Genomic DNA, 70200 nt, shown 5'->3' on the forward strand with positions numbered 1-70200 from the left:
CGTGGAGTGTGACTTCTGTACTGGGAAAGTTCAGGCTGTGAAGTCCTGTCTAACCTGCTTGGCCTCCTTCTGTCAGCCTCACCTGCAGCCCACTATGGATAGCGGCCTGGAAGACCACAAGCTGGTTGATCCTGATGGAAATCTGAGGGAGGAAGCTCTGTGCAAAACATCAGAAAAGTCTGGAAATATTTTTGCAAAACGTGATTTGTGTATCTGCATGATGTTGTGGTGACTGGACATAAAGGTCATGAAAATAGTGGAGCTGGAGGCGGAAGAAAGGAAAACAGGTGAGTGGGATTTGGTGTTTTTGAAACAAATTAAATAACAAGATTTAAAAGGGATTTTAAATCGTGTAACGAAAACTCTTCATCCATCTTATAAACCTGATTTTCCAAAGGACTTAGAGTGTGTGCTGAAGCCTATTCTGGGGGGGGAAAACCTTGGCGGGGCATAAACAGTCCATGAGGGGAAACCGGCTTCCCGAACACCGGAGAGTTCATTACGCCAAGCTGGTATTTGTCTGTCTAAATCAGATTTCTTTTTAGTTTGGTCCCCCCCCGGGGCCCCCGGGGGGAGGGAGGAGGGCTTGTGCCTCCTCCAGCCCCATGATCCCCCTTGGTTGGGCCCCGGGTAAAAGGGGCCCACCTTGGGACCGTGGTCACGAGGCTGCCCTGATGCCGGTTTACCCGGGGGGTCTTTGGCGGGGATGGGCCGGCGGGGCTTTGGAGGACCAGAGGGCTTGCCTCCTCCAGCCCCCTTATCCGTCCTGGTTGGTTTGGGGGGCCCCGGGTCAAGGCTTAAAGCCCACCCCTGGGGGACCCAGGGTCCCGCCAGGCGGCGCCCGATCCCGGTTCCCTTTGGGTCTTTGGGGGGGATGGGCCGGCGGGGCCCCTGGAGGCCCAGAGGAGGCGTCTGCCTCCTCAGACTGAGGGGGCGTCCGTCCTTTTTGGGGGGCCCGGGGGGTTGGGGTTGGGGTGGCACGCCGGCGCCCAGTCCCTTTTGACCCGGGGGGCCGGCATTTCCCGCCACCGGGAAAGTGCGGGGAAAAAACAAAAAGGGGCCCCAACGGACGCTTCGGGTGCGGGGCCTTTCCCCCCGGGGGTGGGGAGCGTTAAGTCCCGGGGGGCTGGGCCCACCCCGGGTTCCCATAAAGGGGCCCGCCCCCCCTCAGTCTTGGTGGGTGGGGGGGGAAAGGCGGGCTTGAGGGGGAAAGGGAGGGGCCGGAAGAAGGCAAAAAGACTGTGGGCCCTGGGGGGGGATTCAGTGCAGGGCTGGGGTGTTGTGGTCCCGTGATTTTTCCCAATTGTAAATAGTGAAAAATAAACAGTGTGTTGGAAAAAAATATGATGTCCATCTGTCTGTCCCGGGGCCAGCTTCACAGTATCTAATGTTTGGACAAACTACAGAAACTGAATGGGCACCTGGCGGGGTATGGGCTGACATTGGGCTACTCACAAAAATATCAAACATTCCACCCTTTTAAGGTGTTTAAGCAGGATGTGTTCACAACATAACCATATAAAATAAAGTGTTTTAGCTGCTTTTTTCCCATTTCTTTTTTGTCATTTTAAATAATTTCAATTGCATGTGGCTGTCTGGGCCCTTTTTTAAAGAGACTCAACCAAACAATCTGCACAAAGAACCAAGTCAAAAGATTTTTCAATAAATTTAAAACATTTCAATTAGCATTGCTGTGATATTCTCATTTAGTTTAAATAAGTAATCATCCTGAATTAGTGATTATTTGTGATCATTAATGCAGTAAAAAAGATATTTTAATTTTTAACCCCCCGGTTTAACTAATGTCTGATTTTAGATAATTTTGACCCACCAAAGAAAAAAACCCAAAGGCAGGTTGAAAAAAACAGTGAAGATCCCCGTTTGACCATCAATCCCGGGGGTGTCCAGCTCCATCCACAGCACTACAGTGGCTGCATTTTTTCACTACAAATTGTAATTCTTCTTTTGCCTTCATTTTAAATGCTTGCCCAAGACTCAGCCCCTCAATTGACTAAACTTGGAATACAAATGGGAAAAATAAAAGCTCCCTGTTCCGTCAATAATATCTAACAAAAAAGAAGGTAAGGTCCCCATCATGTTGATCTGCTCAGGTCCAAAAAAGCACGGGGGGGAAAAAAAAACCAAAATTTTGGGAAAATTCTTTTACAGGGGGTTTGACAACCTGGGATTAAACCCGGTTTAATTCCAAAAATTGACTCAAATTTAAAGAAACTGGCTGGGTCCGGCTCGGGTTTTTTGGGCTCCTCCTTCATATCTCTTTTGTTTTAATGCCATTTAACAATTCGGGGAACAAGTCTTAAAAAACAAAATTAAAATGTTGGAAAAAGTCAATTAACAAGAAATTGGTACGGGGTAAGAAAGTAGCAAAAAAGAAAACTCCAGTGCAGCTCTCAGGATCAAAGTTGTACCCCGTGATCTGTCCAAACTTAAAACCCCCATCATCTTGAGATGTTATTGGCTCGGGTTTTTGTAAATTGATAAGTTCAGACAAGTAAAGGGGGACCTCGGCCATTTTATTTATATTTAAAGGGGGAAAATTTTTAAATCCCCCAAACAACCAGAGCCAGTGAAAGGGTTTAAAGAACTGGGTTATGTTTTGTATTTTCTTTTCTTGTATAATTCTTGCAGCCACATTTGGATTAACTGGGCTGTATAGAGAACAGTTTGGCCTCCATGAACCCCGCATTGCATAACAATTTACTTTAAATAAATAGAATTTTTTCTCAATCCTTTAATTTAGGCGCCTTAATTTCCCAACATTTTTTGATGGAAGAAACACATTTGGACAACTTTGCAATTGCCTTTAAATGACATGCTAAAAATCATCATAACAGTGCAGGCTTTGAAACTTGATAAGAAACGGGGTTGCCCATTCCCAAAAAAGCCAGGTGTGAGCTTTAAAAAATCCAGCTCGGAAAAATTTCCCCCAAATTCTGTTGAAAAAATTGATCAAAAAAAATCACAAGCTATGTCCTTTCTCTATGGAAAGGGAAAAAAAAAATAAATAAAGTAACATGTGTGGAGGATGGCGGGGTCCTGGGGGGTCCTGAGGACCCCCGGGGGTGCCAGCTGGAACTCCTGAGCCCTTATGGTCAGTTTTTTCACCCATGGAAAATGAGCGGGAAACTGGCAATCAAGCACCTGGAGCACTTCGGGGGGGTTAAAAAGGGGCCACCCCACCACTCTGGGGCCTGGTGGGAGGGGGGAGGATGGGTTGCCGGGAAAAGGGTGGTGGAGGAAAAAAATAGTTTTTGTTTTTGTTTAATTTGGTGTTTGTATTGGGACTGTGTTTGTCCTGTGGGATTAAGGGGGAAACCCAAAGGTGAAGAAAAATAAAAGTTTATTTATTTTACATGTGCCTCTGACCATCTTGTCAGGTCAGGCCCCATTAGCCCTTTTTTATAATAGATTTATTGTTTCCTCTGTCTGTATATTTTTTTTGACCTCAGTACTTCTTCTTTTATCCTTATTTTTGCATTTTACATTTTTTGATTCATTTCCAAGGTGCTCCAATAAGTTTGTATTTCTTCTTTATCATTTATTTTTTGTGCAAGATTCCCCCCCAAATCCAAAGACATGCATGTTGGTGGGTTGGTTTGCTAAATTAGTCTTTCATTTTGTGTGTGTGTGTGTGTGTGTGTGTGTGTGAGGGGTGGCATGAGGTGTTTCCCCCGTTGTGCCTGTTATAACTGGGATAGACTCCGCTCCCCCCACCACTTTGCTCTGGATAAGCAGGTTAAAAAAATGGATTTTGGATCATTTATGCACGCGTGTTTGGGTTTTTGATGATAAATTTTCCCAAACAGCGGTCTGAACCACAGACATGGAAGTGAAAGTGTGACCCCAATGTTTTTGGGATTGTATTTGAATTCCTCCCTATCCACCTTTGGAAGCTTAAATGCAAAAAGGTATTAAAAGGAAGGTTTGAAAAAAAAAGTTGTTTTTTTTCTTTTGATTGTTTTCGGTATCTCAGATCACGTCCCGTGTTTTAAAATCTATTGAGTAATATATGACAGTCTATTGAAAAAGAGTATCTCCCTCTTAATTCTCTCACATGCCAAACCAAACCATGTTTTGTGTGATTATCTCTAAATTTTTTTCCCCATAAAAACATGGATCAGTCATCACTACACAACACATGGGGTAAAAAACAAAAATACAAAAATATAACATCCTGTTCTCACAGTCAAACTTTGGTGATCAGATGATTTTTGGTCCACCATTGCTGCCCTCCGTTCCATTCCTCCTGGGTTCGAATCCCTATCTTCTACATCACAGTGTCCTTCAAACTCTTGTATTCATTTGTCCTCTCTTAAAGCTCAAACTCCATCTTCAATCTTACTGGTAAATTAAACTTTTCTTTTAATCTTGTGTTGCTATTCACATTTTGAGTCAAATCTGTGGTCACCTCAGTGTAAACATAAAGGCAAGTGTGAAAAAAAAGTTAGTTTCCACAAAATCAAAACAAATGTTTGAAAAATTTCCGGACTCACAAAGAAAAAAACTAAAAATGTAAAAGTAAATTTGATAAGACCATGTTGCCCTCTTTTGCCCAAAACAGGAACATTTGGGGGGGCAACATGGAGTGAAACCCGGAGGAGACTTGAGGAGAGAAAAAGGGAGATGAAAATGTGGTGGAGCAGATAAAAGTGAGTTGAATTGGGCGCCCTTAAAATTATGGCATAGGAATAAAAAAAACAAAAAACCAAAAGCTTCACTGGTATGGCGTGTAGGGGCAGACAGAAGGACAGAAACATTTTTTTTTTATCATCCATGGTATTTCACTTCAACATCTTCTTTTATTTCATTTCCCGATTCAGAGTAGGCCCTAAATTATAAAACCTAAAACTCACCCGTCTAAACTCATTGACGCTCACAAATTTCCTTTTCTTAATTTGTTGCTTAGTTTTTATTTTAAAGTAGTAAAAGATAAAATAAAGGTATGTTACCTTCTTATCCCTCAGTCTTCCTGGGACCCAAAAACCAAATGGACTTTTGGATATCCTTTTTAGTTCTGCTCCTCCCCTTTATTCTTTAAGTTTTCGGCAGATTTGGCCTTTTAATAACAATGACAATGCAGCTGTACCAAGAAGGTCTCTGGAAAAAACCTTCGCCCTCCTAATTTTAACCCCCAAACTATCACTCTTTTGCTCTTTCTGGGACTGGTGTGGGGGTCCCTTTAGGGTTTTCATTCCTGCTTGGTATCTCAGGATTACCAGTCAACTCCTAAATCAAGGTCTTGAAAAGCAGGTGGACATTTTTCCTTTGTGGGTTTGAGGGGTAGCAGTGTGTACTGTTCCTTACACTTACATCAGACTGTGACCTACCTGTCACTACTCTGCTGTGTTGTTCTATGCCACTTTGGGTGCCCCCCCTACAACACCTGGTGAGCCATTCAAATATAACCCTAGTAAAATATCAGTAATAATATAAAGTTAATAAAATGACTAGAAATGAAGACTCAGTCCCGAGTTTGAGATTAGAAAAAAAAGGACAATAAAAAAATCCCGGTTCATGAATGAAATTAAATCAAATTCCTTACCAACCACAACACACTTGTTTAATATCTCCATTTTTATCTGATTTGTCACCAACAGGGGGTATGGACCCCGAACCAAACCAAACAGAACAAAACTACCCCCACACGTTTTTGGTCTAAAGACTCAATTTTCACAATTCCTTCCATCACACAGGCATTTGTTTTCAATACCCAAAATCATCATCATCTTATCATCATCTTCTTCTTCTTCTTCTTCTCTAATTCCATGTCCATTTCACCTGACTGGGCTGGAGACTTTTTGCTAAGGGCCCCGTGGTACTTCCAATACATCGAAAAAAAAAGGAAATCCTTTCGTTTTAGAGTCCCCATAGGATAATGGAAATGTTCCCCTCGTCGTCCTTCTAATATCTCTAAAGGGGTGACTGTTCCCGATGTCATATCCCTTTCCTTCATAAACCCCCACCAAATTAGATGAAAATTTTTTCCTGGCTAAAAATTCTCGCTTCCCCCCCATTATTCTAGTCTGTTTTTTCATGATTTTCCACCAAACATCTTTACCAGGATGCCAAAAACAAACTATTCTTTACAACATTAAAAAACCCACAAAGTGTTTCTGCTGTAATTCTTATTATTGGCTAATTCAATTCTTTCTTTATTCAATCAGATATCTTGGAAAAAGGGAAAAGGAAAAAGAGAAAAGCTTCATTGATCATCCACTGCATTGAAGAAGCTCAAAGAACTTGTTTGAAAGGATCAAAAAACAAGAAGAGAAAAAAAAGCTGAAGGGTCTTTGGGAAAAATAGAAGGGGTTAGGAGCTGAAAGAGACACTAGCTGAAGGAATTTTTTGGGAAAAAAAAGGGTCATGTCCACTTTTTACAGGTGAGGCTCCCGGGGGAAACCCTAATCAGACTGGGTTTGTCAACCTGAGAAACGTTTAAAAGAAATTCAAAAAATAAAAGGGGGGGTTTCAACATGACAAGGGTAGGCCATTTTAAACCAACACAGAAATTTTTTTCTATTCCTCTAATATTTCAAAATTATAAAAGTCTCAGTTTTGCTTTTTTAAAAATCTCTGTCATATCACCTCCTAATATTTCTATCCTAAAACTCATAAGATTCTCCAAATCCCCCAGTCCCGTCTCTCTTCTCATCTTTCTCTTGTGCTGTTTGTTCATTTCTCTAATTGGAAAGCACTGCACCAAATATTCCGAAATGGACTCACAAGTGTTTTCTTCATGGATGGAGATTCTCTATTTGTTTTATACTTCACACTTGGACACTATAAACTCAGCTTCTCACTGCCTTCTCTAATCTCTACTGCTGGGATGGTGTGGTACAAAAAGGCCAAGTCTTCATCCAAGTTACCTTTTTTTGTGCAGACCTTCCATTGTGTAATTATACTGAGGGCTCTTACTTCATGTATATTTTTTAAAATTTTTAAATTTAATTGATTTCACCTCAGAACTCTAAAAAGCCCCTGTCTTGCTCTCTTTGTCAAGTCAGTTCTTTTTCCCACCTGGCCTGTCCCCCCAGTCCCCCTTTTCTACAGTCTGATTACTCTGCTCTTATGGTGTCCTGCAAACAGCTTATTAAAGTCAATCGATCTCTTATGTCTCCTCACTGAAAAACTCTGTCATTAATAACCAATAAATGAATGAATGTCTCCACATTTTTAATCCCAGTTGACTATCATTGGGTGGGAAAATAACGTAGTTTACTGGTTTGTCTTCTGTTTTCTGTTGTGTCATCCGTGTGAAACCCTTCTCCCTCTGGGGGGACATATAAAAACTGGAAGGAAAAAAACAGGCGTCATAAGCAATGCAATATTAAGACCTTTGTACAGTATAGTCAGTTGGCAGTTTCTGGGTTTGCCATGGGTAGATACCAACCAATAAAATAACGTGAAAAGGGAAAAAATAAAGGGGAAAAAAAAACACAAAATTTCAGTGAATGAACAAACCAAACTATCTAAAAAAGAAAAATTGTCTCATTGGTTCATCGTCTTTCTTTTTGGAGTGCCACCTTAAAAAATTTTCCCAAAATAACTTTTCCTGGCTGAGGTGGTCAGCAAAAATAATCCTTAAAAGGGAAACCCCCCCCAAATTTGTTCCCCTTTATCACCTTATTTTTCCCAACACCTGAAATTAATGGGCCCTTTCCACCTCAACAAATTTTCCCCGTGTAACCGAATGCTTCTTGGCGTCTACCGAAAACAGACCTAAATTTCCATTTTTTATTAACTTTTCAAAAAAAAAACCCACAACAGTAACTCAACAAAAAATTTTCATTATTTCAGGTATGACTGAATGAATGTGAAACACACAAAAACCTCATGTTGAAAGCGTCTTGATATGGAAAGCTTTTGGGCTTAAGACTTACACATTCAGCAACATGTCATTTAAAAATTTCTTTTTATTCAGTTTTTTCCTGAATAAAAGCACCTTATTTCATCAACCCTTTTTTGAAAATGTTCATTTTAGTCATTCTTTTTTTTTTTAAAAATTGGGGGCTTCCCAACTCCTTTTCCCAACCCCCTTTTTTGTTTTTTCCCGATACCCTTTAAGATTTTTTTTTTTTGAATTGTTGCTCTTTCATTAGTTTTACTTTTTTTGAACCTTAAAACAAATTTGGAATCTTTTTTTAGTCCCAACGTTCTGAAACTTTTAATGGATCAGTGGGGGTGTGTTTAATGACTTTTACTATAATTCAGGATCGGGTTTTTCTGTTTTTGGTTTCAGCACAAAAAACCATCATCAGAGTAATTTTTTTCAAAATAAAAAAAATGCGTAGAGGTAAAGTCCGTTTTGGGGAAATTTTCTATTAAACTTCAAATTACAATTTGCATCTTAGACTATCACCTGTATATATTACCCCATTTCCCTTTTTATTATTTCTCGAAAAAAAATTTCTCTTTCTTTTCTTCAAAAGTTTACTTTTTTTGTTTGAAATGTTTTTTTCTTTTCTATTCTGCATTTGCTCTGCATGTGTTTTGCCTATATTTTTTAGTCTTTTGATTCCGTTTTTTTTTTCTCTAACCTGCTCTGCAAGTGTTTGGCCCCCGTTTTTAACCTTTTTTGGTTTTTCTTTTTTTTCTTTTTATTTCTGACCCCCTTTGTCCTGCTTTTTTTTCAATGCGCCCGGTCTGTGGTGATTCTTTCCCTTTTTTTAAATAATAATTTCATTTTTTTGCTCTCCCGGATCTTTCTTTTTTTTATACTTTCTAATTTTCCAACTTTCATTTTTCTTTCACCATATATTTGCGTCAACATTTTTTTTTTGAGCCTTTTGAAATTCCCTGCTTTCATAATCTCTAACCTGCTCTGCATTTTGTAGGCAACGTCTGCTGTTATTTGGTTGTAAGTAGGCGTGTCTTCAGGAATCTCATGTTCCTCATCAGGTGGGCCTGGTCAATCTCTTGGCACAAAAATCTCATGTTTTAAGGTCCCACGGGGGAAACTCCATGGCCAATCTCTTTGTCCCTTAGTCTTTAAAAAGTCTTCCTGATCTTAATGGATCTTTTTATAATGGTTGATTTTTTTAAATTAATAACATTCCATGCAACAAGTCAGTTTAACAAAATGGAAAAAAATCAACTCCTCCCCGGGGAAAAGGCTGGAAACCATAAAATTTTAAATTAAAAAAAAATAAATAAAAAAATAGAATAAAAAGGGAAAAACCCACTTCCTCAATTTTAAATTTTTTTCTAAAATGTTTGATTAGCCCTCCGGGTTTTTAAAAAGGTTTAAAAGGATCCTCTAAGTGAGAATAAAATTTTTTTTCCATTTTCTAATATATACATCAGTTCCCACTGTTTAAAAAAAGGAGACGTTGGATTTTTCCCAATTGAGTAAGATAAGTCTACATGCCAATGTAAAGTAAAGGCAATCGTTTTTTTGTCCTCCCCCCTTTTGCCCTCTGTGGCCCCCCAGAAGCTGTTGGGGGATTAGGAGGTTGGACACTCAGTCTTTCTGTAAGGTATTTAAAGATTTTTAGTCAAAGATGTTTAGTGCAGGCCCAAAACATGTGAACTAATGAAACTGGAGCTGTTTCAATGTTTGCAGGTTGATCGGGTTGGGAAAAATTTTGGGCAGTTTTAAACAAGAGATGTTTTCCGACATTAAAAACTGCGTCCCTTTGGAGAGGGGGAAAAAAGGATTTTTGGGGGTCCACAGATAAAACTTCTCTATCTTAAAATACTTTTTGTTAGTATATTGGTTTTTTAGTATATTGGATAACTTTTTTTTTTATTGGGGTACAAAGCAAAGAATATAAAGAAATACTGGGATTTTACTTTAGGGGAAAGTCTGTGATGTTCTTCTTTTTCCCGGTTTTTTTTGTAAAATTTTTTGCCCCGTAATAAAATTTAAAAGTTAGGTGAAACCCTAAACCCTTTCCCCCTTAGGTCTTTTAGGTAACTCTTTGGATACGTGGATGTTTGAGTTCAAATAAATTAGGTTATTTTGATTAATCTATATATATAAAATTCTTTTTGCGTTTGAACGTTTTCGTCTGCCCAAAAAGGAACAGGAAAAACCTTAAATAAACCCCATTCTTGCCAAAGGCGAATGGTGCTAGCTCTGGCTGTATTCATTAGGATCCTTCAAATTATTAGATTGGGCCAACAGCACATTGGCATTGAAATTACCTTTAAACCACCTCCCGGGAAAACCCAATTTGCAACATCAAAGGGTCGGAAGGCAAATGTCTTGCAACATTAAAAGATAATAGTTTGGGATAGGTGCACCATCCCAAAAAAAGGCATAAGCCTTGAACCAAACAAAAAAAGATCTCAGAGATCTTAAAAATAATGGGGGTACTGGTTTTCCGGAGATTTTTCAAACATTACCAGTTATTCACGAGGGGCACCCAGCGGATGAACTCCTGTTGTTTAAATCCATTTCTCCCACAGTCAGTTATATTTGCGTGTTCTGGGGAGGTACATGAAAAATTATACTTTTTACATTGAAAAAAAATTAGTTTCCAAAAAACCGCAGTAGTACTTTATCTTTACCAAAGTAATTTTTCTGTTTAAAATTTTATAACTTCATATTTTTCAAAACCCCTCCATCCCTTTCCCAAACGAATCAAACACAGGGTCACGGGGGGGCTGCGGAAAATCTCAGAACATAGGGCACAAGGCGGGGAAACAATGCGGGCAGGGTCCAAACCCCCGGACACACAAAACACCAAGCACACACTAGGGGCAAATAGAATCAAATCCACCTAACCGGCATGCTTTTGGCTTGGGGGAAACCAGAGCGCCGGAGGGAAAACCCGAACCAGGGAGGCATCAAACTCCCTGGAAGAACCTGGGAACAAACCCAGGTCTCCTAACTTTGAGCTGCAGTCTACCACTGCCACCGTGCTCCATGTTTTCAAATTATTTTATAAAATATTTTCTGTTTAATAATTTGTATTTATATTAATCTTCTTATATATTACTTCATATTCTCGTATGATAATGATTTAAAAATGTTTTTATATTTAACATTTATTTAAATCTCTTTAATTGTTGAAAAAATAAATTAAATTTAAAAAACTTATTTTAAAAAACTACATTTATTTTTTCCCCTTGCACTCAGTGGGAAGCCACTGGGGAATTAATATTTCTTAAAAAAAGATTTTTGATGTATATTGGAATGTTTTGAAATAAAAAAAGCTTAGGGACTTGTAATTCTTATTATGTGACTCAATTCAATGTCTTTCTTTATTCAATCAGATATCTGTGGAAAGAGAAGTAAAGGAAAATGAGAAAAACTTCATTGATCTGATCCATTGCATTGAAGAAGCTCAGAAGAACTTGTTTGAGAGGATGAAAGAACAAGAGAAGAAAGAAATAGAGAAGGCTGAAGGAGTCATGGAACAACTAGAGAAGGAGATTGAGGAGCTGAAGAAGAGAGACACTGAGCTGAAGGAGCTTTATGACAACAAGGATCACATCCACTTCATGCAGGTGAGGGAAGCTCCTTACAGGAAACCTAGTCAGATTGGGATGTGTGGGACCTGAGAACATTTAAAAAGAAATTCAAAAGATCTGAGGAGTTTTTACAACATGAGAAGGATAGGCCATTCAAACCAACACAGAATGTCTATTCATATTTCTCTAATAATGTCAAAATGTATAAAAGTCTCTGAGTCTCTGCTTTTTAAACATCTCTGTCATATCATCTCCTAATATTTCTATTATAAAACTCATAAGATTCAAATCCTTCAAATCCCACAGTCCAGTCTCTCTTCCCTCGTCTTTCGTTTGTGCTATTTGTTCATTTCTCTAATATGGAGACCAGCACTGCACACAATATTCCTGAACTGGACTCACAAGTGTGTTCTTCATGTGATGGAGATTCTCTTCTTGATTTATACTTCACACATCATGGACACTATATAACTCAGCTTCTCACTAGCCTTCTCTAATCTCTACTAGCTGAGGATGGTGATGAGTACACAAAGGGCCACAAGTCTTCATCACAAGTGACACCTTCTAGTGCAGACCTTCCATTGTGTAATTATACTGAGGAGCTCTCTTACTTCATGTATATTTGTTTACATTTAATTGAATTGATTTCACCTCAGAACTCTGAAAAGCCCAATGTCTTGCTCTCTTTGTCAAGTCAGTTCTTTGCCCACCTGGCCGCTGTCCCCTCAGTCCCCTTATCTACAGTCTGATTACTCTGCTCTTATGGTGTCCTGCATGAACAGCTTATTGAAAGTCAAGTCGATCTCTTATGTCTCACTACACTGAAATACTCTGTCATTAATAACCAATAAATGAATGAGAGGTGATCTCCACATTTCAATCCAGGTTGACTGCCCATCATGTGCGGCGCGGACACATAACGTAGTTTACTGGTTTGTCTTCTGTCTCTCTGTTGTGTCATCCTTGATGTGAACCCTGTCTCCATCTGGGGCACGTATAAGAAACTGGAAGGAATAAAACAGACGTCATAAGCATACTGCAATATTGAAGACCTTTGTACATTATAGTAAATTGGGACAATTTCTGGGATATTGCCATGGTGATAGATACCAACCAATAGTTAAATAAGCAGCATGAAAAGGAAAGAAATAAAGAGCAAAACAAAACACAAAGTTTACGGTGAATGTAAGAAGCACAAACTATCTAAGACCAGAGAGAAGATCGTCTCACTTGGGTATCGAGTCCTCTTTCTTTTTGGAAGTGGCCACCTTGAAGAATTTCCCAAAGTTACTTTTCCTGAGCTGAGGTGGTACAGCAAGAAACGATCCATTAACACAGGAATCCCCACCAAATTTGTTTCCCTTGATCACCTTATTTTTCCCAACACACGTGAGGAAATTCGAATGGCCTTACCACCTCAACAAATTTCCTGCTGATAACCGCCAATCGCACTTCTGTGACGTCTACCGACACGCAGACCTAAATTGTAATTTCTTATTAACTTTTGCAACCAAGAAACCTACACAGACAGTAACTCAACAGAAGTGTGTTTATTATTTCAGGTATGACTGAATGAATGTGAAACACACACAAACACACACTCATGTATGAAGACGTCTTGATATGGAAACGCTATTTGGGCTTCCAAGACTGTACACATTCAGCAACATGTCATTTAAATGATTCTTTTTGTTCAGTTTTATTCCTGAATAAAAGCACACTTGTTTCGTCATACCTTTTGTGAAAGTGTTTATTTAATATTCCATGCCTTTTTGTGTTTTTAAATTTATTGATTTTATTAAAATCCAGTAGCATTCCATATTAGCAAGTCAAGTTTAACAAAATGAAGTTCGAAACAAATCAACCCCCACCCATGACAAAGAGAGCTAGGCCAACAGAATAAAACTTTAATAATAGTAAAAATAAATAAATAAATAAAGAGGAGACAGAATCCACTTCCTCAATTTAAATGCTTATTCTAAAATGTTATCGATTAGATCCTGCCAGGTTTTGAACAAGTTTTATAAAGACTCTCTAAGTGAGAATTTACTTTTTTTCCAATTTCAAATAATATATAACATCAGTTACCTACTGACGTAAAATGGGAGAGTTCGGAGTCTTCTAGTTGAGCAGGATAAGTCTACGTGCTAATAGTGAAGTAAAGGCCATTACAATTTGTTTGTCCTTTACTTTAAGCCCCTCTGTGAGCCCACCAAACACAGCCGTTAGTGGGTTAGGAGGGATTGGGACACCAAGGCTGTCTGAAAGGCATTTAAAGATTTTAGTCCAAAATGATGTTAATATGATGCAGGCCCAAAACATGTGACCTAGTGAGGCTGGAGCTCGACTGCAATGTTTGCAGGTTAGATCTTGGCCTGGAAACATTTTGGACAATTTTAAACAAGAGAGATGTTTTCCAGACATTAAAAGCTGCGTACGTTTGAGAGGGCGGAAAAAGGTGATTATCGTGCAGAGGTGCCACAGATAAAAGCTTCTCTATCTTAAAATGCTTTCTACATTGGTTCATATTCTGAGTGAGTGAAGCACCATTGGGTTGTTAGTAAATTGGCGATAACTTGTACTTATTGGGATACAAAGCAAGGAATATAAACAAGAGCTGCAGGATTTTATTTCTATTGCTGACCAAGCCTGTGTGTGTTTGTCTATTTGTGTCCACGTCCAGGTTTTTATTGATTGTAAATTTGCTGCCCAGTAATAAAATTGAAAGTTAGTTAGAGTCATGCCACCATCTGCCTTAGGTCTTCGTAGGGTCGCCACCATCTGCCTTAGTTCTTTGTAGGGTCGCTCTTTGGATACGTGGATTTTTTGAATTCCAAATAAATGAGGTTATGGTCGAGTCTAATTTCTAAAAAAAAAATTTATTGAAGTATATTGGAATGTTATGAAATAAAAAGAGAATTTTAGGAAGGATATTCATCTTAACAACTTTAATTCTTTTAGATAAAGTGAGATGAAGGGCTTTATGTTTACTTGTGATGTTAACCCCTCGGTATTTAATCTGATCTGCGATGATAAAAGGGAAGGTGTCCAATCTAATATTGTGTGCTTGAGAATTCACTGGGAAGAGCACACTTTTAGTCAAATTAATTCTGAGACCAGAGATCTTTTGAAATTCTGAAAGTGCTGTTAGGACTGCAGGCACAGTATTCTGTTGATCTTATATATCTACAGTACCATATCATCTGCAGAGAAATATTTGGTTCAAGTCCTTCTCTGACAATCCCCTTTATCTCATAAGCGTTTTGACAGTGAACTGCCAGTGGCTCAATGGCGATTGCAAAGAGCAGTGGTGACAGGGGGCATCCTTGTCTGGTACCACACTGTATTTTAAAGGAGTCTGAATTCATGTTGTTAATACAAACTGAACATTCTGGACTGGTATACAGTAGTTTGATCCATGTACAAATGTTTGGGCCAAACCTAAATTTCTCCAGTGTAGTGAAAAGGTAGTTCCATTCAATCATGTCAAATGCTTTTTCTGTATCCAATGATAATAATATCTCTGGGATGTTAGACTTTGTGGGTAAGTATATTACATTAAACAGGCGTCGGAGATTGGAAGCTAAGTGTCGGCCTTCAATATATCCAGTTTGGTCTTGTGATATTACTGAAGGCAGCACTTTCTCCATCCTTCTAGCTAGGACTTTGGAGAGTATCTTCACATTCCACATCTTATTTTGAAAATATTTGAACTTCACAGTCACAAAACAATTTGGCTTTTATTCAAAAATAAAAACAAATGTAAAGAAATCGCTTAGATGACATGTCGCTGTGAATGTGTAAAGACTGTGAAGTCCAAATATCAGTTGGTACAAAATAAGATGTTTGAACTCATATGTGTGATAACGTGTTTCATTTTCAAACGGACATATCTGATGTAATAAAAATGTGCATTTGATCTGAGTCTGTAACAGTCTGTGTAAACGTATGGTTCTTGTAAAAGTAAGCTCAAAAAAGACAAATTGTTTAATGGTTGATGTCACAGAAGTGTGATTGTCTAAAATAAAAACACATTCAAGCAGTTATATTTGATATAATAAAGACATACATTTGCTTTGTGTCTACAAGACGTAACATTTCTTGTTTTGTCGTACATTTACACAGATTGTTGTATCATGGAGCACACATGAACTGTCTGCATTTCAAATACTGATATATCATTGCTAACATATCTCTGCTCAACTATTTGCCGTATAAATTTTCAAAGCAGACTTGTGCTGTAAGTTAGAGAATTTGAGCTGGTGGTGTTACACAGAGAGTGTAAGAGTCAGGAGTGGCAAACGGCTGTCTGAACGAGGGATGGGTCAATGGAGGTTCAGCGCTGCTAACTGACACAGTTACAAAACAAAGGTGTAGTACGAGGGTGTTGTACCGTGTTGGCCATTATGGATGTAGTGAGAAGTCAAGTGAAATGAGACCTTTTATTGGCTAAATAAAAAGATTATAATACGCAGGCTTTCATGACAACTCAGGCCCCTTCTTCAGGCGAGATGTAATCGAAACAAAGGTGGTTATCGGTGGGCAGTTGCTGTGACAATAAAAACATGCGTGTTATGGGGGAAGTAGGCTTTACAGGGTGATGTTAAAGATTTTTGTTCTTGATCCTCTCTGAAATCTCATCCCCTCTTCTCTTCTGATGCAGACTTTCTTATCTCGCTGTGTCCTTCCTGCTGATGGAGACTCGCTCAGCTTCACTGTCACTGCTGATTTTTCTTCTGAGGACCTGAGAAATGAGCTGTCATGTCTGAAAAAGAGTTTGGAGAAGATCAGCCAGTGGGACATCAAGACATCGACTTCGTCAGGTACAGTGTCTGTTCACGTTGTTGTGAAAGGCCACTCAATGTCCTCTTATTGTCCTCTTTAGAAGGACCAGAGTGATGACAAGAGGACATTGATTGGTGAGACATGAAGAAGGCCTGCTCTTTGACATTTATTTTGATATCAAGAATGTTTTATTATACCTTATGTAGCTGCGTTTATTCAGAATTACTAAGGTTCTGCAGCTTTAGTTTGCTTCATGGGATTCAACGATAGCTTGACACGTTGAAATGATTCCACAGACAAAATATCTTCATTTCTAAAAGCTTTAGTAAAAATTCAATGTAAAACAGTTCACACAAAAATAGAGAAATAATTGATTCAGCAAAGAAAAGAAAAGAAAATATTAAGAAAAGTCCTGTTTAAAGCTTCTATATCTTATTTGTTTCTTGAAGTTATCTCACTTGTAAACTGCAAGATGAGTCTACCAGGCCATGCTAGCAATGAGACAAACTCCAAACACACACTGAGTCAATTAACACACATTATTATTTATATAGCAAGAAAGTTCAATCTCATATTAACTTACATGGCGTGAAAGACTACACCATATTCTATGTAGAAGTTAATGTTCTATAGAGATCACACAAACACTAATATGAATTTAACTTAAGAATTCACTTTCTAGATTGGCTCTTACATTTCTGACCCCTAATTGGCTATGCAGGAGCTGACATAATTACTATACTATACTTTACTTAATAAGAGCCACTAACTTTACTTTTACATTAACTAACGCAGTTTTCAAGTCACTAATAATAACACTGCAAACAAACATTTAAGGATTTCTTATTTCAAACTTTGGCAGTTTCTTGCAGCAGGCCCAGTTTATTCACAGGTCTGTCCAGTGTGCTGCACACAAACTCTTCTGACTGCCCCTTTGCCATCTGCCATTGTCTTGATGAGTCGCTCCTTTAATTACTCAGGAATTGTGGGGTGCAGCATCATCTACAATTAAAACAACCTCCCTGTTCAAAGTTTCTTCTTGCTGTAAGCCATTTCTGACGTTCTTGAAGTGTTGGTAAATACTCCTTAGACCATCTTTTACAAAACAAACCAGCTGTGTATTGAAGTTACTTCCAGCGTCTTCGAGTGTGTTGGTCGTTTTTAGAAAAGAGTCCAGGAGGCTTGTCAGGTTGTGTCTTCATTAACAGCAAGTGATTGGGTGTGAGAGCCTCCAAGTCTTTTGGGTCGTCTGATGTCTGTCAGAGGTCTGTTATTGATGATTGAGTCAACTTCACACATCACTGTTTGGTGACTTTCATCATCGAGTGTCTGTTGTTTTAGTGTTGAGTTCAGAATCTTTCTTATGCTTCTGATTTGTCTCCCACACTCCACCTTGATGAGAGGCTGATGGTGGATTGAAAATCCATTTGATTTCTTTCTTCATGATACCGTTGCTGATTTTTTCTTCATCTAGATTTTAAATTGTGTCACGTAGAGCTCTTTCTGCTCCAATAAACTTTGTTCCATTATATGAGCGCATGATTTTAACTTGTCCTCTTCTGCACATGAATCAGCGTATGGCATTGATACAACAATCAGAGTCTAAGCTGTGTGCCATCTCTATGTGGGCAGCTCTGGTTGTTAAACAAGTGAAGATTACTCCGTACCAGACTTGACCAGACTTCATCCTCTTTTGACTTGAAAAGGACCAAAATAATCAACTCCAACATTAGTGAACGGTCAGGTAACAAGCGAACTTCTGACAAATAAGACATTTTTTGCTCTCCTGCTTTCTCATTGTATCTTCTGCATGTTGTGCACTTTGAAATGATTTTCCTGACAATGGAGATTGCTTGAGGTATCCAGTATTTCTGACATAGTTGTGCAAGCCTATAATTGCACTCACAATGTCTGATTTCTTTATGAATGAAGAACTGCAGGATGTTTAGTTTCAGCTGGCATTGCAGCTTTGCAGAGTCTTCCTCCAACTCTCAGTATTCCATCTTGTATGATCGGGTCAAGTTTATAGATTTGACTGTTCTTTTTACACAAACATTTTTCTTTAAAGCCTTTTATTCTTCTGGAAATTCTTGCAGTTGACTGAGGCGTATAAGCTCTGTTTCAGCTTTAGCCAAGTCTTCTGAAGAAACTGAGCCTGGTTCTAAAATCAGTTTATACCTTTTCATGTGCTTTGTGATGAGTGATTTATGTTCTTCTGGATTACTTTCAGACTGACTGACTTCTAGTTGAAATGTTTGTCTTTCATTTTTTAAGAGCAGCAGTATGTCTTTAAACTTGAGGAGCCAAGCCACTGCTTTCTTCAAGCTTAGCCAATCTGAAAAGTGAGTGATTAGTTTGTTGATGGGCTCGGTCGCCTCCTCTGTTCTTGTCATGTTAACTGCACAGATTTTAACTTCTGGATCATCTTCAGAAACTGAATCGTTCAGTTGATCTGGTCTGTTTGGCCACTCATGTTCAGGCTTCAGTAAGAAACTTGGACCTTGTGACCATGTGGTGCTTCTGAGAAAGTTTTCTATGCTTAGCCCTCTGGATGCTTGATCAGCCGGATTAAGGGAAGATGTGATGTACCTCCACTGTGAAGGTTGTGAATGATCTCTGATCACGGAGATTCTGTTGGTAACAAAGGTCTTGAATCGAGTGCTTTCATTTGAAATGTATTTTAACACCAAGATGCTGTCAGTCCAAAATGTAGATGAAGCTCACCTTTTAGCATTTTGACTGCCACAACGGCTGCTGTCAGGTCTAATCTTGGAGTCGTGACCTGCTTCAATGGTGCAACTCTTGACTCCCCCATCAGCGATGAACAATGTTTTTTGCCTTCTTTGTTAGTCAGGAGACGATATGCGACAGTGCCATATCCATCTTCACTGGCATCTGCAAAATGGTGCATTTGTGCTGACCTTATGGTTCTAAACCAGACAGATTTGATGCATCTGTTCACTTTATAGTCTGTAAGTAACTGTAATTCATCCATCCATTTTTTCCATTTCTGAATGTGTTTGACTTCTACTTCTTCATCCCATCCACATTTCTCTTAGAATAAGCTTTGCTGGCAGTATGGTGGTGCTAGAAAGCCAAGTGGATCATAAACTGAGCTAACAACAGACAGAATACCACGCCTTGCAGCGGGCTTGTTTTGTAACTTCATCTGAAATTTGAAACTGTCTGTTTCTGTGCACCACTGGACACCCAGGGCACGTTCTGTAGGAAGAAGACTGTCGCTCAAGTCTAAGTCCTTTTGTTCATGAGCTCTGTCTTCTTCAGGAATAGACAATAAAACTGCTCTGTTGTTACTCACCCACTTAGTCAAATGAAATCCACCTCTATGGCATAGAGCTTGGCGGTCCTTTGCCAGCTTTATTGCTTGTTCTTCTGTTTCCACCGACTTTAAACAATCATCTACATAGAAGTTATTGAGAACGGTGTTAACAGCTTCCTCAGGAAATGTATCTCTGGCATCTTCAGCTGTTCTACACAAAGCATAAGAAGCACAACTGGGTGAAGAAGTAGCACCAAAAAGATGTACTGTCATTTTGAATTCTTCCATGTTTCTGCTTAGATTACCTTCAGGCCACCATAAAAAGCACAAGACATCAGTGTCTTTATCTGGTACTTTAACTTGGTAGGACATTGACTTAATGTCTGCCATTAATGCCACTGGCTCCTTTCTGAATCTTGTAAGGACGCCAATGAGTGTGTTAGTTAGGTCAGGGCCTTTTAGTAATTGTTCATTTAGTGAAATCCCCTGGTAGGTGGCAGTGCAATCAAAGACCACTCAAATCTTATTTTCCGTTGGATGATACACACCGTGATGTGGGATGTACCACACTCTGCCTCCATTGTAATTCAGGCTTTCTTTTTGTACCTTGACAGCGTAACCTTTCTCAATAATGTCTCTCATGAACGTTTTATAGTCTTTATGGAATTCTGAATTGTTGCTCAGTTTTCTCTTGAGCCCAATAGCACCCTGTTCAGCAATACAGTGATTGTTCGGCATTTTAAGTGTTTCTTTAAAACACTTTAAAGGCAATTTTAAACAGTAGTGGCCACCTACCAGTCTCACAGATTCTGAGGCTATGCACATGAACTTGTCCTGTGACATTTTCCTCTAGAAATCTGTGTTATACTGTTGCAGCAACATATCTTCAATCTCTGTTATTGCACACGATTGATCGAATATTTGGACAGCTTACCACTTTGTTTTAAGAGGTCGTCTGTCTCTTTGTATTGTCCATTGACCGCCCATCCAGGTGTAGTCTTCACATCATGAGGTCCATCTCCTTGGCTAGGTATGATTCATGACTGCCTGAAGATTTCTGGGTTGTTGATTTCTATTAAAAGATCAACTTCAGAGTCAGTATGAGATAGACGTACCTCTTTAAGATATGCCCACTTGTTGATATCTTCTTGTAGTGGAATACTTTCTCTGTTCATTGGAATGGAGACCTGCATGTAGACCTTTGACAAATCAATATATTCATCATCATTGAGACCACAGACTGGCAAATCTGACAGAGCATTCAGTTAGCATGTTTGAATCATCATCATAATAGTTACTCATAGTTTTGAGGTATACTTGTGTTCTTCTCCCCTGAAGGTTTAACTTTCTCTGGAGCCTTTCAGTGCAGATTGTTACTGTACTGCCGAGGTCTATAAAGGCGTATGTTTCTACATACCTTTCACTCTTCTTAGATTTTAACTTAACATGAACCACATGCAGTACACATTCTTCTCCGGCCCCAGTTCCAGTCTCGGTTTACCCCCCAGCAGATGTTGCTACCCTGGCTGTAGTCGTAGATGTTGCTCCATCCTCTTTTTATATGCAGGATATCTGAGTGCTTAAAAGAACATGTCTGACATTTCATTCTTTACAATTCTTACCAAGGTGCCCCTGTTTGAGATGGTGAAAACATAAACCTCTTGATTTTAAAAAGTCAGTTCTTTACTTTATGTGGTAACACTTTGACTTTACTAATTCAATGAGAGTATGCTGGCTATTGCAGAATACACAAAGCTTTTTAAATCCACAGAAGTCAGTAACAGTCTTTTTGACGGAGGTTTCTCGAGTCCCCCTTTCAGCAGCATCAGAAATACTTGTAGTGAAGATACTTCCTGATCTCTGGCCGTACTTTAGAGGTGACCTACCCTTGTCAAAGCTTTTCCATAAATGGGATGCGTTAACATCTTAGCCTGTCGATGTAAAAGGAAACTAGATCATCAATATCTGCCTCTCTGTCTTCTCTTTCTTCAAGTTTATAAGCTGTATTTCACTGCTTATCTTGTAAAGTATATGGGAGCTTTGAGATTACGGTACGGATGTTCTGATTGCTGTTGAACGCATCACGGCTCCTTGCATTGGCCATGGAGTCCATACAGTTATCAGGAAAGGTTGCTTAGTCTCTCTGGGCCTCTCCATCATTTTGCTTTATTTGAGGCCACTTCAATGCTTTATCCATGTATGTATCAGCTATGAATAAGTTACGTACTGGCCTTTTGGTGGCAGTCACACACAGCCCTTAATCATTTCCTGAGCAGGACCTGTTGTATATTGAATTAGGTGATCTAATTTATCTTCAGGGTTCTCTAAAACATCTCCAACAGCGTGATCAAAGGCCCTAATGAAAGCCACTGGATCACCTACAAATAAAGGGACCTGTCAGTGTGGTACTTCACCACGCAGTGCCAGAGGTGCAGAAGCAGGGGATTCCTTTTTTAGGGATAACATTTCAGTAACTGCCTTCTAACATTCGGTTTGATTTTGCATGAGCACATCTATCAGATCTTATCTGGAAATCTGAGTGTCAGCCCTTGCGCTAGTGGAAGGTGTTTCGATTGTTCCTGTTTTTTTACTATCGACTCAAGCTCATGAAGATTTTGTAGGAGTCTATCGAATTCTGACTGTTCAAGTGTGACTGTCGATGAAGGCGCTGGTGCCACGGCGTTTGGCTGATATGACGTGCCGTACTTACTACTGAAAGCGCACTTAAACTGAGAGGTTTGTGAAACTCTAGGTTTTGTGCTTTCTCGAACTTGCAGTTGCATCTCTCCAAATTGATTAACACTAGAATCCATTAGGACTATGAAAAAGTTTTGCAAAAAACTTTAATTCCTTTGTTCCTCTCCTTATCAGCGTCTTTTGTTTTGTAAAGGTGTCGATCAGCATAAGCAGCAAGCAGCCTGCTATAACACCCCCACCACCACCAGAGCTCATCTTGGGCAAAAAGATCTCCCAGCTCAAGTCTCTTTATCTACGTGTGAGGTGCCTGGAGATGCAGAGGGAAAATAAGATCTCGTTATTTGGAGCTCATGCATTTCATGTGTGTTTCGTATCTACAATGATCTGTGGAAGTGTAGGATGACAGGAAATGTGAGAAATGCAAGAAATGTTGAACACATAACTGAAACAGAAACGTTTTTCATGTTTTAGTACTAACAACAAAATTTTGACACAAAGTTTATAATGTGTGAGGACTGAAGTCCAAATATCAAATAAGCTCTTCCACCAAAGGTACAAATATAACAAAACAAGTGGGCTTTTATTCAAGAATATAACCGAAGAAAAAAAAATCGGGTTAGTGTAAGAACTGCTGACTCGTAATCAACAGGTCGCGAGATTTAATCCGGTCGCTCTCCAGAATTACATGTTGAGTAGTGAGCTGCTCTTATTTTTACTATTATACAATAAAAAATTACATTTGATTTGAGTCTATAACAGATGGTGTCAATTTACAGTACCTGTAAAGGTTAGCTTTTTTTTTTTATTTTTATTTAGTTTTATTCTCTCAGTCACATTCACACTCCCCCTGATCTGACAATTGGCCACTAGGTGGTACCTTATAACTAAAGGCAATATTGAGAAACATTTAGTATTAATGAAATTACAAGCGTAACTATTATAACACAAATGAAAACAAACGAACAGAACTTACGTTGCTTCACACTATTTCTAAGGAACTCTCCAACTTTGTGAAGTGCAAATACTTAAACAGACAGTGAAAACAACCATGCTTTCTCTTTCTTCCTGATCCCACAGTACTTCGCTCAGCAGAAGAAAGCATCAAAGTCCGTCCTCCTGATGACTGAACTTCGCCTCTCAGACAGGTCTGATGTGTGTAAGTGGAGTGACGGTTCATTATGTGGGGGTGCAGTTCTGGGAGAGAACAAGTCCAGCAGTTTGCCAGTTTTGTCAGTTGGTGGTCTGTGGAGGTCTTTAGAGTCCTGGTGCTTCCTGTCTTGCTATATGGTTGCGAGACATGGACGCTATCCAGTGACCTGAGACGAAGACTGGACTCCTTTGGTACTGTGTCTCTCTGGAAAATCCTTGGGTACAGTTGGTTTGACTTTGTGACGAATGAGCAGTTGCTCATGGAGTACCGAATGAGGCACATTACCTGCATCTGGGATGGAGGATAGAAGCAAGTCCATCTCATTGAAGCTCCTTAGCATAAGCTCTGAGGGAAAGTGCTGTAGGTGTTTCCAAATTTTCTGGATGGATCCATATCTCAGTCAATGCCACAACCTGGAGAACACATTGGGTGGCCAATGTTGGTATAAAGTCCGCTTTATCAACTTCAGACTGACAGTTCCACAGGCCAAGAGGAAGAGAGTCTCTAAAGAAGTGGCTTGAAGAAGCAGTTGAAGATTGTCGTTATTACACCCTCTCCTGTTGACAGGACAAGAGAAACATCAGGTATCAGTCACAGGAATGTCCTATACTCACATGTTGAGAAACAGAAGATTACAGAGAAACAGAGCATCTTGTTAAATAAGAGGACCCATTGAATTATTCAGTGTCTCTGTTTGATGGACTTGTGTAGGTTGACATCTTCTGAATGAGGTGACGTTAAAAATGGTGTCCTTCAGGGGTCAGTGCAGGAGTTGGTGCTCTTTATAATATACACTACATAAACAATCTGATAAGAATATCATAAGTTAAATGTCACAATCATACCATACTAGATGGAAGGGCAAGATAAAGGAGAATTAGTTGAATCATTAGAGAAGTACCTAAAAAGAATACAGGAGTGGGGAGATTTGTAGACAGTGAAGTTTAATGTAAGTAAATGTGAAAAGTGATATGCTGTAATTTGAATTGGCCTGTTTTTGTACATTGCTCACATGTCCAGTACTCCGATGTTCTAATTCGTCCATCCTGTCTGAGTTTTGCTCTGGACTCTTTACATTGGCATTGCCCTCAATATGCCCACTATTCTACTTTGTGGATTTTCTCATTTCTGATGTCTCCTTCATGTGAATGACTAATGGTTTCCAAACAAACTGGATACATGTCACTGATCTGACCCTCATGTCTCATTATATGTCTATCACTAATTCATCAAATTTATACACATTTACAATTATAGAGCCCAGTTTTATAAAGTTCAAACTTCAGGAAGTAAAGCTTCATCCAGGATGGCCCCATCACTGCTGTGATTGACCCATCTGTCTTTATTCCTTTATCACAGGAAATAAGCTCTTAGAGGAGATTGACACCAGAAACGAGCCACCTCTCTTTGACCTTCGTACTATAACTTTTTATAACTTCATTTTAATCGTAATTTAACTTAATCCTGATACTCTATATGTTCAATCTCCTCAAAATAACTATTCATGGTGGCTCCAAAATCGGTACTGACCCTACTCTCTTTTCTGTTTCGTTTTCCGGTTTCTTTGTGGTGGTGGCCTGTGCCACCACCACCTACTCAAAGCTTCATGATGCTCAAACAATGATGGACGGATTAAAAGGCAGAAGTCTACGTGACCATCATCATCATCAAGCCCTTCCGTGAGAATCCTAAATCCAAAGAGGACTGTTTCATTTATGTTAGGTAGAATGCCCAGAGGGGACTGGGTGGTCTCATGGTCTGGAATCCCTACAGATTTTATTTTTTCTCCAGCCGTCTGGAGTTTTTTGTTTTTTCTGTCCCCCCTGGCCATTGAACCTTACTCTTATTCGATGTAAATGTTGATTTATTTTGCATTACAATTGTGTCTTTCATTTTTCTAATCTTTAATATGTAAAGCACTTTGAGCTACTGTTTGTATGAAAATGTGCTATATAAATAAATGTTGTTGTTAAAGGTAACTCCTTTGTTTCACACATCTGCTCAGCAGTTCCTCCAGTCCTGTGCTCATCAGGTTTCCTCATTTATTCTAATTTTGACTTCTAGATCTCCATGAGACACACAGACAGGCTGTGTCTGAATCCACAAGGACTGTGGAGGCTCATGCTTCTCCTGGAGATCCACACACCACAGCTGTGGGCTTTGAGACTCTATACACAGAGTTGGTGGCCATTGAACAGGACCCTAGAAACCATAAGGAGACTGAACATGAACTTATGAAAACTGGGAGGATCCATGAAGAGCTCATGAAGAAAGGTGCAGCAGAGAAATGTGAGCGAATCTGGATTGAGCAGCTGTTTAAGAAAAGTCCTGTAAGTGTAAATCCAGTTAACATCATAGTGGTCAGTGGGATGGCCGGAATAGGGAAGACCACCATGGTTCAGAAGATCATGTATGACTGGGCCAGAGGCACTCAGTACCAGAGGTTTGCATTTGTGTTCCTGTTTAAATTCAGAGAGCTTAACCTCCTAGACAATGAGAATGAGCCACAAATGTCACTGACCAAACTGATTGAAAGGCACTATAAATATCTCAGTGATGATCCACTGAAAGACGTTCTGAAGAATCCTGAAACTCTCCTGTTTATATTCGATGGGCTGGATGAGTACAAACACAAACTGGACTTCACCCAGAGACAGCTCTGCTCAAACCCACATTTTGCGGTGCCTGTCCACATCCTGGTCACCAGTCTGATCAGTCGGACATTACTGAAGGGCTGTTCAGTCCTGATAACAAGCAGACCAACAGCCCTGGAAGCCATGGACATGGAAAGAGTCAATCAGTTTGTAGAGATCCTGGGGTTCTTCCTTGATCAAAGGCTGATGTACTGTAAGAATTTCTTTGGTGTCACTGCTCTGGCTGCTGAGGCTTTTCAGTATGTGAAGAAGAACACCATCCTGTACTCAATGTGCTTCATCCCCTCGTACTGCTGGATGATCTGCTCTGTGTTGAAGAGACACTTCATGACACCTGAAAAAAACAAAAGTGAAGCTCTGCAAGTAGGTCACTGGCTCTGTGAGGCTCAGAATAAGGAGTTAATTAGAGACACCATTGGACAGGATTTAAAGATGAACTTTAGAAGCACGACTTTATCTGCTGTGGACTGTGCTGTGCTGGCCGCTGTCATCAGCTGCTGTGGAGAACTTAAAGAACTTAACCTGACAAACACACCTCTGACCCCCGAGTGCATCAAGAGACTGGAGCCGGGGCTCAACTGCTGCAGTAAAGTCTGGTGAGTGATGCGACTTTGACGAGTTTTATCTGTCAGTAATGGCACTTTGTGTCAGGGCACTGAGCTCCACTGTCATAGGATCTTCTAATAACCTCCACCTACTCAACAGGAAGTGAGGTCAACCGCTAATGACATGATAATTATGCCATCTTATTCTCGATGATCCTTTACAACTCGTCTGAACAATCCAGACCTCACACTGTCATATCTGTTTCAGACTCTTAGAGTCATTAAAGCCCCCTCGTGCAGACAATGAGCCAGTACCACTGGTGTAGATCAGCAGATTAAAAAGATGGATGAAAATTCTCATATTCTTACTGCATTAGTTAGTAATTAATCAATGATGTGGAACATTATATTGCGTGAATGTGACCATAGTGGCAGAGAATTAAACCTAAAGTGTGATTACAAGAGTGAGGAGGAATGTTCACAATTTGCAGAATCCCAGATGAATCAATGAATCTCCCGTTCATTTTCACCATCAGCAGGCAGACTGTGGGCCAAAAAAATGGAAGCTGGAGGTTTGATTTTTCACAATGATGCATTGATTACTGAGTTTAATTCTTTTTATTTCTTGTTATACTCACCACATGAACTGACTACCTCATCTACCTCCTGTGGTGGTTCTGTTCAGAGTTCCTTGTGTATTCCTAAAGTCCTTACCTTCTTCATGAGATGGAGTTTAGTGGTCCAGTGCAGGACTCTGGTCTCAGCCCCTTGTCCTCCTAAATGTCTCCATTCACTACTCAGAGCTCATGACCACAGGTGAGGATCTGTTGGTGGGCTAATCACTAAATAATGAGCTTCATCTGAGGACTTCACCACCTCTTCACCACCCCTGCCATCTTTTAGGGGGTTTATTCTCCTGTTTGCTCCTACCGGTGCTCTCTCTTCTGTGTTTGCGCTGCAACTCGTTTCTTTCTCTTGCTCTCTGTTGGTCATCACCGGCTCACCTTTTTATATCCTGGTGTTACTGAAACACGTTCTCCTCTTTTCACTTCACCATGATCGCTGTTCATTGCTTCAGATTTAAATACCAGTTTGTCCTCCATTTCTGATTCTCTAGTCACTGAACCTTTCTTTTCATTATCCAATGTTCTTCTTAAAGGGCTGTCAGGGCTCACTTGACATCTCTGGCATATCTCAGTTATCTTTCACCTCACTGTGCTTTTATTTGTTTGTCTTATGCCCTGTCTGACCACTTTTAAAGTACTTCTTTGGAGACAAACACAACATGATCACACCCGTCTACTGCTTTCAGGGTTACATTGAGTTCTTCATGTACTGTATGTCATTTAATAGCGCTGTCGTCTCTATAGGGCAACATGTTTCCAATCAGGAGATCTGCTCCTTAGCGGGATCATCATCATGTCCGTTAGGACTTTACCATCTCTGTGAAATTCATTTAATAATATTTAGTTTTTCAAAATAGAAATACATTACAAACAATGGTTTGTTTAGCTGGAGTCCATAATTTAACACTGTGACTAGTGAGCAGCTTATTAGGAGCCCACCCTGTACCAGGACAAGAACCAAGGATTCATCATTCAAGAAAACCACAACTGTTTCATTCATTTGTGAGGCTAATCGTACATTCTTACAGCCCACTTTCTTTGACATCTCAAGTACAGACCTCAACAGAGACCATCAGGTTCACGACCACCTTCATTCTGTTTTACTTGAGAGATTTTCAAAATTTCATGGGTGAAGCCTGGGAGGCATTCTTTAGGTGTGTACAGCAGCATATGACTTGTACAATTTAGACCAGAAAAGAACAAATATTATATAAAAAAATAGTAAATCAGTTAAAAACAACAATAAACATTAGGAAATTGATAAAAATAGATATAAAGAAATGAGATCACTCACAGAGAGAGACCCTGTGTGGAAAAAAACAACTGATAATCACAGACAGATAGATAGATAGATAGATAGATAGATAGATAGATAGATAGATAGATAGATAGATAGATAGATAGATAGATATTTTTTTATTTTTAAAAAGACCTTTATTGTGAACATAAAAAAATTGAAAATATTAACAATATACACAGTCAAATAGTAAACAAGCCCAATTTTCAGAATATAACAAAAAGAGACAAATATATCAGACCACCACTACTCCCCCTTTACACTCCTCCTACTCCGCACATTAATAAACACATGTTGTTGATGCCCACCACTTTCTTTTCATTCCCAGTTGAGCACCAGTTCACCCCCCTCCACAGCACACAATACCTGATAGATACTAACATCACCCTAAGAAAACAAAATACAAATACAGAAGCCATAACTAATGTCTCATACATTCATTTTTACTTCTCCATCATCAATTGAGCACAGCACCCCTTTAATCCCCACACATTTTTAAATAACTCTAATGTATTCATCAATTTATGATACGTATATTCCATTATTATTCTGGATCGAATGTTTATCTTGAAAATCAAGACAGCATCAGAGGCCCCTGTCCCAGATTGTTTATTATTTCGACTCTTTAAAATTGCTAGTTTTGCTTCACCCAATAAATAATTTAATAACTGAACTTTTTGCCAATTTTTTGTTGTATTTTGTACCATTAATGAACATGATATTGTTAAAATTCCCCATTAACTTTTTACATAATTCACTAAAAAATCTGAAAAAAAGACTCATACATTGCAAGAATAAATGGAATCTCGTTTCTTTTTTTCCACACAATATACAATTATCATCTTCTTTCTGCTCAATTATTTTTAAAAAGAATTTGTAGCGACAATCCCATGTAGAATTCTCCATTGCACGTCGCTCTTCTTTTCTTATATAGCTCCCTCCAAGCAGGTGCACTCCCACCGTCCACCCCCAGATTTTCTCTCCATGGCGTGTCAAGAACTGTTTTTAGTGCTGCAAAGTGTATAATTTTAATACAATATTTATAAAGGTCCCCCTTTGACAAAGACTTAAAGCTCACGACTTTCCCTTTATTGATTGTCACGATCGTATTGTCGGTGAGCGATGACAGATCAACAGCAGGGCAGACCTCCATCTCCGTGTTTGCTGTTCTTATCAAGTTGTTCAGCCGATTATAATCTTTGGCCATGAATGATAAAAAACTCTGAACTATTCTGACCGACTTGACCCCCAGTATTGAAGATAGCTCTGCTGGGTCAATAAAAGACTTCTTGCTGTCATCGTAAATTTGGGACAGTGTAAGTATTTGATTTGTGATGAGTGTTTTAACAAAACATTTTGTGAATGTCCATCACTAGAAGTTGTCTATCAAAACCTAAGCCTCCCACTTGGCGGAAGAAACCCAATGCCAGCTCTCTCCAACTCAGCGGGTGAGAAACAAAAAAAACTTTCTGCAGAACCTGAAGTCTAAATTGTGCAACTTTAGAGACAACGTCAATGAGCCCCTGACCCCCCTTTTTCAAAGGATACAAATATATTATCATGGATTGAGCGGTCAGGCACACAGTACGATTGACACGGGTGAATTATGGAGTCCATCACATTCCTCAGGCGGTTGGCCAAGGCCCTTGAAAAGATTTTGTAATCCGTGCACAATAGGCTCACAGGGCGCCAGTTTTTGATTTGGCACAAGTCCCCTTTTTTTGGTAGCAGAACAATGATGGCTCTCCTGCAGCTCAGTGGTAATTCACCAACCTTTACACTCTCCAGAAAAACTGTAAGCATGTCCAGTCCCAGCAAATGCCAGAACTGCTTATAAAATTCTGTTGGAATCCCGTCAATCCCGGAGTCTTTCCAACATTTAGATTAGTGAGTCAGAAAGTTCCTGAAGATTGATCTCGGTGTCCAGATGTAATCGGAACTTTTCTGAAATTGTTGGCAAACCTTCCAAAAACTCGGACATGGCAGCTTCATCAATGCTTTCATCCTTAAACAAATTCTTGTAAAAAGAGACAGCAAAGTCTCTTATCTCCCCTGTAGTGCACAGTTCTTGGCCATCGGTATCACGGAGCATATGGATTGTCTTACTCTGTGCTTCCTTCTTTTCAAGACTAAAAAAAAACCTTGTGGGTGCGTCCAGGTGATTGAGATTCTGGAAGCGAGACCTCACTAAAGCTCCCTTAGCCTGCATCTCCAGAAGCTGAGACAGTGAATGTTTCCTAGCTGTTAAAATCTCAAAGCTGTCCTTATCAAAACTGTTTTGAAGAGTTGCATGTAGTTCAGTGATGTCCTCCTCCAGGCTTTTCATCTGATCCACACTCCTCTTCGTCACTTGCTGGGTGTATTGTTGGCAGAAAGCTTAATCTGAACTTTTGAGACATCCCACCATTGTTTGAGGGAAGTGAATTTGGATTTAGTGAGGGTCCACTGCTGCCAGAAAAACTCAAAGCACTGAAGGAAGTTTGAATCATCCAACAGGGAAACATTGAATTGCCAGAAAGACTTAAAGAAAGGTTTTTTAGAAAAAGTGAGCTTTAATGCCACCAGAGAGTGATCAGAAAGACTGAAAGGACAGATATAAGTAGTAGTGACTGAATTTAAAAGATGCCTTGAACAGTAAAACTGGTCTAACTGTGCCATAGAAATGCGTCCACCCCCCCTTTGACCCAGGTGTATTGTCTATCTGTAGGAAATTTAATCCGCCATACATCTACCAGATCTGACTGCTGTAATAAAGTATGTAATACTCTGACAGAAGCTGGATGTGGCTCAGTACCATTTCGATCAAGCTGAGCGTTATCAGTACAATTAAAATCACCTCCCAGTAGAAGAATTTCCCCATTAATAAAAGATTTCACCACTCAATGAATCAAAGAAACAGATCCTCTCTCGACCATTTGTTGGTGCATATGAATTAATTAGCACGAGGTCTTGATCCCCATCTTTAATCTGCACCACCAGCAGGCGCCCAGCCACCACCTCACTAATATTAGTGATTTTTAAATTCACAGTTTTGGAAATCAGCACAGCTACCCCAGCACTGACATGAGATCCGTGACTAAGCACAGCCTGACCCCCCCATTCACGTAGCCAGTCCTGCTCATTCCTAATATCAGTGTGTGTTTCCTGAAGTAGTGCTATGTGAAGGCCTTTTTGCTCTTAATACTCAAAAACTGCAGCCCTTTTTACGTCTCCCCTACACCCGTTCACATTCAGACTCCCAATATGAAAAGATTCCATTAATTCAAGACATAAGGGAGTAACCAATAAATTACATAACACAAATAAATAAAAGAAACGTAGGACTAAATCCATCCTGATTAAAGCAGTGATTTCCTAACCCTACTGATCAAATTCTTTAGTCTCACTGACTCTTTCTGATCCATGCCAAGCTGCCACCCTCTGTGCTGACACCATGAAGAGCTGAACGTCTGGGAAATGTTCCTCCACTTTAACCCCTCTCTTGCCCTCAATAAATTCTAAAAAATACCGTATACTTGCGGTGCTGTATCCGCCTCCCAATGTATATCTTGAAGAGGACTCGCTTCTCACGGAGGTGTCAGTGTCACTACCCTCATCCTCCCTTTCACCCACGTCACAGTCACTGTAACTCTTGAACAAGTTGCTGCGTTCACTGGATGGCTCGCTGGACACAAGGCTTTTCTTTGCCGACTTAGTATTCTCTGATTTAATCTTTTGTTTATGACGGGGCACTTTGAAAATCTCATCCCTCTCGCTCACACTTGCACTCCCACTCTCCACTTCACACACCTCATCCATCGGCCTCTCATTCATCTGCCTTTCCACAGCTTGCACTGAGATCTGCTTCATCAGCACTGCGTCTTCAGTGGCCTGAACTTGTGCAGCTTCATCGGTTGCCTGAGACTCGTTCACAGTGGAGGCAACTGGCACAACTTCCTCGGAAAGAGTGTTCAATGTCGTCCCCTCACTGCTACTAGTCTCAGGCTCTGTGCTCATTTTACTCGCAGCACTTTCAGTTTCAGCCGCCATTTCCTCGGCAACAAGAAGCGTGCTCTTCTCTGGAGCGTCTTTAGACAAAATATTTTCGGGCCGATCACACACAAAACCCGCTCCATCCAATTGTTCATTACACTCAGACCCATCCTTCTCCATATTCTCCATCTCACTTTCATACTCAGACTCGCAGTTTTCATCGTTAACCCCGTCCGTGTTTTCCTTAATCGGAGCGGAGCCGCCCGGCATCACTACGGGCTCATGTTTGCACTGTGCCGCCTTGTGTCCAGCTCTGCCACAGTTAAAGCATCGCATTGAATCAGAAGTTACAAACACTACATAATCATCGCCTTCCACCTTAAACCTGAGGGCCACGTTTAGATCTTCATTCATATTATTTAAAATCATATAAACTTGTCTCTGAAAGGAGACCACATGTTTTAACTCCTGCATCTTGCAGCCAAGGGGATTAACACTATATCAGACATAATCTGCCCATAATGTCTCAATTTCCTTAGTAAAATATCGTTTTTTAAGAAAGGTGGAACATTAGAGACAATAACTTTCGCAGGCGCCGATAACGGCAGGACAGGAACTAATGCGCCATTTATAACAACCCCTTCTTCAACAAGTGTATTTACGAGAGACTCATCATTTAAAAAAAACAACCACAGACTTGTTCATTCTGGAGGCAGATAGCACATTTTTATAGCCAACTACTTTTCCTATGCCCACCACACAAGCCTCGGCAGAAACCTAAGGGTCCACCAGGACCTTAGTGCCATGGCGGCGTGAAAGATTTTCAAAAGCCTTTAGAAAAAGACCAGGAGCCAAGGCCTTTGGACACGGCCATGGCGATAACCGCCAAAGCCGCGTCTTAACAGTAAAAATACTATCAAATAAAACAACAACAACAACTCTAAAACAAATCTCTAAGAAAAGAAGAAAAAAAAAACAGAAAGGAGAAAAATAGAGACTTACACAGAGACGTTGACGCCTGTCGGCTTCCCAGGACTCGAACACGCACACCCCAGACAGCACTAATCGAGCAACACACAGACAGCAAGAGAGATAGATAGATAGATAGATAGATAGATGAAAGGCACTATATAATAGATAGATGAAAGGCACTATATAATAGATAGATAGATAGATAGATAGATAGATAGATAGATAGATAGATAGATAACATAAGGCACTATATATTAGATAGATAGATAGATAGATAGATAGATAGATAGATAGATAGATAGATAGATAGATAGATTTAAAAAACTGTATGTATAAAGTATATTCCATTTTTCCTTTCTTTAAATTAATTTCATAAACCGCACTTCTTGTCCCCACATAAGTTATTATAAAGTTTATTACAGGGTCACCACTACCACCCTGTGTGCCTCCTACTTTGCACATAAATTCTAAAGATTGCTTGAACAAATGAGAAATAAACAATCTCATGGTTTAAAAGTGTTAATAATTTTCATATAGTACTAGGGTGTTGTACTGTGTTAGCCATTATGAACGTAGTGAGAAATCAAGTAAAGTGACTCTAATTGGCTAACTAAAGATTACAATATGTAAGCTTTTGAGGCAGCTCAGGTGTCGTCTTCAGCCGAGATGTGAAGGGGTCTGAGTTGCCTCGAAATCTTTCATATTGTAATCTTTAGTTAGCCAATAAGAGGGGTCACTTTACTTGATTTCTCACTAATTTTGATATATAAAGACCAAATGGCCCCCTATTATGTTCTTTATCCCCCACCCCACATTCTTAAAATACGTCAGTTAATCCCCCTGAGCAGACCACAGCACTTGTCCAACTCCCCACATTTCATCAAACATGTCCAAGTCAGTAGACCCCCACTCACTGATCACAAGAGTCCTGCTGTATTTCAGTCCACTTTTAAAGAGTAAAGCTTCTCAATCCTGTCCAGAACATCTAAAGGGTGATAAATACAAACAGTCAGGTCATCTGTACAGGCAACCATCTTAATTCACAGATTTAAAATCTGGAGCCTCAGGTGTAAACCTTGATTAGATTACAAACAAAATATAAAAATGGCGAACACACACACACAAAAAAAAAAACAGATTTGTCAAACTCAATTTACACCACAGGCACATAACGTTCCTCTATAAATCTCAAATGACCTAATCACGGTATAAATCTGTCCCTGTCCCTGGATGATGTCTTTACTTTCAAACTATGGCTCAACACCAACAATGAAACTACAGTGAGTGTAAACTTGAGGTGTTACTGACATGTGGCAGAGTTTAAGGAGTCGGGGGTCTGCCCTATCTAAGTGTCAAATAAATGGTATGTTTCCTCTGTTTATTAATTTCACAATTAATATAAATATGTTAAACTAGACATTAAGCCTGTTACAATAATGGGCGCTAGAACAGTAGTGCATAAACATTAGTATGAACAGTCGATATTAAATGGTAAGGGACCTTGTATGTGGCTGTAATATACGTCACTGTATTGTGTGCCTTTAATTTTCTCTCTCAGTAATACTGGTTTGTATTTCCGTAAAATGCCTGTAATTTTGTCGGAAAGTAATACAGTGGAACCGAAGTAATTTCCCCCCATAGGTTTGTATGTAAATACAATTAATCCGTTCCAGATCATATGAACTGTATGTAAATATATATTTTTTAAGATTTTAAGCACAAATATAGTTAATTATACCATTGAATGCACAGCGTAACAGTAAACTAAATGTAAAAACATTGAATAACACTGAGAAAACATGGAACAACAGAGAAAACTAACACTGCAAGAGTTCACGTTATAGCCTTACGACCCGCTCGCTAAAAACACCTTTTTTAATGAGTTTTAAGCACAGGAAAAAAAATGAACATTTAAAAAATCTGTAATTTAATAAACAACCAAGAAAAGTAACATTGCAACAGTGCGTGCGTGTCTGTCTCTGTAGCGGGCCTGCGTGTGTGTGTGTGAGTGTGTCTCTCTGTCGGGCGGGCGGGCGTATGTGCGTGCGTGTGTGCGTGTCTGTGCGTCTCTCGCGTCTCTTTGCTCCCACAGTCCAAATACCTGCAGGTTAGATGAACTGGTGATGCTAAATTGTCCACCGATGTGTGTGTGTGAGTGTGTGTGTGTGTGAGTGTGTGTGAGTGTGTGTGTGTGTGTCTGAGTGTGTGTGTGAGTGTGTGTGTGTGTGTGTGTGTGAGTGTGTGTGTGTGTGTGTGAGTGTGTGTGTGTTCACCCTGTGATGTCTGGCACCCTGTCCAGGAGTTGTTTCTGCCTGTGCCCACAGCTTGCTGGGATACACTCCAGCTTCCCCCTGCCCTGAATGTTATAAGCCGTCCTGCCTAAAGTTATTCTCCAGCGCAGGTCGCTGATCTTTATAACAGACAGACAGACAGACAGACAGACACCGTGTAGAGTTTCAATGACAGGTTAGTTCACCATTTCAGATTCCACTTTAGAGGTGACGTCAACTTGTATTTGTTGTCTTCAGAATTTTCTCTTTTACTCTCCTGAAAGACGCTCCTGTTGGTAGAACAGATCATCAGTAGTCAGCACAAGCGATTGTAACAGTAGAGTGTGTGTCTGTGGCTTATGGCTGCCACTACAAACAGTGGCCTGGTGGTCTGAGTGAATCTTCTTTACACACCACACATACCACTGTGCCTCTGTGACAAAATATTTTAAATGAAGTGATATTTGTCTCTTATAATGGTGTAAATAAATAACAGAAAATGCTCCAACTTTCTAATCAGTTAACTAAGTTGCACTGATTGTTGAGCACATTTTTGAACTTCTTAAAATAGGGCACTGGGCAGGTTAATGGGTGGTAAATGTTAGCACCAGGGCTTTGAGTGAAATGTCAAGTGTGATTACGAGAGTGTGGAGGACGCTCACAATGTGGAGACACTCAGAGAATCAGTGAAGGAGAGGAAACGTTTAAACATCTCAGCCAAGAAGATCAGCAGGTTCAGTCAGTGTGTCTCCAATGTCACACACCCTGGCAGCCAGGAAACATTTAGCTGGCACATCTGGGAGTTGGCAGGAATTCTGACATTCTGGACTATGAAATGGCCAGTTCTGAGTTCTTTATTTTATTTATTATAAGACTGCTGCCTTTATCCAAGGTGACTTACAACATCTGAGATACAGTTGGTGACATTCCTTTTGTTTTCCCAATTGGACCCCCATCAGTGCCCCCTTTTTCAAAAATTTTCCTTTGGATCCTGGGGAGGGGGGCATGACAAGGGCCACCATTTTTTTTAAACTTTGGGGCCCTTCCACTGCTTCTTTTAAAAGTCTCAAATAAACTGCAAAGGGAAGGGGGGTCGGGGCCCAAATCCATGTACCAGGGGGGCCCCCCCTCTCCACCCAGTTTAGGGGCTCATCCCCCCACAACAGCCGGAAAACCCGGGGGGATTTGTGCCCCACCCTTTTATTTAAAGTCCCAACCGATGGGTTTGAAGGAGCCACAGTTAATTTCGTCCACCCTGTAAATGGTAAAGGGCGCCTTGAGTGGATTTTTCCATAGACACAGGTTTAAACCTTATTTTTAACCCCTTCCGAAAAACTGGTGGTCCAATGGAAAATTTTGGGAATTGAATAAAACGGGGCTTTACCCTTTTTCTAACGCCTGTGTATGGGGCTGCCAACGGGGTTTTTCAGGCATCCAACCCCCCTTCCCCCCTTTCCCTTTCCCGAGTTTCCCAGATCTCCCCAAATGGTTTTACCTGGGGTATTAGGGTTTTGGGGTTTTTCTTTCCCCTGGGGATCCCATGTGTCTCATGGTTTTGGTGCCTAAGTTTTACCCCAGACCAGCTGGGGGAACCCGGGTATTTGGAGAGGGTGAGGCCCCTTTTTTACTTTGGGGGCTTGTTCTCCCCTTTTTTGTGCCAGTGCCCTACCCCCTTTTACAAGGACCTTTTTTGAGGAGTTGTTTCCGGGGAAATTCCCCGTTTTCCCCAATTTCCCCGGGGGCCCTGGTGGTGGGTTGGGTTCACAGGGAGGGGGCCTCTCCTTAGAGGGCATAAAAGTTTTTTCCCCCACCCCCCAGGGGCCCAATTTTTGGTTCCCCTTCCTGGCCTGCCCCGGGCCAAATGGCGGCGGACAAACCCCCGGGGCTCTAAACCCCGGGGCCCCCCTTTCCCATTTTTTGGTGCTCTCACCGGGGACATTAGGTCCGCCTTCCCTTCTGGGACCTTTCCCTCGGGCCCCGCCACTTTCACAAACTCCCCAAAGAAAGGGGGGGGTTTTTCCCCCCTTTTTTTTTTCCCCCGGGTTTGGGGGGGGCCCCCCGGGGGGGCCCCCAAAGGTGAAGGAAAACCCCCCCGTTTTTTTTTTTTTCCCTTTTGGGGGTTTTCCCCCCTTTGAAAGGGGGCCTTTTTTTTTCCGGGGAAAAAAAACCCTTTTCCCCTTTTTTTAGGGGGGTTTTGGGGGGGTTTTTTCCCCCCCCTTTTTTTCCCCAAAAAAACCCCCCTTTTTCCCCCCCCAAAACCCAATTTTTTTTTAAAACCCCCCAAAATTTTTTGGGGCCTTTAAAATTTTTTTTTTTTCCCCCCCTTTTCCCCCCCCTTTTTTCCCCCGGGAAAAGGGGGGCCCCCCTTTTGGGGGGAATTTTCCCCCTTTTCCCCTTTCCCAAATTTAAAAAGGGGAAATTTTTTTTAAAAATTTTTTTTCCCAAAAAAAAAAAATTTTTTTGGGTTTAAAAAAAAATTTTTTTAAAAAAAAAAAAGGGGAAAAAACCCCGGGGGGTTTGGGGGGTTTTTTTTGGGCCGGGGGGGGGGGGGCCCCCAAATCTTTTTTTGGGAACCCTTCCCCCCCCAAAATTTGTTTTTTGGGGGGTTTTTTCCCCTTTTTTCCCGGGGCCCAAAACCCCCATTTTCCCCCCCAAAAAATTTTTCCCTTTGGGGGGGCCCCCGGGGTTTTTTTTTAAAAAAAAAAATTTTAAAAATTTAAATTTGTAAAAAAGTTTTTTGGGAAAGGGGGAAAAATTTTTTAAAAAAAATTTGGGGGGCCGGGTTTCCCCGGGGGAACCAAAAAGGGGTTTTTTCCCCCGGGGCCAAAAACCAAAAGGGTTTTTTTTTTTGGGATTTTTTTGGGGGAAAAAAATTTTTTCCCCCCCGGTAAAAAAAAACCCCCTAAACCCCTTTAAACCCCCTTAAAAACCCCCCAAAGGGTTTTTTTTTTAAAAATTTTTTTTTAAAGGGGGCCCTTTTTTTTTTTTTTGGTTAAAGGGTTTTTTTTCCCCCCCCCCCCTTTTTGGCCCCCTTTTAAAACCCCTTTTTTTTCAAACCCTTCCCCCCAAAAATTTTTTTTTTTTTTAAAATTTAAAGGAAAATTCCCCCAAAAATTTTTGGGGATTTTTTTCCTTTTTTTTTGGGGGTCCCGGGTTGGGGTTTTTTTGGGGGGGGGCCCCCCTTTTTTAAAAAAAAAATTTTTTTTCCCCCCCCCCAAAACCCCCCCCGGGGTTTAAACCCAAAACCCCCCCCTTTTTTTTTTCCCCCCAAAAAACCCCGGGGCCCCCAAAAATTTTTTTGGGGCCTTTTTTAAAAAAAATTTTTTCCCCCCAAAAAGGGGGGCATTTTTTAAAAACCCCCCCCGGGGGGCCCCAAAGGCCTTTTTTTGCCCCCCCCCCAAAAACCCGGGGTTGGAAAAAGGGTTTAAAAAATTTTTCCCCAAACCCGGGGGGAAAAATTGCCATTTCCCAAGGGGCCCCCCTTTTTTTTAAAAATCCCCCACCCAAAAAAACCCCCCCCTTTTAAACCCCGGGGCCCCCCCCATTTTTTTTTTTTTTTAAAAAAATTAAAAAGTTTTTTTTTCCCTAAAAAGTTTGGGGGGGTTTTTTTTTTTTGGGGGGGTTTTTTTTTTGGGGAAATTAAAAAAGGGGGGGAAGGGGGGAAAAAAAAAAAAACCCCCCCCCTTTTTTCCGGCCCCTTTTTTTTTAAGGGGGGGAAATTGGGGCCTTTTTATAAAAAAAGGGGGGGGAAGGGAAAAAAGCGGGGAAAAAACCAAAAAAATTTGGGGAAACGGGGGAAACCCCAAAAAAAAAACCCCCCAAAAAAAAAGGGGGGGGGGGGGCCCTTTTTTTGGGAACCCGGAAAAGGGGAAAACGTTAAAATTTTTTAAAAACCCCCCCGGGGGTTCATTTTTAAAAAACCCCCCCCCCCAAAAAAAAGGGGGGGGCCCCCTTTTTCCCCCCGGGGGGCCCCCCCTTTGGGGGCCCCCCCCCAAAAATTTCCTTTTCCCCCCGGGGGGCCCCCTTTTTAAAAATTTTAAAAAAACCCCCCCTTTAACCGGGAAAAAAGGGGGAAAAAACCTTTTTGGGGGTTTCCTTAAAAAATTTTTTTTTTTCCCCCCCCCAAAATTTTTTAAAAAAAAAGGTTTTTTTTTTTAAAATTTTTATGAAGTTTTTCCAAAACCGGGGGGAAAAAAAATTTTTTTTGGAAGGGCCCCCCCCCAAAAAAAACCTTTTTTAAACCCCCCCCAAAAAAATTTTTTTCCCCCCCAAAAAAAAAATTTTTTGGGGAAAAGTGGGGGGGGGCCCCTTTTTTGGGGGGTTTTTTTTTTTAAAAAAATTTTGGGGTTCAAAAAAAAAAGGGTTTCCTTGGGAAAAATTTTAAAAAAAAAATTTTTTTTTAAAACCCAAAAAGGGGGGGTTTTTGGGGGGGTTTTGGGGGCCGGGGGCCCCCCAAAATTTAAAAAAGGAAAAAAAAAACCCCCCCCCCCAAAAAAAAGGGGCCCCCCCAAAAAAAAAATTTTTTTAAAAAAAAAAAAGGGGGGGGCCCCAAAAAAAGGGGGGGGGGGGGTTTTTTTTTTTTAAAAAAAAACCAAAAAAAAAAAATTTGGGGGGGGGGTTTTAGGGGGAAAATTTTGGGCCCCCCAAAAAAAAAGGGGGGGGGAAAAAAAAAATTTAAAGGGGGTGTTTTCTTTTTCCCCCTTTTGGGCCCCCGGGGTTTTTTAAAAAAAAGCCTTTTTTTTTTTTTTGGGTTTTTTTTGGGGTTTAAAAAATTAATTTTTTTTAAATAAAAATTTTTTTTTTTAAAAAACCCCCCCGGGAAAAGGTTTGGGGGGTTTTTTTGGGGTTTTTTTTTGGGGGGGGGGGTTTTACGGGGGTTTTTTTTTGGGGTTTTTTTTTTGGGGTTTTTTTAAAAATTTTTTAAAAAAGGGGCCAAAAAGTTTTTTCCCCAAACCCCGGGGGGTTTTTTCCCCCCAAAAAAAGGGGGGTTTTTTTTTTTTGGGGGTTTAAATTGGGGGGGGTTTTTTTTAAAAAAGGGGCCTTTTTTTTAAAAAAAAACTTTTTTTTTGGGGGAAATTCGGGTTTTTCCCCCGGGGGCCCCCCCCCCCCCTTTTTTTTTTGGGGGGGTTTTTTTAAAAAAGACCCGGGTTTTAAAAAAAATTTTTTTGGGGGGTTTGGGAAAAATTTTTTTTTTTTTTTAAAAAATTTTTTTTTTTTTTTTTTTTTTCCCCTTTTTGGGTTTTTTAAACAAAAAAAAATTTGGGGAAAAAAAGGGTTTTTTCCCCCTTTTTTAATTTTTTTTTTTGGGGAAAAAGGGGGGGTTTTGGGGGGTTTTTTTCCCCAAAGAAACCCTTTTTAAACCCTCCCCGGAAAGGGGGAAAACCCCCTTCCAAAAAAAGCCCAAAAGCCCAAAAAATGAAAAAAATTTTTTTTTAAAAATTTTTTTTTTGGGGGAATAGAAAAAAATTTTTTTTTTAAAAAAAAAAAAAAAAAAAAAAAGGGGGGGGGGGGAAGGGCCCGGGGGGGGTTTTTTTCCCCTTTTTTAAAAAAAAAAAAAAAATTTTTTTTTTTAAAAACCCCCAAAAAAAATTTTTTTTTTTGGGGAAAAAAAAATTTTTTTAAAAATTTTGGGTGGGGGGTTTAAAAAAAAAGGGGGAAAAAAACCCAAAAACCAAAAAAAAAAAAGGGGGGGAAAAATTTAAAATAACCAAAAAAAATTTATTAAAAAAAAATTTTCCCCCCCATTTTGGGGAAAAAAAAATTTTTTTTTCAATTTTAAATTTTTTTTTTTTTTTTTAAAATTTTTTTTTGGGGAAAAAAAAAAAAAAAAAAAAAATTTTTTTTTTCCCCCCAAACCCCAAAAAATTTTTCCTTTTCTTCCCCCCCCAAAATCTATCTTTTTTTATCTATCTTTTTTTTTTTTCCCTTTTTTTCCCCCTTTTTTTTTTTTTTAAATTTTTTTTCCTTTTTTTTTTCCCCCCTTTTTTTTCCCCCTTCTTTTTTTTTTTTTTTAAACCCCCTTTGCCTTTTTTTTTTCCCCTTTTTTTTTTTTTTTCCATCCTTTATTAAAATTTTTTTCCTTTTCCTTTTTTTCGTCTTGTTTATTTTTTTGGGGGGGGGGGTTTTTTCGGGGAAAGGGGCCAGGGTAAACCCCCCCCCCCTTTTTTTTAAAATTTTTTTTTTAAAAAAAAAAAAATTTTTTTTGGGGGGGGGGCCCTTTTTTTGGGGGGTTTTGGGGAAAAAAAAAGGGGGGGGAAAAAAAAATTTTTTTTTTTTTAAAATTTTGGGGGGGTTTTTGGGGGGTTAAAGGGGGGGTAAACCCCCCCCCCCTTTTTTTTTTTTTAAAAAAAATTTTTTTAAAAACCCCCTTTTTAAAAGGGCTTTTTTTTTCCTTTTAAAAAACTTTTAATTTAAAATTTTAATTTTTTTTCCCCCCCGGGGAAAAATTTTTTGGGAAAAAATTTTTTAAAAAAAGGGGGGGTTTTCCGGGAAATTTAAAATTTTTTAAAACTTAATTTTTTAAAAAAAAAAAAAAAAAAAGGAAATTTTTTGGGGGGAAAGGGAAAACCCCCCGGGGGGGGGGGAAAAAAGGGGGGAAAAGGGGTTTTTTAAAAAAAGGGGGTTAAAAAACCAAAAAAGGGGGTTTTCCCTTTTAAGGCCCAAAAGGGGGGAAAAATTAAAGGGGCCCCGGGGGGGGAAAAAACCCCAAAAAAAGGGGGGCCCCAAACCCGGGGGTTTTGGGGGGGGGGGGTTAAAATGGGGGGGCCCCCCGGGGGGGGTTTTTAAAAAAAGGGAAAAGGGGTTTAAAAAAGGGGGGGGGGAAAAAAACCCCAAATTTTTCCCCCCCCAAAAAAAAAGGGGTTTAAAAGGGGCCCCCCCCGGGGGAAAAAAAAAGGGGAAGGGGGGGGGAAAATTGGGGGAAAAAGTTTGGAAAAAACCAAAAAAAAAGGGAACAAAAAAAAATTCCCCGGGGGGGGAAAAAACCCGAAAAAGGGGGAAGGTTAACGGGAAAAAAAAAAAAAGGGGGAAAGGGGGGGTTAAAAAATTTTTTTTTTTCCCCCCCCTTTAAAAAACAGAAAAAATTTTTTTTTTTTTTAAAGGGGGGGTTTTTAAAGCCCCCCCCCCCAAAAAAATTTGGGGAAAGGCTTGGGGGGGTTTAAAAAATTTAAAAAGGGGGAAAAAAAAATTTTAAAAAATTCCCCGGGAAAAAGGGGGTTTTTTTTTTTTTTTTTTAAAAAAGGGGGGCCCCCCTTTTTTTTAAAACCCTTTTTTTTTTCTTTAAAAAGGGGGGGGGAAAAAAAAGGGGGGGGGGAAAAAAAAATTTTTGGGGTTTCCGTAAAAAAAGGGGGGAAAAAGGGGGGGGAAAAAACCCTTTTTCGGGGGTATTTAAACCCCTTTTTTTTTTTTTTTTCCCTTTTTTAAGGGGGGGTTTTTCCCCCCGGGGGGAAAAAAGGGGGGGAAAAGGGGGTGTTCTTTAAACGGGGCCCCCAAAAGGGGTTTTCCCCTTTTTTTTTTAAAACCCGGGGAATTGGGGGGTTTGGGGGAGAAAAAGGGGGGAAATAAAGGGGGGAAATGGGGTGGGGGGGGGGGTGGGGGGGGTTTTTTTTAAAAAAAATTTGCACGGGAAAAAAGGGGAAAAGCCCCCCCGGGGCCCCCCCCCTTTTGGTCACCAAAAAAACCCCCTTTTTTTGGGTTTTTTTTCCCCCGGGGGGGGGTTTGGGGTTCCCCCCAAGGGGGGGGTTTTCATTTTTTAAACCCAAAAAAAAAAAAAACCCCCCCAAAACCCCTTTTTTCCCCAAGGGTTTTTTTTTTTTTTTTTTTTCCCCCCCTTTTTTTTAAAATTTTTAAAAAAATTTCCCAAAACCCCCCCCCAAACTGTTTCAAAACTTCTGGACACAATGGGATAAAAAAAAAATTCTCCTTCAATTTTGGTTTTGGGGGTTGCTCAAACTGAGATACAGATTTTTCAACAATACACCGAGCAACCACCAGGGATGTGAATGGGGCCCTTTCTGAAATGGGAAAGGAATTGGGGGAAAAATTATTCAGTTTTATAAGGTTTGCTTTGTTGGTCCCTCAAAACCCCCAAAAAAAAGATGGACCTTATAGACAAAAAGGGGCCCAAAGGGGCCCGTCCGCCGAGAATGCAGTCCCACCCAATGGGCCCCCCCCACAATTTTTTAAAACCCCAAAAAACCCCAAAAGTTTAAAAAAAGACAAAAGGGCAGGGCCTGCTAGGCCCCGGGAAAACCCCTTCCCATCCTGGGGATACCAATTTTTTCCAGGTTTTCTCGGAATTTAAAAGGGGCCCTTTTTAAATCGTCAGTTTTTTTCCAGGACTTCCTCAGGTTCCAGATGGGAGAAAGACATCCTGGGAAACTACGATCTCTCTAGATGAGTTGACCACAGGGAATGGAAAATTTGGGAAGTCCCCCAAAAATTTACGGTTTGCCCGGGTTTAGTTTTTTAAAACTTTTTGGTGTCACCCTTGGGTGATCTGGGGAGGTTTTCTGTGAAAGTCTGCAAGGGGGAACTTCCCCTTTCCCTGTCTGAGGGGAGTTATCACCTCCCCCCCCAAAAAAAGGGGACCTCACCCCGGGCTAAAGAACTCGCCCAGTAAGCCTCGGCGGATTACAAAATCTTCCCAAAGCCCCCTTTAAATTTGCCGGAAGAGTCATTGGGAGTACTGAACCCCCCGCAGGCTTTCTGTGGCCCCAACAGGTGCATTCTTGATAACATCTTTTCCCGGTTGGGTGTGATTGATGCTGCCGGGCCCTTTGGGGGTTTTAAAAAGGGCCCTTTTCACGGATCAGGAGAAAGGGGGTTTTGGGGGAAAAAATTTTCTTAAAGGGAAAGGGCCTTTTGGGTTTTGACCTTCTTCCCATTCGAACTTTTAAAATTTTATATCCAAAAAATGTTTAGTGTGGGAAAATCAATGGAACAATTAAAAACCCCATTCTGGGTTACCGAGGATCGTCAGGGTGCTTTCTCCGGTTTCCTTCTCGCCTCCCTGGCATTTCCCCCAAAAACCCCCTTCCCGGGTCTGAACTCCCTTTGTGCCCGGAAACCCCGCTCAAGGTGGTCCCCAAAGCGGGTGATTTTACCGTGTTCATCTGCACATGGAACATCACGGGCCGGGGAAAAATTGCCTGGATAATTTTAAAATGTCCCGGGAAAAAAAACCCCGGGCCCAAAAAATTTTTAATTGGCCACTGGAGGGGTGGGAACCCCCCGGGTGGGGCCTTTTTGGGAACAAAAATCTTCAGATACCTGGGGTGTTTTAGGACAGAGAGGGAATTTAGGAAAAAATGGGCAGGGAATGGGTGGAAAAAATTCAAGCCGATTTAAGAAGTGGGTTTTAAAAAGAGTCTCCTGTTTAAGGGGGGGTCCCCCCTTATTAAATAACCCCAGGAAATTTTTGGGGAAAATTTAAAAGTATAAAAACCCCCAAATCGGCCCTCAAAAAAACATCCAGGAATCTTTTTTGATTTTTTTGGGTGGCCAATTGGGGAAACGAGTGTCCTGTATCTGCCCAGAGGAGGGGGTCAGGGGCTCATTGACCCCGGAGCAAAAGGAGGCCCTTTAGGGTTCAGGCAAAATGGGCCCCCCCCAAACCCCGGCACCCCCTGGAGACCGTGGCCTTTTCCCCATTTTTGGGAAAATTAAAATTTTCCCTTTTTTTTAACATTAGTTTTTTAATTTTTGCCAACGTTGTTGGGTCTGACCCCGCCAGAATTTTATAAACACTTCAGGTTTGGACAGAAAGTTCAGGAGGACCAGGTAAATCGGGAAAGGGATTTTTTGGGTTTTTGGAAGAACCGTTGTCTGGGAAACCCCTTTTTGATTGTTGTTTTTATTTTTTGACTCATTTTAAAACAATTTTTAAAAAAAAATTTTTTTTAAAAAAGACATTTATTTGATAAAAAATGAGGTGTTTGGGAAACCTGCCCACCCAGCAGATCCTGGGGGTCAGAAAGGGCCTTTGGTTTACATTTTTCATTGGACAAAAAAGCACCGCGGAGGTCAGGAAAGGGGTTCACTGTGTGGCCAGTACTTCACAGGTGAGGGGGCACCTGGGGAAAAAACATCACCCGCCATCTTTGCCAAAATGTCACCCCGACCCCTGACAGACCTGGGCACCTTCTAGGTTTTTTGGGGCTCTGGTCAAGAAAGACTTTTAACTCTTTAACAAAAAGAACTTTTAAACTGTTTTTGGGAAAGGCATTTTTTAAACCAAAATGAAAGGGGTTGCCGATACTTTGGAGGGGAAAAAACTGCCGGTCTGGAAAATCAACCCTTTTATGGAGGGGTTTTTATTAAAATCCGTTTCAGAAAAAGACTTAGGGCCCGCAGTGGAGGGATAACACACCGCCCCCCACAAAATCTTTTCTTTTTTCGACAGCCAGGGGGAATGCCGTTCGGGGACACAAGGGAGACCATCTTTCATCCGTTCATAAAATTTAAAGGCTGAGGCCCCTTTTTCCCTGTTAATTCTTGGGGGTTTTGGTTTTGGGCTCAAAATTTTCTTTTTTTTGGTTTTAACTATAATCAAAAAAAAAGGTTAAATCTGTTCTTGGAATTTTTCCCCTTAGGACAGGCCAAGTTGGCAATCCCCAAAAAAAAAGGAGGAATAAAAGAGAAACATCATGGGGGGCTGGCCCCCTGCTGCTGTTCAAAATTTTAATTAAGAGTGGGGTTTAACTTGGGGAAATTTATGTACCAAAAAAACAAAAAATTTAGAAAAAATTTAAACAATTGTGGGGGACACGACAGGTACTGTGTGCTGTGGAGGGGGGAACTGGTGATCAACTGGGAAGAAAAGTATTGGTGGGCTTTCCCAAAATCTCTTTTAAATTTAATTTGGGGTGGGGGGGTGTAAAAGTGGGGTCTTTGAATTTTAATGAGTTTAAAAATTTTTTATTTTATTATTTTTTTAAAGGAGGAGGGTAAAGGGGAAATAGTGGTGGTTGTCTGATTATTTTGTTTTTGGGAAAAAATTGGGGGTTTGTCTTATGACTTTTATAATTTTTAATGTTCATAATGGTCATTTTTAAAAAAAAAAAATATCTATCATCTAATCAATTAAAATAGTGCCCCTTTTATCTATCTTTATCTATCTATCTTTTCTATCTATCTATCTATCTATCTATCTATCTATCTATTTTATTATCTCCCCCAAAAAAAGACTGCCATGGGGGGTTTACTTGTGTCTTCAGAACTAAAAAATTTTTTTTGATTTTGGACTGAGCTATGAAGAGCGAAATTTTTTGGTTTTCTTTTTCACATTCTCTCAAATTTTGTCTGTTTATTGGGATGTGTTGTTGTTCTTTTTTATTTGTTTCCCGATTTCCGGTGAGTTAAACCTTGGTCCGGGCCTTTCTGAATTCCCGATGATTCTCGCCCCTGACCCCCCACGTGTTCTTCCTGACCCGATTCTTTTCTTTTTGGGGCCCCGCTGCTTTTTCTTTTTTTTTATTCTTTAATTCTCCGTGTGGTTTGATGTCACTGAGATGTTACTTGTTATTTCCCCCCTCCAAAAGCTTGGCGATGCTAGCAGGGCCTCTGCCATTTTGCTCTGGGAAAGGGCAGCCGGGCAAAGGGGGAGGCTGGGAGGACAGAAAAGCAGTAAAAAGGGGGGCACTTCACATCCCCAGACCACCCTCTTGCCCAGGGGGCTGGAAATTTTAATAAGGGCCCTTCCCGGCCCGCCCCAAATGGCTTTAAAATTAGGAGGAAAAAAAACTGAGGTGACCAACGGGGGGGCCTTTGGGGGACTATCAGCTGGGTCAGTTGCACCGGGGCAGCATTTCATGTGGTTTGGGAAATGCCATGTCAGTCCTGGGGCCACCCGTCCATTATGTCACTGATCACACAGTCAGTCCGGGCTTTGCCCCAAAAACAGACAGGGGTCCCCCTCGTTCGGGCATCAGGAGGCCCCCCCAAAACACTGGTGTCCCCCCCATGTCCCGGGGGCCCGGGTTCGGGGAAACTGTGGATGGGGTCCTGCAAATCAGTCAAAGCCCCCCCTGTGCCGGGGTCCCCATTAGACACCAAAACCGGAGGGCCCTCCGCTTTTAAAGTTTGTCTTTGGACCCCAAAATGCAGGCCCCTGTCAGCCTCATGTCCTTCCCTTCCTGTCCCTTCCCTTTTGGGGATTTGTCACGAGTCAGTTTTGGGATTAAGGGAGAAACGGGTGTCAATTTTTAAGCCCCCAAACCTTTTTAAGGACAGCGGTGGCCCGGTCAAAGTGCATTTCAAATGAAAGGGCAGTCATTGGGGCCCCCTTTTGCCTTTTTCCTTCTGTCTGTCTGGGCTGTTTTGTCCTCACCCCCTTTTCTTTCTTTCCGGGGGGTTCCCCCCGGGGCCCCAGGCCCTGCTCAGCTCTCTCCCCGGTCCTCCCGGTCTCCAAACTCCCACTGCACTGAAAACCCGAACTTAAAAACCTGGGGGAAGGGGGTCACCCCGCTTTGGGGGGGGCCCAGGAGGACAACTGTTTTGGGGAAATTAGGGGAGTAAAGAGGGGAAGGGGGGGGTTTTAATGTTATTTATGGGGGGCTGATCCCTGACAGCACATGGAGTGACCAAGTGACAGTGACGTGGAGCCACTGAGGTGGCGGGCAGGAAGGAAAAAAAGATAAGGAGGGGCAGACAGGGAAGAAGGAGGAGGGGGGAGGGTGGACAAAAAAAGGAAAAATTTGGAACAGCTGAGTGTCCCGCCCGAATGGGGGCAAGGACACAGGGGGATCAGGACAAGGGGTGGACCCGGATGGGGGGGACATGACAGTCTGGGGGGGTTGGGGCATTTGGACCCAAAAAAGAAAACACAGCACCCGCCATGAGACAGCTGGGTTATTTCCGGAAAAGGGGGCTTAAAATTTTAATTAACCTTTTTTTTTTACACCCCAAAGGTTTGGGGCTGACCTGGGGGGGTTTTATCAATCCCGACTGGGTTTTGGGGCCCGCCTTTTGGGGACCAGGCCAAAACTGGAAAGGGGATTTTTTTTCTTAAAAACCCTATTTTGGGGAACCCCTTTTATTTTTCGTTATTGTTTTTTTGACTATTAGATAAATTTTTTAAACAAAAGAATTTTTGAAAAAAACATTTTTTTGATATAAACATGGGGTGCTGGGACCCCTGCCCACCTGCAAATCCTGGGGACCCGATCAAAACCCCGGTTTACATTTTTTTTAGCCAAGACAAAAAAGCAACCGCGGAGGTCAGGGCGGGATTCCCTAATTAGTACTTCCAGGTGAGGGGAACCCCCAGGGGGCAGAGATGACATCACCCGCCATTCAAAACCCAAAGCCCCATTACACCGACCGAGGGCACCTTCTCGGGGACTCTGGTTAAAAAACCCCAATTCAAAAAAAAAAATTTTTAAACTTTTTCAAAAGTGACATTTTTCAACCCTGAAAGAGTTTCCAATTTTTGGAGGAAAAATGCGGTCTCTGAGAACAAACAAACCTTCATGGGCTTTTATAAACTCCCGTTTAAAAAGACTTGGGGGTCTGCGGGGGGATAAAAAATTGGCTGCCTTCAAAAACATTTTTTACGGTTTAACCCGAGGAAATAAAAGGCCCCCCTTTTGTATACCCGGGGAGAGACCATCTTTTATCCCCGTTCATTACCGGGCCGGGGGCCCTTTTTTTTTTTTCGGATTGTATTCCCCAGGGTTTGGTTTTTGGCCCCTTGGCCCCTTTTCCCCCCCGGGAAAATTTTAATCAAAAAAAAAATCCCGGGGGTGATTTAAAACCCCGAAGCCAAGGGAAAACCTAAAACAAAGGGGGAATAAAGGCCTTAAAAGGGGCTGACGCTCTTTTTCAAAAAATTTTTTTAAAGAGCCCCCCCGAAACTGAATTTAAAGGAAACTAACAAAAAAATTTAGAAAAAGTTCAGCGGCATGGGGAAAACAGGAAAAAATTTTTGGAGGGGGGAACTGGTGACAATAAATTTAAAAATTTGGGGGCCTTTTAAAATATGTTTTAATTTGGGGGGAATGGGGATAGGGGGTATATTTCTTTTTTTTTATCCGGAATTTTTTTTATTTCGACTTTTTAAATTTTTGGGATGTTTTTATTTTTTAAAAAAAGATTATTTTTTAAAAAATCTACTCAATTTTTAAAAAGGCCTTTTAACCATTATCTATCTATTTTGGGCATTATTATCTACTTCTATCCCCACTATTATTATTTTATTTTATTTTAACCCCCCAAACAGACCCGCGGGGCCCCCTTTACCCAGGGGCCCTTTGAACCCAAAATTTCTTTTGGGTTTGGGGGATTTAAAACCCAGAAATTTTTTTTCTTTCCTTTCTCAGTCTTTTTTAATTTTGGGGGGGGGGTTCCTTTATTTTTTTCCCCGACTTGCCCGTTTTTAACCCCGTGGTCCGGGCGCCGAATTCCCCGATAATTTCCCTTTCCGTCCCGACGGTTTTTTCCTTTGACCTTTTGACTTTTTCTTTTCTGGCCCCGCTGCTGTTCTTCTTGTCTTTTTCTTCTTTTAATTTCCCGGTTTGGGAGGTCACTTTAGATGTCATTCCATTTTTAAAACCCACCAACCATTTCCTTCATTTTTCCCGAATGAGCTCAGTTCCGGGGGAGGGTTTTGGGGTTAGACAGCAGGTCCCCAAAAATGGGGCACCGCCCAGAAACCCAAAAACCCCCAGCCCAGGGGGCTGGGCTTTGGGGGCTGGGTGTCCATTTTGGGCCATCCGGCTTTTTTTTAAGAAGAAAAGAAATAGAAAACTGAGGGGACCAGCAGGGGGAGGTGACTTAGGGCCCCGGTGATGGCCGTTTTCAAAGGCCATGGGGGTGCCCCCAAAGTCCATTTTTATGCCACCGTCAGTCCCGTCTGGGCCTAACAGGGCAGGGTCCTCATCCCACGGGTTGAAACAGGAGGCCCCGACAAATTTCCAAAACGGTCCGGGCCAGAGTGACCCGGGGGTTTAACGGGGGTCAGGGGCCCCCCAAAAGCCCCCCATGTCTGGCGGTTCCGGGGTGTAATAGCCCCGAACTTTGCAAGGCACCCAGGGAAATGCCTCATTTCCCATTGTTCCCGGGCACCTTTTAGTACTTTTCCCCGCGAGGGGGAAGGCAACTGTTAAAGGGGCCCCCATAAGGGACAGCGGGATCTCGGGTCGGCTTTTCAGTGGGGGCTTTAGGGTTTTGGGGTTTTTTGTCTGTTTTTGACCCCCTTCCCCTTCCCAAGGGGGGGTTCAGGCCCCGTTTCCCCCTCCTGGGCCCGGTCCAAAAACCCCCAGCGGGGAAATGAACCCGATCCCCCGGGGGGTTCCCGGAAAACCCAGGAGGGGGGTCTAGGGACCCCAACTGAAATTAGCCAAACCCGGAAAGGAGAAAAGGGGGGGGGTGGGGGGAAGGTTAAAAAGGGGGGCCGGGCTGGCATGACACCAGGGGGCCATCATGGGTTGGACTCTTCAACCCCGGGCCCCAAAGATAAGGGGGCCAAAAAATAGGGGAGGACCCGGGGGGTTTAATTTACAAAAAGGAAGGAAAAAGGGCCCGGATGCCCCAAGACAGGGGAACAAGGGCCAGGGGGCCGGCGGAACAGTGTGGGGGGGGGCTGCCCCGGGGGCTAAGGGGTTTTCCCAAAAAAGGGGAACAGAGAAACCCAAAACTTGGGCAGAGGAAAAAACTGGGGGTAAGAGAGCCAGGGGGAAAAAGGGACCTGAATTGGGGAAAAAAAGACCAGCATGGAAAAGGAGGAATGACCCCGAGGACGGGGAAGTCCTCAACCCCAAACCTTTTTTTTTTCCCCAGGGCCTTTAAAATTTAAAACCTTGGGGGGTCCCCCCTAAAGGCCCCCCACAATTTTAACTTTAAAAACCCCTAAACTGGGTGACAAAAAAAGGCGGGACTACCTTTTAGACCCCAGCCCCCGCGTGGGGGCACCCAAAAACCCCCTGGCCCATTAAAGGCTGGGTGGAAACCCGGGGGCCCAGGAGGGGGTTGGGCAGGCCTTATGGAAGCAGAGTTTGATTGGGGGCAAAAACCCGAATAAACCCCATCCCTCTCCCAAAGGTTTTTCCCTTTTCCCCTGCCCCTCATTTTTAAACCTTTTCCCGTGTCCCCCTTTACCCCTTTTCTACTTTTTCCCTTTAATTTTTAAAACCCCCTTTGGCCCCCCTTGTTTTAAAGTTTGGCGGCCCACCGCCCCCAGTTTCCGTTGGGAAAAGCCCTGGGGGGCTTTAAAAAAAGCCCCGTTCCGTATGGGGGCAAAAAAGGGGATGTTTACCGTGGGGTGGCCGGGTGAGGGGAAATGAATGGGGGCGAGGGGGCCCCCCAAAACCCGGGCGGGTGGAAACAGGAAATAAATTTTTAAATGGGGAACCCCGGGCCCCGGGGGAAAAATTTTTGGGGCCGCCCGAGGGCCTTTTGCAAATGGGAAAAGGGGAGTTAAAATTGAGCGGAGGGGAAGGGGAAAATGAGGGAAAAGAAAAAAGAAAAGGGGAGGAGGCTAAATTGGGGTTAGGAGTCCCTTGGATTGGTTTAACCCCCTGAAAAGGGTTTTAAAAAAATGGAAAACGGGGGTTAAAAGCTGGGAAAAGGAAAGGTTTGGAAAAAAACAAAGAAGAGTTTGGGGGGAATTCCCGGGAAAAAGTGGGGGCCCCAGCCCGAGGGGGCCCCTTCTTAAAGGGGGTTTTTTTAAAAAGAAAAATTAAAAATTGGGGAAACCCCGAGGAAGAAAAGGGGGAAAGGGAAGGGTTAAAAAAGTAAGGGGGGTCCCAACCCCGGGGGGGGAAAAAAGGGGGAAAAAAACCTGAAAAAGGGCCCGGGTGGTCATTTAAAACGGGGCCCGGACGGTGTGGAAGTTCTTTGCCCAAATACCAGGAAAAAGTGTACATTATCTTTAATTGTTATATACTTACAATAAATTTAAATATTTTTTTCTACTACATGACCACCATAATTATACACACGTGTGGCACATTTGTACGACCGCCGTTCTCATCCAGTATCACCTTCGTCACTTCCTCTACCTCTTCATATTTTAAATCATTCTTGAGGCTGATTGAAGACTTAAGTGCCAGCTTAAGTGAAAAATTAAAGAAAATGTCCTAAATAATCACAACACAAACACTGACTTCATCAGTTTAAACGTGAAAAGATGGCGACGGAAGAAGAGAAGCAGCAGACCACTGGGGTGGAGAAAAGAAGAGCAGCTCAGGAAGCAACAAGCACATCAACCTCTGAGCCAACGACTGCCAAACGTACAGAGAAAGAGCAGGAGAACTAGGAATGCTCAAGTCAAGTGGATTCACGGCACGTCATCGTCACAGCAGTGCGCCGTTACTGCTAATAAAATAAAGGCTCACTTTCATTCACTTTCCATTTGTGCAGTTTTTTATAGGCACTAATTTCATTATGGCGTATATATCTGTCTTCACCAACAGATGCCCCAGAGCCGCTGGACCCCACGACCCTTCACAACACCCAGTCCATGCCAGCAAAAACTTTCCTGACGAACCCCAGAATCAAATGGGAAAAACACACCGGTTCTGCCTCCACTCTGCACAGCACTCACAGTACCAGTGGACAGTCTGGCCATGATATCCAGCAACCTTGAGGGGATCCTGCCAAGTCTCAGAATGTCCTACAGGCAACTCCATCAACTGAGTCGAATGCTTTACGAAAATCGACAAAGACTGCAAAGAAACTCTGCCAGTATTTGCATTTGAGCTCCATGAGAACCGTCAGTGCCAGGATGCGGTTGATGGAAGGTTTCTTAGGCGTAAAACCAGACTGTTCTGGTCACTGGTAGGCGAGCAAGTGATCATGGATCCTATTGAGGGCGACCCTAGCAAGGACCTTACTCGGCACCGAGAGCAGTGGTATCCTCCTGTAGTTGCCCTAATCCAGGTGATCACCCTTCCCTTTCCAGATAGGGATGACAAGTCCTGTTCTCCAGTCAGTTGGGATGATGCCAGTCATATTGCAATGCCAGGAGGACAGTCTGACCACCAGCCTGGAGGAGTTCATCCCGCCATATCCCAAATGATAAAAATATGCTGCCTGGGAGCAAACATCTTTACCTTCACGTATTTCACAAGAGAGTGTGGCATTGTCACCATGCATGTTTGATTTAGGATGTCACCTCCATAGATGTGTTTTTAAAGCCCCTGTTGTTTTAAATGTACAAACACATTCTGGATGTGAGCAGGAGAAACAAACTCTACTGGCTGGCCAAAGATGAAGTCTGCAGTCTTTAAACAGGATGGCTTGCTGTTGCAGTGCTGCTTTGACTGAGAATTAAACATCTGAAATAAAAGGACAAACAAAGTAAAAAGTGTTATGTGTTTCAAATATTATCAAAGAGTACATTTACATATAAATCTTCAAATCTCAAAACGCAGCAGTACTTGCATTAATCTGACAAGGAATATTAGAAACTAAAGTGAAAGTTCACTCTGGGCAGACGTTAAATTTAAACTGGAAAATGAATCCAACTGGAGCTCACCATAGATGTGTGACAGTGTGCTGAGAATGACATACGTATTAAAAATGTAATAATCAGTTAGAAAGTTATACTTACGTCAGCTAATATTAAATGAATTCACTTCTATAAAAATAACAGCAGCTCTACCAGCTACTATATAACACAGTGAGGTACATTCTGTACCAAATGATTAACTTGTACTAAAAAAATAACAAGACACAAAGTCTTAACTGTACTGCTTGTTAGTTGATTGTTTTATTATATGAAGAACAAAAAAAATCAAAATAGGAAATGCTTGTGAGGCAAATCTCAGGTGTCAGACTGTGTAAGGCACACTGTGCACTCCGAAAATGAGAAAAGTCAACCAGCAACCTTGAAAATGGTGTCGTCAATACACAGGCAATCGCATTAATGTATGTGCTGATTTCTGTTATCAAAGTTTGTACATAAATTATATATATATATATATATATATATATATATATACTAGCAAAATACCGCCGCTTGCGCGTACTACTTTAAAATTTTAAATAATAAACTGAGGGAAAATATACCAATAATTATTTGTTAAGGATCTCTTTGTATACCACATTGTCAGTTCACCCCTCTGGTTGTAATATGACCAAGCTGTGCAAGCTTACTCTTGAGCATGCAACGTATAGTTGGCCATTTGAAAAGCAATCTTGCCTCAAATCAATGCCAACCTTTTGTAGGGTCTGTCCCTGAGACTTATTAATTGTCATCGCAAAGCAGAGCCTTACTGGAAATTGAAGCGCTTTGAATTGAAATGGGAGATCAGAGGGTAGAACGGGATGCGAGGAATAAAAACTCTCTCCCCTGAGCAACTGCCAGTAAAAATAGTTGCCTCAATTAGGTTCTTTTGCAGACACGTGACCTGAAGTCTCGTGCTGTTACAAAGTTTCGGTGGCTGTAAGTTTCTCAGTAACATTATTGGTGCCCCAACCTTCAAAATTAGATTATGCTCAGGAGTGCCTGAAGGATTCAGAGTGTGGACCGAGCTGCAGGCTATGGACGTATATATGTACTGTATGTAAGTAGGATTCAGTTAACATTGGGAACTCGCGTACCAAATTTCTTGAAGATGGGCCCATTAAGTAACAAAGACTGCTGGAAAGTTCAATATGGCGGCCGACAGTGGTGTCATACCATCGAAATAAGTACATACATTGGTTTCAAGTTAGCGCAGGGAAGCCGCCTACCAAATTTCGTGAAGATGGGGCCATAAATAAGAAAGTGTAACATGGCGGACATTGTCGACCGTTATGACCGTTACGTGTAGAATTTCGAAATGAAACCTGCTTAACTTTTGTAAGTAAGCTGTAAGGAATGAGCCTGCCAAATTTCAGCCTTCTGCCTACACGAGAAGTTGGAGAATTAGTGATGAGTCAGTGAGTGAGGGTTTTGCCTTTTATTAGTATAGATGTATCTGTGTATGTATATATGTGTGTGAGTGTGTGTGTGTATATATATATATATATATATGTGTGTATATGTTGTCACGCTTGGGTCACAGATTTGCACAGAGACACAGAAGGTCGTAGAAAAAAAAGAAGGATTTTTATTCAGACACCGCAAACACATGAGCTTAAACGTGCTCCATGACAAGTCAGATATAACAGTTCCGCTAGGAGCAGAGAGATAAAAGCAAACAATCAATTCCCAAACTGACAGGCGCTGCAAGGCTTATAAGTCGGTGGAGTACGCGAGGCTTGTATTACGCGTTATAGTGCAAGGATAAGGAGCAATGTGTAGTCAGTGTTTCAGGGTTTGTGGTTTTCCCAGGGGCGTCTGTCTCTATTTGGGGTGAGCCCTCCAGCTCACACCCTCCCCCTCAGCTTTATTCACATTCCTGTGAATCAAGCGACTCTCTGTACTAGGTTCATTTAGTCGTGATAATACATCTGCGTTGACGTGTTCAGAACCTGGTCGGTGCTTTACTGTGAAACTGTAAGGTTGTAAACCCAGAAACCATCTCATTAGACGAGAGTTTGTATCTTTCTGTCGGTACAACCACTGGAGTGGAGCATGATCAGTTACCAAAGTGAAGTTTCGTCCCCACAAGTAATAGCGAAGCGCTTCCACAGCCCACTTAATTGCCAAGCATTCTTTCTCAATTGTAGAATAATTGCGTTCCCTAGGAAGTAATTTCCTACTCAAATATGTGATTGGATGTTCTTCTCCATCAAAAATTTGTGACAGGACTGCGCCCACACCAAATGCACTTGCGTCTGTTTGCAAGATAAAATCTTTTGTGAAATCCGGGTTCCTTAGAACCGGGTAAGAAGACAATGCTTTTTTTAAATCGTTGAAAGAACGTTCGCAATTTTCTGTCCACAGGACAGGTCGGTTTTTTCTGCCTCTAGTAAGTTCTGTAAGAGGAGCAGCTCTATGTGCAAAATTTGGAATGAATTTTCTGTAGTAACCAGCGAGTCCCAGAAAGGCGTACTTGTTTCTGTGTCTCAGGTCTCGGGTAAACAAGCATTTCTTCTATTTTCCTTAATTGTGGCCTAAGTAAACCCTTGCCCATAGAATAGCCTAAGTAATGAGTCTCGGACATGCCTAGTTTACATTTCTTAGGGTTAGCAGTAAGGCCAGCCTGTCTCAAGCTTTCAAGAACGGCTTGAAGCCGCTCTAAGTGTGTTTTCCAATCATTGCTAAAAATCACGACATCGTCAAGGTATGCCCCAGCATATTCAGAGTGAGGACGTAGGATCTGATCCATCATACGCTGAAAAGTTAAGGTGCCCGTGAAGACCAAACGGGTCTTGTAAATTCATAGAGTCCGTAAGGAGTCGCAAATGCCGTTTTCTCACAACTGCTAGCCTCTAAAGGCACCTGCCAATAGCCTTTCGTGAGATCTAGCGTGGAGATATAGCTCGCCTGACCCAGTTTTTCCAACAGTTCATCGACACGGGGCATGGGATAAGCATCGAATTTAGAGACCTTATTCAAGCGTCTGAAATCGATACAGAACCGAACCGAACCGTCTTGCTTTGGGACTAATACGACTGGGCTGCACCAGTCACTTTACTTTCACGAATTACACCCAGTGTCAGCATCTTTTTACCTCTTGCACAATATTTCGCGCTTCGGTATCGAACGGCCGCATCTGTGTACGAACATCAGGTGCAGTGGTAATTTTATGTTTTGTAATGTTAGTCTTGCCTGGTAAATCTGAAAAGACATCAGTGTTCCGTTCTATCAAAGATAACAGTTCTGTCTTTTGCGTGTCAGTAAGATCGTTACCAATGGTAACATCGGACTGAGAAACAGCAGCCAAGGAAGTGTTAACCTCTTGTCGGTCGTGCCATTCCTTCAAGAGGTTAATGTGTAAAATCTGGAATGGTTTGCGCCGGCCGGGTATTCTAACCTTGTAATTTACTGGACTCATACGCTCCTCAATAATGGCGGGCCCTGCCATTTAGCTAAGAATTTGTGTGGATCCGAGGGAACCAGTACCAAAACACGATCGCCAGGTTTGAACTCACGGAGCTTGCTGCCTATCGTAAAGACGCTTCTGAGTTTCCTGTTCTCGTTGTTGGTGTTCCACAGCAATAGAGGAAAGCATAGAAATTCTGTCTTGCAACGAAATTAGTCGATCTGCAAAGCTTGGACCCTTAGCTGCTCTCTCGTTTCCTATCCATTCCTCACGCATACCACATCCAGGATGCCTCGCGCGCCTGCCGAATAACAACTCGAAGGGACTCAAGCCAGTGGGCGCCTGTGGTGATTCTCGCACGCGTACAAAACAAACGGTAGGACAGTGTTCCATGTTGTGGGATCATTATGAGCAACTCGCCTGATCATCTGTTTCAATGTTTTGTTAAATCGCCGGTTAAACCATTCGTTTGAGGATGGTAAACAGTAGTACTCAATTTCTTAATAGCAAAGCTGTCACACAATTGTTTCATCACGCGAGAAGTGAAAGGTGTGCCCTGATCAGTTAAGATTTCTCTAGGGATACCAATACGAGTAAAAGTTTCACATAGTGCTTTGCTACAGCGAAGAGTTGGCCTTTTCAGCGCATCATTTCTGGATATCGTGTCGCATAATCAACCAACACCAGCAAATATTGGTACCCATCCTTAGTCTTAGGTAATGGTCCCACAATATCTAATCCCACACGCTGAAAGGGAACTTCCAATATGGGCATAGGACAAAGGGGAGCCGAGGAGGCTTATAAGCAGAGACGATCTGGCAGTCTGGACATGAAGTACAAAATCGTTCAACATCTTTTCCCATATTAAGCCAATAAAATCGTTTTGATAACCGGTCTCTAGTTTTGTCGGCACCGGTGCCCCAAGATGTGTGAATGTGCCAGATGCAAAACAGTTTCCCTATGTGCTTCAGGTACCACCAGTTGTTCAATAAATTCCCTCCAAATGATCTGAGATCACTCTGAAAAGGCAACCGTCCTTTTCTATAAAGTGTGGGGTTTTCACACCCCGAATTACGCTCTTGGTAATAAGAGTCATAGCAGGGCGAGCCTGTTTAAATGCATATTCTAATGAGCTATCAGTATGCTGCAAACGCACAAAATCTGATTGTTCGTTAACACTCGGTTTGTGTTCGGGCGTTTGCAATCTGGGAAGATGTAGAAGGAGCAGCCCATTCTGGAAGATTGTCGGGGGTGACCTCCTCCGTCTCGCTGGAGAGATCGGGTTCAATATCTAAGTTGGGCTCTAGATTTTCCCGCCGCTACCAGTTCTTCGTCTTGGATTTCTTCTTCTTCTCCCCCCCCACCAAGTTCATTAGTGGACTGGACTACTGGTCCCTTACATTTATTAATCAGTTTCGGAAAAAGGGCATTTCTCCGTCCTATGAGTAATGGCCAAGGGCACGAGTCGAAACGGCAGACCAAACAAAGTGGCCCCTATAAGTTAAAGGAAGAAGTAAAGTCTGATAATCTTTAACATCACCATGTACACAGCGTATTTTTACAGTCTCACAGTCTCTAAGGCATTGTTCATTAAGACAGTCTCGTCTCACAATACAAAGGTCACTTCCGAATCTAACAATGCTGAGATTTCTTGTGTCCCAATTTCACCGGGATCAACAAGCCATCTTTTCCATCCGGATATGTAATAGTTGAGCAACAAATCTCGCCAGTCCAATCCCATTGAATGAGCTGGAGACAAGCGACAATCTCTTGCCAAATGGCGAGCTGATCACATCGGAAACATCTACGGTCGGCTCCGTTTCGAAATATCCTCTCGGCGTCCCACGTCGGCGTGCTCTGTAGCCTCCACGGTCTTGTCGACCGCTGTTGCCGCTGTCTCCCCAGAAACAGGCGTCCCATCTACGACTGGATTTCCGGGTCCTACCTGACCCCATTAGATTTTCAGGTCCTGCAGCTTGTCGATCGAGCGGCGAGAATGTCCTGGGCGTTCGTTCACAGGTTCGCAGCAGCGAAATCCACCGCTCTTTCTCCAAGTGGACTGTGAACCCTCTAATCGTCTGGACATAATCGTTAATGATTTAATATCATGGCGTAGAAATTCATCTCGAAGAACTTCAGGTATGCCGCCAGTAATATATTCACGACAACTGTTTCCATCACGTCTCCTTCAAACCAACAGTGCACTTTATGTATCAAATCTTGAATTTGCGCGGATTGGGTCATCCATGTTTAGTTTCCAGTCTTTAAGTGCAAATGTTTTAGACTTCTGAAATAAGTCTTCGGCGGCATCCATCTGTGCAACCACTCCTGGTACCACTTGTCACGCTTGGGTCACAGATTTGCACAGAGACACAGAAGGTCGTAGAAAAAAGAAGGATTTTTATTCAGACACCGCAAACACATGAGCTTAAACGTGCTCCATGACAAGTCAGATATAACAGTTCCGCTAGGAGCAGAGAGAGATAAAAGCAAACAATCAATTCCCAAACTGACAGGCTGCGCAAGGCTTATAAGTCGGGAGTACCGCTAGAGCTTGTATTACGCGTTATAGTGCAAGGATAAGGAGCAATGTGTAGTCAGTGTTTCAGGGTTTGTGGTTTTCCCAGGGGCGTCTGTCTCTATTTGGGTGAGCTGGAGGGCTGACAATGTATGTATATATATGTGTATGTATATATATATAGATATATATATGTGTGTGTGTATATATATATAGATATATGTATATATATGGTTTTGGCAGCCAAGCGCTTTTTTCCAACCTAGAAGACGTCTCTTGAGATCCGTTTAATCGCCTTGTTGACTGCATGTCTTCCAAGGTAGTTTCAATACCCATTTCCTGCACCGAGTCATCTCCCCTTTTCTGAGTGACTGTGTTAGTGGCCGTACCATTACAGGTCTTTGAGCACTGAATACTTGTAACTGATGTCACCCGTCGGCTACTTTCAACAGTGAACGGAAGCAATTGTCGAGTAACAAAAATTATTTGTAAGTGATTTCGCATTGAAGAAATAATAAAAACTTGATCACTTGGGTCAATACCTAAAGAAATACACGCAGCAAATGCAATTGAGAATACACCAGAATCTGTATGATTTAATTGTTGCTGTGTGTCTTCATAAACTGTGGGAGGTTTGTAAGGAAAAAGCATGAAGGAAACGAAGCTGCTCTTCGGTGAAGTTGAATTTTTTTATCAGCGTTTAAACTGTCATAGACATGAATTACAGCACCATCATAATAGGTACACACCCAGTGAGTCACTCGTTCAGTAGCTGCAGAAGGTAACATTTGAATATGTTTTGCATTTTGTGGAATGGGCATTATAGGTATGTCAGGAGTCCACATTAGCAAAACCTCTTGAGGTTGGAAAATTGTATGCGCAGCTAAAATTTCGTTGAATTTGCTCATGTGATCTGTTGATAAATAATCATTATTTACCAACTCATTCATTGCAAAATCTTACAGTGGTAAGATCACTCCTTCCATAACACTAAACACAAACACTAAGTAGACACTAACACTAAAAGCGGCAACACCGCCAGGAAGAACACTAAATGAGATAAAGTAAAAGTCTACTAAACTTCTTTAATATAACTGCTTTATTGTAGCAGGTGAGGGGACGCTGGTGCACGCTTGTTGTTGCCGCTCCTCCCTGTTAGCAACACTTTTCGCACAATTTGCCTTAATTCTGCACTTTCTTACACTTGTTTTATTTCGTTTATTATACGTATAGTTCGTGGAGCTGACTCGAATTGCATGGATTTGGCTTAATATTTACAGATTTTATGGACTGCACTTTACTGGGAACAGCTGAGTCTGTGGATCACGGGACGAGACCTACGAACATTTCTTCATACGTGGCGATCTAGCACCTCGGGATGATCTGTCTCTGTGATTATATTCGCTATGCTGATCTGCTCCCGTTTCATCTTACAGTACTCTATGACCGGGAACTGATCTGATGTTCATACTAACCTGGCTTATGGCTCTGGGGTGATCACGCCTGAAATTACCAAGCGTTACTGTTTATGGCTGTGTATTGGAACATCCAAATCCTGCTACCTCCTCCTGCTGTGCTTTCTTTGCGCTCACCCACGTTACCACACCCACCTGTCCCACCGGCTCCGCTGTGCTGTGCTGCTTCTACACTGCTATCAGCTAAGTATCACTCACTATTTTAGCGCTTTGAGTACTGAGTAAAGCGCTATATAAATGTAATGAATTATTATTATTTATTATTAAACACTAAAGTACAAAAACGAAGTAGAAAGTAACACTAAACCGCAACACCGCCGGGTACACTGTCACACCGCGTCTACTAAACACTAAGAAACACTAAGCAGAAACACTAAAGGAAAAATACTATTCAGTAAGTACGCGTCTACTAAACAGTAAATCAGTAAAGGAGAAAGGACTAAACACTAAGGAAAAAGAACGGCAAGACCGCGTCAGCTGCGGAGCTCAGCTCGGAGTGAAATGAAGTGAATGAAATCAGGTGAATGGGAGGGGAGATGATCACGTGACTCCCCCACCCGCCTTGACTCTCAATCCCTCCACAAACACACAAACACAGTCTCTCGGATCCCAACTCTCCTTTATATGTATAGATATACTGTCTATATAGTCACGCATGGGGGTCGGAGGACTCCTCTAAGGGCCGGGCAAAGGTACACAATAACCTGCTGAGGGGAGAAATCCCTGATCGGGATAACGCATTGATGATATTTATCGTTATTTTGTTTGTTTCGTCTCAACGATTAAAAGGGACGATCCGGTTGGCGTCCCAACATTCCAACTGTTTCCAGTCTGTCCTTCCAAAATACAAAATCCCGACTACAAAATATATAACATATTATGCTCATATTAATTCATTTATTTATTTACCATTTTACCTTTTTTCTTTAATTTCTTGCAGTGTACATTTGTTTGATAATATGTTGTTCTCTGTGTGTTTTTACACTTTGATGCTCGTGGGTGTGACGCTATAGCCTCACCGTGACGCTGATACGTTATAGTTTGATACGTACGGGCAAGACTCTCAATAAGTTTTACGTATGAACCACAATGAGCTATATACCAGCAAGTTTACCATGAATTAAACACAAAAAGGAATTGTTGGTCGTACCATCAGGTTGTTTGTTTAGTTTGTTTTCAGATGTTTCACCGTATGTTTCGGGTGCAAGTCTCGCGTGTAACGTAACATTTTTACCGACCGGTGTTTTAAAGGTGGCGCAGACGCTAAACGCAGTCACGGGTGCCTGTGAAGATCAAACGACAGCGATACAGTCGGAGGAGTCCAAGTTGTATTAGTAGTGTACGTGTGCCGTAAGGTTTAAGTTTGAATATTAGTAACCTCGAGGTTAGGTATAAATGTTTTAGTTGTTTAGTTGTTTATTGTTTTATTATGTATAAGTTGTTGTCAGATATTTTGATTTGTACTTGAAGTGTACGATTTCCCCGGCAGGTCTTAAATGGCATCTCCCTATGATTAGGTAAGCCGATCCTGGTAATGACAAAGGGCTTTATAAGTACAGTTGTGGCCGCAAGAGAAGGGGACGATCGTTTGGAGAGAATTAAGAGGGGTTAGGTAGTGCGAGGCACGCCAGACTAAGAGGTGCCTGGTGGCTCAGCTGTTGGTTGATGTAAAGGAGTGTGTGAGGCTCCTGAGAACCAAAAACGACTCCTGAGATTTATTTATTGAGGAGTTGTACTTGTGGCCTGGGCTGAAACAGAGTCCAGTTTGGTATTATTTTAAGGCTGCTGATGCCCTTGCATGGAATGGAATTGATTATACATATATATATATATATATATGTTAGGGTTAAAGCCTCTGTGTTTCCCAATTTGTATTTTTTGTCCTTTTTTGTCTTCATAATTTGATTTTGTCTTGTCACCTGATTATTTCTACGTTTTGCACATCCTTTTAACATCAACAACTATTTTTTTTTCACTACTCTATCGTGGAATAATAAAAATGACCTTTTGTTCTGAACATCTGCCTCTCTCGTGCCTCTCTTATTACCCCCTCAGTCCTGGTCGTCCCAAACTACTAGCAGGCCATCTGTTTTAGTAGACGGCTTGTGACAGCGGGTTTACGTGTTTTCGTGTTTTAATCAGCTCGTGTTTGCTGGTCCTCTGGCTCTGAGCCGTGTGAGGTGTGTTTCAGTATTGGTGTTCATTCATGACGACTGCCATCTTGAGGACACGTCGGGGACTGATGTAATATCAGGCATATACTTAATACGCACATAAATCAGTTTTCTGTTGTTGTTTTATGAGACCTGCCTCGTTTGTTCAAACTGACCAATCAGAGGTCACAGATCGGTATAAGTAGCCATTGTGGGGTCACCACTTTGTCTCCAAACATGCATGTGGTCTGCAGGATTCATAAAATGATTGTTTCACGTGGAGACTCACAGATAAAAAGCAGAATTTCACATTTAAAATCACACTGCACTCCTCCACGGTGATAAAATAGGCTTTACAACAGAGCTGATGTTCTTGGCGTGTAATGCATTCACCGCTGGATGGAAAATAAGGCAGGAAAGCACTGCTGTGTTAACGCACCCTTACGGTAAACCGCCAAAGTCCTGTAACTTGGAGATTAAAGGCCTGTACGATAGTTTCTGAAAATGTCAGCGGTGAACTCTTTGTTAAACGCCACTTCATGCAGGACCGGAGATTCTGATGCGTTAAATCACTCCTAACTCACTTCATAAAGTTTACAGGACTTTGTTACATGACTTAGACACAACAACAAATATAATTAATATATGACACCTAACTGGTATGTCTTCTGATGTATTTCACACGTAACTAACATGAGAAGCTCTGCTGACTCAGTTTGTCGTAGCTGAGCGTAACGCTCTGCTCAGGAAAGAGCTGCTCCACGTCCTGCTTACGGCCATATTGGGGTCTAAGACCCCTTGACAGAGGTAAAGCTCGTTGCAGGTCAGAGTAATGTGGCGCCTACTTATTGGATATAAAGGAATGATTAATAATTCTTAGTCCTACACTCTCTAACATTTACAATTAATCTCTAGTAACTGTACATATTTGTTCGCCCATTGTTGTTCAGGCGAGGAGGTAGAAACAGCAAGTGAATAAAAATACTTAGGAACTAACGTAGATAATAATCTTAACTGGAATACAAATACAAATAAAGAATATTCACTTGTTTCTCCTCAGTAAACTCAAACTCTTTACAGTAGACGAGGACCTCATGCTGTCCTTTCACTGCAGTCTGCTATCACTTTGAGGTTCATTGCCTGGTTTAGTAGTCTGACAAACCACAATTTAAAAAGCTCAGCAGATTACTAAACGTGCAGTTAAAGTTATTGGGGCTGACAGAGACGACCTGTCAAGTGTGTGTCAGAGGACAACGCTAAAGAAACTGGAAATCATCTCAACTGACGACAGACAGCCATTACATGTAGAGCTGAACTTCAGTAATCAGGAAGGAGAGTCGCTTTGAAAAGCCACACAAATCGCTCCTGAACTTCCTTTCTTCTTAGTGCCATAAGGAATATCAGAGAACACAGTCGAGGTTTGACACGAGTGTCCAGTAACATCTCTGTGTAAATCTGCACTCTCACGACTGCCTTACCTCAGCCTGCCTCGTCTCTGTCTGTTTGATTTATTTCACTCTGTCTCTCATCAGATGTAAATCACAAGTAACATTTCTCTTTTCTAAATAAACAGACCTTGAACACCACATTGCAGTCGTCACTCCTTTTAGAAATAAAAGATGAAACCATTTCTCATTATTCTGCAGATTTTGAACACATCCTTATTCATTTTCTAACATGTTTCACATCGAGCAGGGACACCAGAGACACACAACTGACCACCTCAGTGCTGCAGTCTGCGCTCTGATGAAGGACTAAATGTGAACTCCTTATTCTTCATTTACATTTTTAAACTTGAGAACTGAGAGAACAAAAGACTCGAGTGACCCTGAGAGACCCCAGGTGTGTGTGTGTAATGGACAGCATGTTGTGTGACACCTCAGAAGTGACCACCGTCATCCCACCCAGTCAGCCCCCTCACTGGTGTGTCCTCAGGTTTATAGAAGATGAGCAGCAGCATGAAAGTGCAGCCATCAAACAGCAGGCCCTGAGTTCTCGGCGCTCAGATCTTTTTATTTATGTCTTCACTTTAATGTGACAGCCGGTCAGGAGGAACACACCTGAGTGTTAAAGAGACAGAAGACACCAAAATAAAAAGAAATGTAACACACAGGTCAGTTATAGTAAAATAAATACCAAAATAACATCAAGTTGAGCTGTGAAGGCCCCTAAAGTCCTGATGTCCACCACACTAATTTATTCCATGTGTCTGTGGTTCTCTGTGTGAAGAAAAACTTCCCAACATTTGTGTGGTATTTGCCCTCAACAAGTTTCCAACTGTGTCCCCAAGATCCATCCATCCATCCATCCATCCATCCATTATCCAACCCGTTATATCCTAACACAGGGTCACGGTGGTCTGCTGGAGCCAATCCCAGCCAGCACAGGGCGCAAGGCAGGAACAAACCCTGGGCAGGGTGCCAGCCCACCGCAGGGCCCCCAAGATCTTGTTAAATAATTTATTTTAAAGTAACCCCAAGGATCTCCAAACACTTCAGTCACGTCACCTCATCATTCACTTTAGAGGTTCAACTCCATCACTTTCTCCACACAGTCGTGAATCAGCCTGGTTGCTCTCCTGTTGACTTTCTCGAGTGCTGCTGTGTCTCTTTTGTAATATGGAGGCCAACACTGAAGACAGTACTGCTGTGGAGTCTCACCAGTGTGTTGTAAAGCTCAACCTTAACCTCCCTTGACATGCACTCCACACATCAGGTGCTCATATACAGCCTGCCATCTTAGCTTTCTTGATCACTTCTGTCCACTGTCTGGATGTAGATAGCGATGAGCCCACCAGGTCTTTCTCATTACGTGTACTTTTAATGTTCGGCCCCCCCATTGTGTACTCAGCAGATCATTAAACTTGGTGCTGGAGAACTGGGGCCCATTGTCATTCATGTCCTCATCTGGGATTCCAGGCTGAGCAGAAGTCACTTTTAGCTTTAGAACAATTGAAGTTCTTGTGGTTGAGGGTCCAGTACCTCCTCGATGAACTCTAAAGATACTCTGATATGCTGCGTATCCAAGTCATTTTGTTTGTTATGTTCACTGAGGTCCACTGCAGTTTTCTTCCAGGGCTGAGTGAGTGTTGTGGATGTTAACGTCTCTCTTTTCTGTGCCCTTTTGAGTTTGTCACATGGCTGACATGACGTGACTTTCTTTTTGATTTTTTATTGTATTTAGTGCTGTGCAGATCTCAGTGTTTAATGTCTCATTCAGTCAAACTCAATGTGAACTCCCTGATCAGCAGATTTACTTTTCATGATTCCTTCTCTTTGGCACCCTGGCAGATTTAGATGGTGACGTCAACTGTAAGCTGTGATTAAGGCCTCTGCCTGGAAGTAAACCAACTTCTTAATAAAGTTAATAAACGGAGAACCACAGCTGACATCATCAATGTCCACTGGTGTTCACGTCCTCTGCTGTCCACCATTCTGTCTGCTATACTTCCCATAATTCCTGCACTTTCACATGTCATCTGTTATTTTACAAAGGTGCCAGTCCACAGAGGTTGTGTTTTGTGTTATCTTAATGACTCCGATATCTTCGTATCCACATGTAGTCCAGACTGACTCTTCATCTGCTCATCTTCCTCCCTGTCTGATTTTCCACTAAATGAATTCTCCTGCTGCTCACAATGTGCTGGACTGACTTGAGTGAAGGCCTCACAGTTCAGATGTCTCCATCACTGATTTCCTCATCCTGTGTAACTGACTGAATGACTGACTTTGACGTTTCTTTTTATTTTGTTCGTCTTCTCTTTAGGACTCCTTAACTTGTGTTCCTCCTGTCATCTCTCACATTAGAGCTGAAGTCTCAGGGACTGAACTTGGAGGGCTTTATTTTGTTCTGCTGCTGCTTGTCTTTTATAACAAAAATGGATTTCCAGATATCTGAGAAATTAGGAATCTGCCATTGAGGGAATTCTGACTTGTCAAAAGCACATAAGCCAAGAAGGAATGGAATTTTGTGATTTTAGGAGATTAAATGAAGGACGTGACATGTCTGTTCTCAAGTTCGAATATGGAAATTAAGGATAAGGAGTTGACATTTAGGCCTTCATCGTAGCTCAGACTGCAGCACTGAGGCGGCCATCTGTGTGTCTATGGTGTCCATATTCACGGTCATCTACAGCTCACCATCACTGCTAGAACTGACAAGGGTCGCAGTAATGTTAGAAATTAAATGAGTGCATGTGACAATTTAAATGTGCTAAGTGTGACAATGACACTCTGGAATCCTCCACGCTACAGGACTTGTGACCAGTGGGTCAGTAGGTGAGGTGGGCACCTGGTAATGTAGGAAAGGCAGCTAAATGTTCAGATAAGTGAGAGCTTTCTTTATTTATAGGGAGTCTTCATTGGGTGGGCTGATGACCCATTTGAATGGACGTAGCCAATAGTAGCCATGACTCTTTCTTTTCTTTTATTATCTTCTCTAATGACTTTTTTGTATAATTTCAAGGACATCTTATCAGTCCCTGGAGCACACCAGGCTTGTGCTTCTTCTCATCAACCCTTCTTCATTTCTGACTCCATCCTTTAACATGGCGGCCAGTGATGTCAGATGTCATGTGACCCCCCGTCTTCTTCTGTCATTCCATTTGTCTACCATGGTGAACCTTTAAGATGAGCACAGAAGCTTCATTCACAGCTCTATAAAACTACACCTTTGCTCATCAAGATATGAACAATTGAAATTCTGTCTGTCTGTCTACAGAACTTTACAGTTATTATACGCTGCTCAAAAAAACGAAGAGAACACTAAATCATAGCGGCATGGTGGCGCAGTGGGTAGCGCTGCTGCCTCGTAGTAAGGAGACCCGGGTTCACTTACCAGGTCCTCCCTCAGTGGAGTTTGCATGTTCTCCCCATGTCTGCATGGGTTTCCTCCACAGTCCAGACATGCAGGTTAGATGCATTGGCGATCCTAAATTGTCCTTAGTGTGTGCTTGGTGTCTGGGGGTGTGTGTGTGCCCGGCATTGAGCTGGCACCCTGGCCAGGGTTTGTTTCTGCCTTGTGCCCTGTGCTGGCTGGGATTGGCTCTAGCAGACCCTGTGACCTGGTGTTAGGATGTGTGACTGACTGACTGACACTTAATCATCCCAGTCTAACACCAAGTCAATAAAGCTTCAGGGATATCAGTCTGTCCAGTTAGGAAGCACAATTATTATTAGCATAATAATAACAATAATAATAATAACAACAATAATATATTAATAATAATAATAATAATAATAATAATAATAATAATAATAATAATAACCTTTCCAATGCTCAAGGCTCTTCAGTGAATCTCAGAAAGATCAGCAGGTATCTGTAACATTGGACCCAAATAATAACCTCAGAGAACACTAAAACAGATAAATACAGGATATACAAAGCATTACATAGAATAAAGGACAATAAAGCAGAATATAATACTAATTTGAATACTAGAAGAAAAGCCTTAACAGATAACCTAATCTGTGATATAACACACACACACACACACAGTCTCTCTCTGGAATTCTAGGTTTCTAAGATTCATAATCTGAAATTTTATGATTCTATAATTTAAACTCTGGAATTCTATAGTTCTAAAAATCTAAAATGCAGATTCTGGCAACCTAGAGTTCTAACATTTAAACTGCAGAAGTCTGGAGTTCTAAAATTCATACTCTGGAATTCTAGGGTTCTAACATTCAGATTCTGAAATTCTAGGGTTCTAACATTCAGACTTTGGGATTGTAGTTTTCTAGGGGTCTCTCTCCATCAGTGGAGGTGAAATCCCATCCTTTGAGGTGCTCATATTAGATATTAAACAGAATCAGGTAGAATTACGGCACTAACTAACAGTCCTCCTGCCCCAAAGTCACTGCGCATGACTGAGTTTAATTGCCTTTTTTCTCTCCTCACAATATATTATGATTGTGTGGAAGTGAAGGGTGATTTTAATATTGACAATATAAATAATATTAATATTGGTGTTAAAGTTCAGAGTACATCTCACAGTCGTGCTTTTAGGTTGAATTACCACTCAAGATGTTTACTTTCAAAATGTCCTTACTGCTGCGCTAAACTGACTGATCTCTAATCACTAATTAACTGCATGATTACTATCCATCCATCCATCTATTATCCAACCTGCTATATCCTAACTACAGGGAGCCAATCCAGGGTGCAAGGCAGGAAACAAACCCCAGGCAGGGTGCCAGCCCACCACAGGGCATGCACACACACACATATACCAAGGACAATTTAGTATCACCAATGCACCTAACCTGCATGTCTTTAGACTGTTGGAGGAAACCCACGCAGACACAGTGAGAACATGCAAGTTTAAACTGTGCTCCATGACAAGACAGAGATGGCAGTTCTTTCTCACAATTAAAAGAATGCAAAAATATCTTCCTCTTCAAAGGAGTGCGTGTCAGGAGCAGAGAATGTCAGAGAGAGAGTAAAGTAAACAATCACAAATCAATAGGGCTGTTCGGGCTTTTAAGTATGCAAGCACCGCGATAAAGCAGCCGC

General features: G+C 41.6%; 1 protein-coding gene across 1 annotated transcript; it reads left to right on the top strand.

Moving 5' to 3' along the window:
- Positions 1 to 4654: 4654 nt before the first annotated feature.
- LOC120521525 (NACHT, LRR and PYD domains-containing protein 12-like) lies at positions 4655 to 26610 on the top strand. Its single transcript, XM_039743091.1, has 4 exons — positions 4655 to 4670; positions 11242 to 11475; positions 16103 to 16262; positions 25416 to 26610. Exons 2-4 carry the CDS (start codon positions 11335 to 11337, stop codon positions 26603 to 26605), a joined length of 1491 nt encoding a protein of 496 aa, XP_039599025.1. The 5' UTR covers positions 4655 to 4670; positions 11242 to 11334; the 3' UTR covers positions 26606 to 26610.
- Positions 26611 to 70200: the final 43590 nt, after the last annotated feature.

This window comes from Polypterus senegalus, unplaced genomic scaffold (assembly GCF_016835505.1).
Source record: "Polypterus senegalus isolate Bchr_013 unplaced genomic scaffold, ASM1683550v1 scaffold_2385, whole genome shotgun sequence".
Taxonomy (NCBI): Eukaryota; Metazoa; Chordata; class Cladistia; order Polypteriformes; family Polypteridae; genus Polypterus; species Polypterus senegalus.

What these genes read in the sequence shown, in the direction of transcription:
- LOC120521525 (XM_039743091.1), top strand. Translation starts at nt 11,335, where the DNA reads ATGAAAGAACAAGAGAAGAAAGAAATAGAGAAGGCTGAAGGAGTCATG. An exon ending in ATCACATCCACTTCATGCAG is followed by an intron (nt 11,476 to 16,102) that starts GTGAGGGAAGCT and finishes CTTCTGATGCAG; the next exon opens with ACTTTCTTATCTCGCTGTGT. An exon ending in CAAGACATCGACTTCGTCAG is followed by an intron (nt 16,263 to 25,415) that starts GTACAGTGTCTG and finishes TTTGACTTCTAG; the next exon opens with ATCTCCATGAGACACACAGA.